We start from the raw sequence: 72089 nt of genomic DNA, 5'->3' as shown, positions 1-72089 counted from the left end.
GATGACAATCATATTTGGTTGTTGGGGATACGAGAATCCATCTATCCAGTTTTCTATTGAAATTCTACTGCTGAATCTTTTTAATTCGCTGAAATTCTAATGCTGTGAACAGGTGTTATGGACCCAAGTTGTCATGAAACATACTCAGCACATAAATGACCGTGTAAAAATTCAGTTCAAGTGAACAAAGGACAAGAACAAACAAAATTGGAGTTACATGGTTTCCACTCAACATTCTTGGCTGGGTGTGTTCACTCCAGTCAGGAATCAGAGTGTTGTGCTGAGAGGTTTAGATAATGGAGGCTGCGATAATAGATGCTCGGCTGGCCAGACGTACTTGCAGGGAGAAACTGTCTTGTCATAGCAATTAAGCATGGTCCTTGCTTTGTCTCTGCCAAATGATGTGCACCTTTGTCACAACAACGCAGCAGAAACGATGCTGTGAACACAGCAGACCTTGCAGAGCCAGAGACTGTTCATGGATGACAGCTTCTGAAGAAACCAGTGGAACAGTAGAATGCTTTATTTACCATCCACTGCTTTCTGCACAGTAGTGATATTAGGTATTATATGCTGTGTTACCCTTTTATTTTAAGTAACTTATTTGATGCTATAAATTGATCGTTAAACTGAATCATAAATTTACTTTTTTTTTCTTAGTAAGTTTCAGTTTCATGCTTTTACAGTTCAGTGTGCAGTAGTATGCACAGGGCTTCTGCAGATAGCAAAATATATTGCAATTAATTACTTGCAATTACAACTTTTAAAGATTTTATTGCAATGAATAAAGCATTTTGACCTTACGGCTGCAATCAGGTCATAAGAAATATATGAAATGTTGTATTTCTCAATAAAATGTTTTATGTACAAATAAAAGAGACAGTGTGTGTGTCAGTTTATTGGTGTGATTTGCTGGATTTAATTGATTAAATTTGTTAACAGACTAATTAACCAGCCAATTAAGCATTAAAGCTGAACTGACACTTCCCCCACCTCTTACTGATACCACTAATTACAAACACATACGCTCCAAGACTGATGTAATTCACTGTAATGTTTGATAACATCTGCATGCCTGTCCGAATCATGTATGTAAACAAGTGATGGTGACAGCTATTCAACTGTAAGAATCTGAATTCCTGATTCAGAGAAAAAAAAAAAAAGAAGCAATTTACATTAGATTCACTGACTCTTATGGATGAAAGTGATGAGAATTTTAGCTTGGAAAATTGAAGGCAGTCAGAGGAGCAGAGGATGTGCTTGGTAACCTTGCCTAAAGGCATGGGTAAGAAATAGAATCACCCAAACAAGCCAAAACAAGCTGAGTGGAACATAAGGGAGAAATCCACCCTCTGATCCTCTTACACTGTTAGATATCATCAATCTGTGATGTTCAGTGTGTTCCAGGAGTTATTTTGTGATGAAGTGGTGTAATTTGATTTCTTGGTGTACCCACTTTCCCTCAACCTGCCTCGTCTGCTTCTACTTCAGTTAGAGATTTCCTGCATTTTCCCAGAATGCCTTTAGACAACCTCCAGAGAACTGGTCTGAACTTGTTCCATTCAGCTGTGGGTTATGTGAGATGGGAGTAAAGTTATCGTGATATTGGATATTTTGTGGATATTCATTTTTTCCCCCTTCAATAACTTGTAAAGCAGCAGGTCAACCCTAACTCTAGTTCTTATGGGAAACAAACAGGCTATTGACATTTTAATGTGTTTTTACAAGAAAAATGTTTTTTTCAAATATTGAAACTATTGGTTGTAAATTGTTCTTCCTCTTCCAGTAACCACAAATATATTTGTCAATGTTTTGTCAATTTTACTTGTTTGCTTTACAAATGATTGAAGGTGGAAAAACGAATAACAAATATCCAAGATCCGATATCAAGCAAACATGACTCTGGTTTTTACGTGCAGGTGGAGAGAGCATTAGCCGCTCGCTGTGACACGCCTCATCTGCTAACACAACATGTCTTGTGGCTGCATTGCATTCTGGACTTTTCAGGCTTCTGTTGGTGGAGAAATGAGTATCTCTTCTTCTACAGTGGCTTTCTCCTGTATGATTGTTGAACAACTATGAGTCTAGAAAGAAGCCCTTGCTGTTTGATTCTGAGGGATTGACACCAAAACCTGATGTTTGATGTTTTAGATGTTTTAAACTCTACGAAACTCTTGACCTGACGTTGTCTACGTCTGGCCAGTTATCCACGGAGATAAGATAATACACCTCCAAACAACAAGTGTTAAAGTGTTTTAGTTTGGATTTTGCCTGTAATTAAACTGCCCATTCATCCATTTTGTGGGTATGCACAGTATGTGCAAGTCAGCCAGTCTTCTGTGTGAAAATGGGCCAGCATTTCCCAGGAGGCCCTGGGTTGAATTACTTTTTGCTTCTCTGAGAATTATGAATCTTGTCTGGCACAAACAACAAACTAGGCGCATAGAGGTATGTGCGAAATTGTTCAGAGTTGCCAACTTCTGTCTACTGGAAAGCATGATATTCTCTGGCCCACCTCGTTTTTAAAACTTTATGAAAAATATTTGCATCATTTATAATGACCATCTATGAGAATTATACTTGCCATGCCACTGACTTTAACTTCCTTCCTTTTCTTAAATGTGTATATCCAATTTGTTTGTACTCCTGGCAGAGGTGACATGGTTTTGTGCATCATTACCATAAATCTCTATTCTATATGATACACAAAATACAAAATACTTGGACATTAGATAGACAGTACCTCACTAACAATGCAAAGTTAAAACAGATATGCAACAAGTGCAAGGCAACACTTTACAATACCTGTACTATGGAGCATTAGGCTAATACAGTGCTCAGGTGCACAAATGAAATTAAACCCCAGATCCAGTTCCAATCTGTTAACAAATGATCACATGCCGCAGGCTTTCACACTGTGTGCTTGCCATTAAAACTCAGTGTGGGAGTGGATAGTCTGGATGATTCAGTAAAAATATTCCATTGGTGTATTTTTGACTATTTAGATACTCTTGGAAAACAATGGAATGCATCGTTCTCAAGGAGGCTCAGAGCAAAGAGAGTGGGAGTTTTACACAGACCGGTCAATAAAGCATTTCAGTTGAGAGAGCCGTAAATTGTTATGTATTAGGGTTCATAAAGGTTTAGCATCTCTCTCTCCCTCTCTCCTCTCTTTCACTCTCTTAATCTCTCCTTGTGTGTGTGTGTGTGTGTGTGTGCGTGTGTGTGTGTGCGTGTGTGTGTGTGTGTGTGTGTGTGTGATCTAAAGTAGGGCACACCGGCTATGCTTCAGGAGGTTTGGGCATAAATCATAACGTTGCTGAAAGGAACCAAAGACAGGAACAAGCGCTTTGGTGCTCACCGCAGCACGGAACATAGCAAGCAACACACTGGTGAGGAGCAGAGGAATGGGCTGCTACATACATACATACAATACACACACACATGTATGTACACATTGCCACATTGGTGACCCAGTATGATAACTCCATATATCACACAAGATGGAATATATTCAGAATCTCTTGTGTGCATACACATACAAACATGCATGTACAGTCTTGAAGATTTTGCAGGCGTTTTTCATCCAAGTAATGGGCACCTTTTGGATGGATAAAAAACAGAGATGGCGTTTATATCACTGCCTAGATGGCTGTTTATTTCAAAAATAGATTCATTCATAGGCAAGAGTCAATTCGAAATGCTCTTTTAATGAGCAAAATGAGAAACAACATTGAAAATAAAAAAATGAAAATATAGCAATGAGTTGTCAGAACTATAACATTATTTATGACTCCAAAAAAAGTCACTAATTTATATCATGAGATGATGATGATACCTGTGGGACGTCCTGAAACACGACACTGTAGGAAGTGCAGTTATGAACTGTACTTTTTTTTTGTCATACATTTATTTTTTCTCAGAAAGAAACATGAATCCAAAATCCAAATCCAAATCCAGACATTTGTCAAGTGTCTGTGCGAAAATGGGTTTCACAGCTGTGTGTGAGGATAAATCCAGCAGGTGTGTGATGGCCTCCTGCCTGTGACTGGTGAAGGGCAGCGTCTGCTGCAGCAGTGGGAAGCCGCCTCTCCTCTTTTGTCAGATAGTCTGATAGATTTCCAAGGGATTCATAGTTCTTCTGGTCGATTTGTCTGTCCTCTTTTATTCTGGACGTGAAACATGGTCACCACTTTTCCTGGGAGAGGAAGATTAAGTCCATTCAAATGGCTGAAAATGTCAGCAATGTATGCCAATTCACAGAGCCAGTCACAATCAGTGAACTGGTTTGTCATTTCTCCACCTGAGAGAGTCCATAAAAAACAGTCTCATCTCATCATGCAACTCCAAACGGCGTGGGAGTATAATATTCTCAAAGGAGCCACCGTCGTTTTTAATCAAATTTCAAATGGATTCAATACTTTCTTTCTATTCTGGAGCTTTTTCTCCCAAAAATACATGCAGCTTAGATGCATATTACCCATGTTTCATCTCAAGGTGACAACACAGTGTAGGCTACATGGCTTCAGAGCCTCGCTAACTTGCACTTTGAAACAAAACCTCTGTTCCCATTACGGCTGCTCGATATTGACAAATAGTCATATTGTGATTATTTTGCTGAATATTGCAATTTTATGATATAATTGCCATACAGTATAAATACAGATTTTTCAATATTTAGGATTTTTCAGCAAACAATATGTTGCTGCTTAAGATTTGTTCTTTATTTATGTGAGATTTGCAGTAGATATGAATATTTGGCATTCTATTCATTATTTTATTTTCCTTATTTCTTTTGATTTGTTTTACATCATTTTTGGAGATTGACTTCGCAGCCCACCTGCAATGCCATCATGGCCACTAGTAGGCCGCAGCCAAACATTGTGAATCACTGGTTTAATTAAAATTCCTTTATAAATTCCTTAATAAAATTCCTTTATCCTTTACAGAGCTGCTCTGAAGCCCTTGTTCAGATTCTATGAATGTCATACTGTAAAATTGTTTTGCAAGTGAAATGCAACCCTAAAATCTGTGAATGCATATCATCAACTTTGTGCTTGTGCAGCCTTTCCGAATTTAGGTAAAGTTTTATAGTGACACAGCATGAAAGTAGCAGTTCCAAAAGAAACTCGTATAGAAAACACACACACACACACACACACACACACACACACACACACACACACACACACACACACACACAATCCACATACACACACATACACACATTGCTTCTGAGAACAAATATTATTTTTAGGGACAATGCAATAAAATATTCCACCAAAACAAAGATCAGCAGCAACAAAGAGAAAAATAGCGCTAGTTTTTTGTCCAAAAAAAAAGTTGATGTGAGTTGAAAGACTGTACATTAGCATCATGATAGCATGGTATAATGAGGACCGGAAAGGGGCCTGGGCTCAGCATGAATACCAGACTCAGAGTGAGGTACAGCCTAGATAAGGCAAAGAAGCACAGCACAGCCTGTTTATGAATAAAACATAGTATAATAACAAGAGAGCAAAACTTTGCTCCGAAGAACTTGAGTTTACAGAGAGAGTGAAAGAGACAGCTTTCCATTGTCCGCCGGTCCTCAGGACTCGGGAAGTTTAACATCTTTGTTGCATCCTTGGCTTTTCAAGCTCAGGGTTTACAGCGGTGATAAAAATGTCTGTGTGGCACCAACTGGGCAGCTGCCTTTCAAGCCATAAAACTTTTTTTTTTTTTTTTTTTATCTTATAGCCCTAATCTAGAATTTGTTTGGCTGTTTTGCATAATTCACATGCTCTTGAAGGATTTTACTTTTTTATGGAAAATAATCTTTTCAAAGCCCACTGTAACTCAGCTCAGGGATTATACAGTACACATTACTGATGTAAACAAACATTTTAATGCATCAAAATGCATGTAAAACGCATGTTGCATAATGAGCTTTTACATACTTCTTTGTATGAAACACTTAATCAATCAATAAGTTGATTTGTAAAACAAAGCCAGTGGTGCGGTGACGCTGTTTCCATACTGCCATTATGGGTTGGGTATTTAATTTGAGTCCACAATATATCATAATGCAATATTAAAAAAAAAATACTGATGATTTACTGTTTTAGCAGTAGAGTGGAGTGGTGTTATCGAGGTAATAAAACCGCCTGGCTGAATCCATTTCCTGATGAGCTGAAGTACTTCACACCAGAGGAGAGGAGAGGAGAGGAGAGGAGGAGAGGAGAGGAGAGGAGGGGAGATGAGAGGAAAGGAAAGGAAAGGAAAGGAAAGGGAAGGAGAGGTGAGGAGAGGAGAGGAGGAGAGGAGGGGAGAGGAGAGGAGAAGAGAGGAGGAGAGCAGAGGAGGGGAGATGAGAGGAAAGGAAAGGAAAGAGAAGGAGAGGTGAGGAGAGGAGGGGAGGAGAGGAGAGGAGAGGAGAGGAGGAGAGGAGAGGAGAGGAGGGGAGATGAGAGGAAAGGAAAGGAAAGGGAAGGAGAGGTGAGGTGAGGAGAGGAGAGGAGAGGAGGAGAGGAGGAGAGGAGGGGAGAGGAGAGGAGGGGAGAGGAGAGGAGAAGAGAGGAGGAGAGCAGAGGAGGGGAGATGAGAGGAAAGGAAAGGAAAGAGAAGGAGAGGTGAGGAGAGGAGGGGAGGAGAGGAGAGGAGGAGAGGAGGGGAAAGGAGAGGAGGGGAGATGAGAGGAAAGGAAAATAAGTTACTCTACTTGTTACATTACTTTTTTTATGTGCAAGGTAGTTTATGAGAGTGACTAAACTGTTGGTGTCATAAGGTTTTAGAGGCAGATAGAACTGTGTATTGTCGGCATAACTGTGAAAATGTATGTTGTGTTTGCGAATAGTACGTCCAAGTGGAAGCATGTACATTGAAAATAAGTAGGAGTTGAACCATGAAAGAACTTTGACCCTGAGACCAATCCAGTTTCTCAAGCGGTCTAATAATATGTTTGGTCTGTATCAAAGGAACTGAGATCTAAAAGAATTGATATGAAACATTCCCAAGTGTCTGCTGATAAAAGAAGGCCTATGTTAAATCTGAGGAGAGGAGTTTCTGTGTTATGAAGTGCTGTAAAACCTGACTGGAATTCCTCAAAGATATTATTTTGATTCGTAAATGATATAGAGAACTTTTTGGAGACGGGCCTGTAGTTTGTAGGAGACAAGAGGTCAAGATTAGGTTCCTATAAGAGGAGGTTGAATTACTTTAAAACTGGAACTGAAAAGACCAGTGACAACTATAATAGATCAAATGCTTGTACTGAGTGAGTTGAATACCTCTTTAAGAAAGTTTAGTAGTAACAATATCTAGAGGACAGGTGGAGGACTTCATGCAAGACTCCAGGACCAGGGGAGAAATGGCTTCAAAAGCTCATCACAGCCAAATTGCTAACAGTGACAGATGGGTCCCTGCAGAGGGTGAGATCTGCCATCTTAGATCCTCTGTGTTTTTGGTAAAGAATACTGAGGAATCTGCACACTTTTCAGGGGAGGCTTCAACACAGTGACTAGAAGAGTGATTTAACTGAATCAATAATACTGAAACAACCCTAGGGTTACGATTGTTCTTCAAAATACTATTTTATTGGTTGGAATTTTTATTTACGCCTCCAGGTGAAGTCACTACAAAAGATTTTCAGTTTTCCAGGGAGTAAAAGTAATGAGATTTTGATATAAAGCTACATTTGTTTGGCATAAATTGTCAAATAGGTGTATGGTGTGATGGTTAGAATGAGCTAAAAAGGCCAAAAAGACATTTTTCATTTCAGCGTGACTTGAACACTTTCTGATATTTCTTCATTATGTCTTTCAGGGCATTAGAGTGTTATTATCAAACCGCAGCAGGGGCATTTTGTCGTCATTGTTTTGCTCATCAAGGGAGCAAAAGCATCAAGTATACTGAAGCAGGTGCTATAAAGAGTGATCAAAAGCTGCAGCAGAGGCACTGGAGTGGTGCTGGAAGTCGTTGACAAAAAGCCCTCTGAGAATTCACTGGCAGAAGCCGAGGTAATGATGCAAGTCAAGGATATGTCTCTTTGATTCTCTAACATGCTGGACTAAATTAAAAGATACATAAAATCAGACACAAGCTCAATGGACAGGCAACAGACATGGCTGCTAAAATCCCCAAGTATTAAAACGTTATGAAGTCCTGGCATAATCAAAACCAGTAGTTTTGCTAAATCATGAATGAATTTCACTATTTAACTTTGTGGTTTTGTATACTAGAACAGAAAGCAGAGAGGGTCTTACCATTAATTAGGAAGCTCAGTGACTCAAATGAGGAGATGGGAGACTATTTGAAATCAGTTGTGTGGATAATTGCTACTCCACCACCACAAACAGATTTGAGCCTATTGGTGAAGTCATTTGGAGGATCTAGCCAACTATAGCCAACATTTCTAACTTCTATCCAATCTGAAAGCATTGATGCCTATAATAAAAAAATCCCTATAATAATAAAACAATTCCCTCAGTTATCTGAGCGTGGAATATAGCTCATCCTTCATACTTTTTACAGCCTTTTCTGGTCCAACTCTGTCAAAGCAACCAATAAATGTGGATGGCACTGTGTTTAGTGAGTGAATACGCTGCCTGCTGCTGCTGTTCAGTGGTAAAATTTCGGGCACTGAGTAAATGAGCCGAATGAGTGCTGGTCTAGTTACATAAGCACATTACAGCGCTGTGCACACACACACACACACACATCCACACACACATACACACACACTCAGCAGTGTGCTACGTTTTGCTGCCTGCAGTCTATCATTAACCTTGACTGTATTTCCACCATGACCCCACTCCTGCCTCCCTCTCCCCCTCTCTCTCTCTTTCTATCAATCTCTCTCTCTCTTTCCCCCTCTCAAACTGGATCAGGATAGGTCAGATATCCATATGCATAGGCCTTGTTGTGGGATTTGCCAGTATGCCAGAAGCTGTGGGGTCTAAAGATCAAGCAGCACTTCATTGTAAAATTACATTCCCTTAGACAGCGAGGATGGCCCATTGGTCACCTTACCCAATATCTGTCTGGAGGCGCTTTAGCATACAGTATGTTAAATAATCAAACTCCAAAAAAGTTGGTTTAGTCCTTTAAGCAGGAAGAAGTGGGCTTCAGACCAGCAGGTGCTGGTTTAGATCCCTGGATTGACTGAGAAAATTTGGGTGGGACGAGGGAAAGAGAAACGCTCCCCTTTCTTCAACCACTATGGTCAAACTTCCCTTGAGCAAGTCATATAAACCAGGGGTCTTGAACCATGTGCCATGGCCGGATTTCACTGATTAATACAACTTCAACCGAGAGGAGGAACTAATCGGTGAAATCACCTGGTGTAGTGTTTGGTTGGAATGAAAACCTGCAGACTCTTGGCCCTCCATGGCACATGGTTTCACACCCCTGATATAAACCTTAATCTCTCTTGACAGAATGTCCCCGCTGAGTGCTTTTGGTTGCTTAACAGGAAAAAATTTAAAATGCAAAAATATAAAATGCATCAATGGCGGAGAGCTTCACTTCCTGGAGGCGCGGCTCTCGAACCAAGATTGTATAAACTTTGACTGATCCAGCCGAGCTGCTTAGTGGCCAATTATCAATATGCGTTCTTGTGTCCTCGATGACGTTTTACATAATATCTAACCGCCGAAGCACGATTCCAAAACAAAAGAATGACAGGATGGAGGACGGATAGAAAACCCAGAAGTTTCCTTGCCAACCTCAAAATATATATTATATAATATATAGACTAGAACGAAATGAAAGCCCAAAGATTCATTGCGACGATGACGCATCACATCCGAGCAGCGCTGTAGTCTACAGTACAGAGCCGGTTAACAGGTGGGAAAATGAACAGCTGTGTGTCTTAATTAATCTAGCGCGCGACATGAAGCACACAGTCCATCTCAAACTGTAAGGAAGCGTCTCTGTGTTTACTTTAATGAGGCGATCGCTCTACCCAAGACAACATGGGAAGAACTTTCTCCACAAGGTCACAAATGTCGACTTGGCATTCTTGGATTTGATAATCAGCCTGTGTGTAAGGCTGCGTCAAAAGGGGCCGGCTGAGCTCACAGGTGTGACTGTGTGCAACCCTCCTTCCCCCGGCAACTACTCTGCATTGTTGTGAATAAGAATGTGCTCATGGTTAAGTAAGGGTTAACGGTGTTGGTGACCTTGTGTAATAAATATAATCCATACGACACCCATGGTGGGAAAACAATCAGGTTAACTTGTGTGCACACATTGACACACATGTGTACAGTGTATAGACAGATTCCCATTCAAACACATACAAATAGCTAGAGGGTGAATGGTGCGTTGTGGGATTTCTTCTCCTCCTCAGCAGACTTCTATAGGCTCCGATTTCACAGCTGAGACATGCCGAGTGCCGTTGTCTTGATTCACATTACCTGGAAGACTAGGAAATGTTTGTGTGTGTACGTGTGTGTGTGTGTGTGTGTGTGTGATACAAAACACATTAAGCTTGTCAAAGAGATGTTAATTAAAGCAGAACCGGCAACTTCTGAGTTGTCACCTGAGGGGCTGCTGTAGTTTTGTTCCTAACTTTACCAACCGAACCCTAGACTGTAAAAACGTTTTATTCATTTTCTGTAGCTCAGACCAACTTTCAGGTACATTTAGCAATTACAATATATTGATCTTTCACCTGCTGTACATGGAACAAATGCACAGATGTGTGAAATGTGATTATGCAGTAGACTAATGTGCCTCAGTGTTGACTTTCACTTTGCATTATTGACCAGGAACATGCAAAACAATGCTTTTAAGTATAACCCAAAAGATCACATAACTAAAAGGGCATGTTTTTTTTTTTTGGCAAGTCTCTCTGAGTAGGCGTACTGATTTAGAATCATTTTTGGCTTTCAGGTCAAAAATTGATGAGGCGAGGGCAGAGCGAGTGAGCTGTTCAAAGATTACAGATTATCACTCCACAGTAAAAAGGCAGGGACTTCATACATGTGGGCTAAGTCCTGTTCAGGGAGCTTAAATACGTTACACAACACAAGTCCAAGGGTGCTGTGTCAAGACTGATCAATAAGTGATGTCAATCACATTACTGGGAGGAAAAATGTATAATACATTGTACATCTACAAGTGACATTTCACATAACAGTCAAGATGACTTCGTGACAAAGTAACATTAAAGCAGCATTATGGCCCATATTCATAAAGCTCAGTGGTAACAGCGCTGCAAATTTGTGGTGCAGTAATTTGAGGTGATTCATAAAGTTACTGTGGTTGTGGCTACTGCTGCAGAGACATTATTGTCTGCGGTGGCCCAGGTGACAGCCAATGAAAATCAATATGTAAATGAAGTGTTGCATATTAAACACCCCCCTGATCTCGGCAGCAGAACTCCATATATTACGAGAAGAGGTTGTCACATAACGCAAAACGTATTAAGCACTAACACCTGTTTCCAAGAACAGCACTGAAACATGTTGAGAAAACATAGCTTTTAGAGATATTTTGTTTATTATTTAAACTTGTTTAACAGATAATTAGTTGGAACTATACCGCCTTGCCAGAGCAAGTGGTATTTTTTGTGCAGCAGTTTGCTTCTATGAATCGCTTACAGGATATGCAAATGATCAGAAAGAGGCGGTGGTGCCAAAATAGTGTAAGCGCTAAAACTGAGGCGGTAAAGTTCGTTTATGAATAAGGAAAATGTCTTGCCCACTACTGCGCCGTTAACCCTGCCGGTGAGTTTTATGAATAACTCTAAATTTTGTATGATTATTCGTGCTAGGCTATAGGTTTAACTGAATGAGTCAGTTTAGTTCCCCACGACATAGGTAAAAACAATTACTGCAAAACCCATTTTGTCATGGGATCACTCTTGCAATTCTGTTTTTCATTCAGTCCCCTGCAGCATCAGATAACAATATGCCAGATAACTGGCACTGAGTTTTTCCTTTACAAAAAAAAAATGTTTTTTTCTTTAAAGCAGTTTGTTTTAGCTCTAAAAGTTTAATGTGTGTGTGTGTGTGTGTGTGTGTGTGTGTGTGTGTGTGTGTGTGTGTATGTGTGCGTTTAAGTTAACAAATGAGGCAGCGGAGAGCGAAGAGGAAGAGGACATGTCAACTGTCAAGTGGCTGTCAGGTTATGTAAATGCGGGGCGATGGCAGGAACACAGCGAGGACACCATGCTCAGGGAGCTGGAAAAAAATGTGCGTCACTGTTCAAAATCAATCTCCATCGATCCTTGGCAAAGACATGATCTTCCAATACCCACACAGCACTCACAGCGGCCTCAGCAGACGACCTACTCAAATGAACACAAACCAATGAGCGCTGATGAAAAAAAATACATACATGTTTATTTTACAAGTAGTAAGGGCACATTTTTGTACAAACTGTAAACTAAATACCGTAATAAACTGGAGGGTTATAATCTTTGACATCACTTCCATGACTGAACAGCAGAGACATGTAAATAAATAAATATATAAATAGTCAGTGACTGTTGTGCCTCTTAAATTATAATCCCACACTGGAAAGAACATACAGCATGTACAGTTTGCTACACACATTAAGGAGTTTTGAAGATAAAAAGCACTTGTGTTCATCACATCTACATTTTGAACATCATTGTACAATACTCTATCCCAGCGCTCCCCAACCCCCAAAATACTGCCATTTATTTTTTTACATGAAGTTCTGTCATTGAATCGATGTCGAGGTAGGGACTCCGTCATAATCTGAGTAACTTGAAACGCCATCGTTAAAACGCTAGGATCGCTCTTTTACCCCGCATCTGTCGCATCCCTCGCCCGCCATTGGTCAAGGAGGGATTCTGCGCTGTCAGATTAGCTTAAGTTGTCATACGTCATGTCACAACAGAGATTGAGAGACCGATGTACTGTCACTCGCGCCCCAAAGCAACTTGTAGGGCAGAGGGCCTGGAGGAAACACTCCAGATCAAACAAAACATGTTGCTTGTGGCACTGTTGCCCGACATCACCCTTCTCCAAAATCAAAGCCGTGGCAGCTGGAAAGATGACTCACCAAGTTGACAAGGTGAGGGCTCGGGTATTATACATGGAGCCAAAATACAGGCTGGAGGTATGCTTCTATAAATGTATACATACAGCCTATATGAAACACATCTGGTAAACTTGTAAATGCCAATAATGTCACAACATCATGAGTGGCAGAATATATATCTCCATATCCCTCTTACAAATACCAATCCTTCAAATTGTCCATAAGAAAAATCCCCCAAATTTTCAGCTTATAAAACACTGGTTAAATCACAGCATAAGCTACAGTACAGCCACATTCAGCCAAAAGTAAGTATTTTGGCAACAGCAATAATAATAATAACTCTAACAACAATATGAAGAAATTCATTTGCGAAATCGCTGGCGGGTATTGCCAGGTGTGGCAGGATACAGCGCTGTGACACAAACTGCTGAGGGGAAACAGTAAGCGATGTCTGTTTAATAATAAACTCAATCTGTGTTAACATCGCCATCGCTCATCAAGTCGACAGACCCAGCCAGGAGGAGAGAGGGAGAGAGGAGAGGAGGGGAGAGAGAGAGAGAGAGAGAAGTGGAGGGGGGGGGAGAGAAACAAAATTTTTCCCCAAGGCAGTTCCCTCCCCTGTCCGATCTTGACAGATTATGTGCAGTTCAGATCTTATTGTATATTTGAGCTGACTTGTGTTTGGAAATAACTAGAGAATAGATTAAGAGGAACTGGTGAAGGGTGAAGCGGGAGGGATGCTGAGCTGATATGGTTGAGAATTACTAAAAGACATGGGTCAGAGAACAGGGGAAGTTATATTATGGCTCTTGAAATTAAGGAACACAAAATAGATAGGGATACAGTAAACTGTCATTTGGCACATGGTTATATGCAGTAGTAATAAATCCATAATAAAAGATAGTTCATCCCGAGTCTAGTTCGGAACGATCCCTTTTAAAATGGATGGAGCAGCAGCGGAGGACGGGGAGACAGAAAGGACAATGAGTTGCCTTTGTGTCACAAGCCAAGCTGCATATTGAGCTAAAAGCTTTCCCCTTTGTTGCCATCTAGATAGCATTGGATTTTCCAGAGCAGGAAAATCAAAAGCGTAGCTCAAGACCAATTGCTTTCTATCGGATCAACTCTTCCTTTCTCTGATGTGGGACAATTTCATGGCTTCGTGGTCAGACGCGGCACGTGGCGGAGACTCAGGGTGCGAAAGCATGCTATTGTGCATTACCGTGCAACAGTTTATAGTCACAAATCAATGAGCTCAGAAGCCGAGTTGTATAGACCCTGACTAGCCAGCTAATTATGTCTAGCCCTGTTATCTACTTATGTATGCCATATTATGTCTGACTCTGCTACTTATGCATGACACACACAGCTTTGTTACAGCTTGAATCTCTAGGCAATAATCCAGATTAATCGAATGCATACAAATGAACAGTAAACTTGAATGTAAAACTGTAAAGTATCAAAGTTATTGGTGCAAGGAATAGAGCAACGAATAGAGACGTTCCTGACAAAGCCTATTTGTCCACTGTAAAGAAATACAATTTAATAGTAATAATATCATAATACTAGCTAACTAACTTATTTTTTGTGAAAAAGGTGATTCTGATTAACCTTACCGCTAAATAAATGTAATTTTGGCTTATTTGTACTGCGTTGCCCCTTTTTAAATGCATGAACAGTGCAAAGACAAAAATGACTGTCAGAGAGGAAACGATATTAAATCTGTCACTGTCAGACGAAGAGGCTAAAAATCACCAGAGATCCCGGCGGTAATCCTCATCAAGGTGGTTTGTGTTGGACTCCACCTCTGTAAACACAGCGGCCGCCACGCTGCACGCTCCACATCGCCGCTACAGCACAGCATGGCTCCCAGCATGAGCAATTTACAAAATCAGATATCTGCGAGTTTGCAAAAAGGTCACAAAGTGTCAATTGCATTCTAGCTGAGTGGTCTCTGCTGCTGCTCTGCCTCCACTGTCCGTGCACAGTAATTGCATTTTTTTTGTTTTCAATTATACATTGATGGCACTTGCCACAAAACATAAAATCACTAGCGCCGTTTTGAGTGTGAAGAGTTAACAATTTAAACGGAGGGCTGCCTAAAGATTCGGTGAGAAGGAGGCAAAGACAAAGAACAAAACGTAAAAGGAGGGGAGGATGGAGGGCGTAGGGAGCGAGAGACCTTGCTGACTGAGGGAGAGGTGGGAAGGAGAGAGGAGGGAAGAGGGAGGAGGCGGACACAGCTGAAGAAATAAGAGCAGAGTAAGGTAGGAAGGGACTTTGCTGACTGAGGGAGAGAGAGCAAGAAGAAGGGGAAGGGAGAAGGAGGGGGTGGAGGGGCGAGAGAGGGTTCACTGAAGAGAGGACAGAGGTAATGAAAGGAGGGAGCGAGGAGGGGAAATGGAGGAAGCAGAGAGCGAGGCGAGGCTGCGGCTCCTGTGAGCGGGTCTGATGGGTTCAGGGCCGATGGCATTGAGAAAAGAGCCGAATAAGATACTAGGATAGGAGGGTAGAATGGTGTGTGTCAGATCCTTAAAAGTAGGCTTTATGATAATGCATCTCTCTTTCACTCACATTCCCCCCTCTCTCTCTCTCTCTCTCTCTCTCTCTCTCTCTCTCTCTCACATACACACACACACACACACATCGGTTGGACCTCTGAACATATCAAGTTTGCTGGGAATTATGGAGTTACTGCAAGAGAATGGGGAGACGGGGGTAAAATTGAAATATTTATAAATATATGGCAACTTAGCCAAGGGCATTTAAACTCAAGTGTATTTTTGTACTCCTTGTCTTGTGGCTCAGCACCTATTTGTCACAGGTGCAAAGATAGAAGTTTGAATTATATTTACACCATTATCTGCCTGCTGTCTGTTTCAGTTTGAATCAGAACATTGTTACTTTGGGGTGACAAGTGGTTTTAGCTCTCAAATAAATTACCATGGCAATAGAGGTGTTTTCAATTCTCAATAAAACATTGGAAATTTACCAAAATGAACATTTCTTAACTGCAATCAACAACTAATCAAACCGTACCAAACCCAATTTACCCAAGTAGTTATCTCTTTTCAAGAGTATGAAACACATACAAAGCACCTACCTACAAGACATTTTGCTAATAATTTCTACATCATCCTCCTTTGTAAATACTGTATTTTAGTCCTTCCGGGATATTGTCAATGTCACTGTCAGCTGTACAGTATTCACATGCAGATGTATACATCTTTGTAAATACAAAACATGTATACATGTGCATATATATCTGGTGTTCTGCTTTTATATTCACATTAGGGAACATTTATCAGCAAATCTGTCAATTTCATTAGTAAATGCTGAAAGTATTTTGCAGATAGTTATATCCAGGATAAAGTGCCTTCACTTTTTAAAACATTCTGTAGGTTTTTCCATATAGATTTGTGTTGACAGTCTTAAGGTCCCGCAGTGATTCTTAGTATATCCCATTCACTATGCTCCTGTCAGGCATATTCTCAGAGCTGTCTGTCTCTTTCAATTCTGTTCTCTGTCCTCCAGTGTAAGCCTCTCTTCCCTCGTGTTTGTGCGTACATACATGCCCCGCCATATTCCACTCCAGCCCGGCCTGTCTCAACACGACACGGCTTTATGCTGTCCGTTCTGTGTGATGGGATTGATCTTTTCCAGCGTGACCTCAGTATCGCTGTCTAAATTCCCAGAGATGGCAGGGGAGAGTTTCTCCATGGCGTTGTTCACCATCCCCAGCTCTACCTCCCCTCCACAGCCATCCTTCTTCTGTAACTCCTCCTCCTGACACAAGATGCTGTGGGGAATCACGTAGCTGGCCGAATGGTTGCCCTCCTTCGGGATGTGGCTCTTGGGTTGATACTGAGTGTTGGGGTTAGAGGTAGGGGCTCCCGTGTTGTTGTTAATGCTGACGATCTCGATGGCGTTGCTGCCCGGGCAGAGCCGGTGGCAGCCCAGCAGGATGGAAAAGGCCTTGCGGAAGTCGGCGTTGAAGGCATAGATGATGGGGTTGAGCGAGGAGTTTGCCCAGCCGAACCACACGAACACGTCAAAGGTGGTGGAGCTGATACAGGGGAAGTCGGCGGCGCCGTCCGGCAAGTTCGGCTCGCAGAACGGAACCATACAGTTGAGGATGAAGAAGGGCAGCCAGCAGCACACAAACACTCCCATGATCACCGACAGCGTCTTTAAGACTTTGGTTTCTCGTTTGAATGACATTTTGAATGAGCTCTCGCTCTCTATGTTTGAGCTATTTCCCATGCTGCTGTGACGGTTTTTGGCACTCTCGGCTGCCCGCTCCAGGGCAGAGATCCTCCGTATCTGTTTCTGGGCGATGCGGTAGATCCGGGTGTAGGTGACGATCATGATGGCCACGGGGATGTAGAAGCTGATGAGGGAGGAGGAGATGGCGTAGGTCCTGTTAAGGCTGGAGTCGCAGTTGTCGGGGGGCAGATCACCGGGGTACGTTCCATTTAGCTCCGCGTAGCTGGTCGTCTGAGCTTTGTGCCAGTTCAGCTGAACAGGAATGAAGGAGATGAGGACCGACAGCGTCCACGCCACACTGATCATCAGACACGCCACTTTCGGGGTCATCTTCCGTTCGTAGCGGAATGGGCTAGAGATGGCCCAGTACCGGTCTACGCTAATGACACACAGGTTCAAGATGGAGGCCGTGGAGCACATGATGTCAAACGCCACCCAGACGTTGCAGAACGCGCCAAACGGCCAAAACCCCACGATCTCCGTCGCCGCCTTCCACGGCATGACCAAGATGGCTACCAGAAGGTCGGAGATGGCCAGGGAGATGACGAAGAAGTTGGTGACCTTCGACCTCAGGTGTCGGAACTTGGTGACAGCGGCGCACACCAGGGTGTTGCCTAGCAACGTGGTGAGGATGAGGAGGAAGAGGAAGCATCCTGTCAGGACGCGTTTGGACGAGTCTCTCTCCGGTAGCAGCTGCTTGCCGTCTCGGACCGTCGAGAAATTCTGATCCATTGTTTGTATTAGACTGCTGATAAACTGAGAGAGGGGGTGGGTGAGGGGGGCGGCGGGACTCACCCCATCACATCCCCAGCCTGCAGCAGCCGTGCGTCTCCGGGGGAAGGGGTTAGATGGACAGCGCAGCCGGTGGAGAAGTGGGTTGTCTCGGCACCAGCTCCCCCACAGGCCGGGTCATCCATAGGTTCCCTGCCACAGCCGCCATCCTTTCCACAAGAGCTGCTATAAATATTTCAAAAAGAAATCCTCGGAAATGAGCCAAAAAATTGTGCCCGGTTCATAAATTCCTGCAGCAGCCGTAACAACAGCAGACATTCTAGGTTGAAGTGCTGTAGTAATATCCCAGCTGTTGTTTGCAATTATTTTTCCAATTTACTCAGAAGTAATAAAACAATAATAGCAGCAATAAAATCTAATTTGTCCAAAGGAGAAGTCCTTGTTCCCTTTTCTCCTGTCACCATATCCTTCAGCTGTCAAAGCTTCTGTGAAACTTTCACACCATATTGTTGCCGAGCTGTTAAGTAAACAGAGGCTCGGCCAATCATTAGCCTTATATACCAGCTCATCAATAACTTCTATCGATCGTTTTCGCGCTGCGTTTATCTGATTTGTTTAATGATCCCAGAGGCGTGTCCGTGTGATTATATTGGTGCCTGCGTTGACGCTGATCCACTCGCGACGCCAGGTGTTATATTTTTTTTTTTCTATATGGAGCTCTCTGCTACTAAATGGTACATTCTCCAGCCATACTTTCCACCTGAGCAGTGCGCCAAAAAATTAGGCAGTAAATAGCATGAAAAGGTCCCAACAGTGCAGTTTGTAAGCAGAGAGGACCATGGAAATGTCTAATGCATCGACTGTAGGAAAGCAACATCAATGTCACCGCTCTTGTTAAGCAGACCTATCGCTATAATCCAGATGCGAGGTCATTTCGTTTGGTTTAGTTTGCGTCCCCATATGTCTCGACGCAGCAAGGTGACCTGTCAACTTTCAAAAACATCCCGCTACAAGAGTTATGTTGGTCACCCACCTAAATTATCGCTGGCAATGCAGTCCTTGGGTTGAGATTCCCGTCTTGGAAACAAGAGGCGCAGTTTATTGAAATTTCAGGCAGCGTGCGCTCTGCTCTGCGTTACAGCTCCGGCGAAGCCGACGTCTTGGGTCGGCTTCAAAATAATTGTTATGAATCCAAGATCCATTTTGTTAATCGATCAGACTGATAACAAGACTCCATCCCGTATGCGTAAAAAAAAAAAAAAAAAAACTCACAGCCCGTCGACATACATCAACTTGTGTCCCGGTTCCAAATGAAGGAGAAGCGGCTCGGGCTCACCCCTCTCTGCGCTCTCCTCCAAAGGAAGTCAAGTCACGCTTCCCTGTTGCGGCGGTGGTCCTTAGTTGTTGTTGTTGCATTCAGCTATCTTGATGTCTGAAGTCTGCAGTCTGACTTGCCGACAGATAGTGATGGAAATGAGACTGTCCCTCTTCATGTGCGCTCCTCTCTCTCCACTCAGCTGCTGCTGCTGCTGTGCGCCAGGCTCTGGACTGCCACAACTGCTCCATCTATCCAGGGATGTAGTGGAGGGTAAAGCCACCTAAACTCAGATTATAACCCACCTTTTTATTTGCACAATAGAATTTAGCCATGTTTTTTACGCTTAAGTAAATCTTTCTGACCTACATTTATAGCACATACATCATAGGAAATAGTGTCAAATTGATGTAAGTTATATGAGGAGAGGATATTTTAAGGGGGAAAGTATACATTTTTTTTCCTGAAATTATAGTTTATTGGGCAAAACTTTGGTGGGCCAGCTACCTTTTCATTTACCACTACAGTCCACCACTGCACCTATCTGACTGCTGTGAAATTGACAATAATCAAACCTAACAGTCTAGTATTCTGTTATCAGCCTGTATTTTATTTTAGCCTTAACCTGGACTGATAAAAACTGAAATTGAAACTGAAATTGAATCATCGCTGTAAAGAGTCAAAAGGAAACCATAATTGAGGCTGCTCTGATGTCCTGAGCTGAACTTGTTGCCAGCAGGCATGCAGACAGAGGCACAATGAGGCCATCTACTGGATGGAAGATTACAAGGGAGAATGAGAGCGGGGCGGAAGATGCAACGCTGTGGCATTACTGTCACCTCAATAAACATGACTGCACAACACTGAATTACATTAGAATCCCATGAGCTACACTGCAGCAGAAAGACCCATGAATTAAGAGTGGCATTGAGTATTGTGGTGTGTGTGCGCGTGTGTGTGAGTGTGCGTGTGTCAGTGTGTAAAAGAGAGAGAGAGAGAGAGAGAGAGAGAGAGGTAGATGTGAATTGCAGAGGCGAATGCGACCGTGCCGCTGGCTGCCTGGAAGGCCGGGCCAGTTTGGATGTTAACTCTTTACAGTAGTAAGCTGAAATTCCCTGTGGTGTGTTGTGTGTGTTGTGTGTGTGTGTGTGTGCGTGTGTGTGTGTGTGTGTGTGCGCGTGTGTGTGTGTGTCATTGTATGTGCCTGCATGCTGTGTATGTGTGCCATGTTTGTGTGTGCATGTACAGGTGTGTGTGTGTGTCTGACTGTGTGTGTGCATATGTGCATGTCTGTGTTTTTGTATCAGTAGGTGAATGTGTGTGTGTTTATGTGGGCATGTACGTGTATGTGTGTGTTTGTGTCTGCATCTGTGTGTGTGTGTGTGTGTGTGTGCGTGTGTGTGTGTGTGTGTGTGTGAGTAATGCATGTAGACAAGCCAAGTGTAAGAGGCCTGGCAGACACAACGCCCACATTTCCCTGTAGCACAGAGCTAGGGTGTGCGTGCAGCCGAGAAAGATCAACCCTCGACCACGTCACACACACGCACGCGCACACACACACACACACACACACACACACACACAACCAGCCATGCAGGGTAATTTATGTCTGCTCCATAAAGCAAACAAAATAGAATAGAATAGAATAGAATAGAATAAGGTCCCAAAATGTCTAATAGGGATAGTGACTTTTTGATTTTTTGGCGGTTATATTTCTTCGCCACACACTTGTCATATTATGGGGGGAATGTTTCATTTTGTTTGTCCTTGATAGCTTGATAGCTTTGTTACCTTTGCATTTCTTTTTCCTAGATTCCTCCCTGGTAAAGAAAAACAGACAACTAAAAATCAAAACATAGTCATACCTTTTATTTTTACGGCTTTGTCAAGATTAGCATTTGTGGTTATGATGAATTGAATTTCGTATCTTTCATTTGAAGTGAGCAATTACAGTCTTTTGACACGTGCGTGTTGGTTTGATTGTAATTAATGCAGTTGGTTTGCTAAGGACCCAGTGTCCTAGAACTTCATTTAAGTTTCCATGATGTCCAGATTTTGTGGCGACTCCCTTGCTAACAGGAAGTTAATCAAAGGACTCAATTTGTTCGTCCACTGACCCTCAGTAATTCCTATAGGCACTGAACTGGAGGAGATAACCTGACTGGTTACTCACCATGCCTGTATGATACAGACTTATCTCTTTGGGGAAAAAGTGCTATCCTTTAATGTTGCAGGATTCAGGCCAAATACAGTCCAATTTAGAAATATGACCACAAGCAGGGACTCCAGCATTTAAGCCGATATGGAAATGCCAAAGATTTAAGGCTGTCAGGGGGCCAAAAGCTGCAGGAGAATGTTCAAAGATTAGGTTTTGGCACTCACAGTGAGTTTCATAATGAGGGTTACTTGCACATTGAATGAGATTGAGACCGCTATAATCTAAACACACACATCCATTTGTATTAACCTCACTGTAAATAGATAAATGCTGCCAAGTGGGATGTGTGGAGCCAAGTGCCATCTTTCAGCACCCCGTAGATGTATTTACAGGAAATTTGGTATTCATGCTCCAAAAGGAGTTCCTTAAATTTGAACAAGGTTTCACAGTGGTTGTGCAAAACAACATGTTTATGGGACATTCCTGAGCATATGGTGGCTGCTTTCATCTTATATAAATTTAAAGTAATTCATATTGAAACAAAAGCTTCCAACCTGCCCAGACACGTCCAATCTTCTATGCAAAATAAAATCTTGAAATCGCCTTTACAAATGGCATAGAGACAATTAGAGGCAATGTAAGTATCCCAGCAGTTGTGTGTATGATGCTTATTTAACTGCTGGGGAGAAATGATCAACAATAAAAGGATTGCTGTTACCAATAACCTAAGCTATGGCTAGCAAGTTTAGAGAGCAAACAACCAAAAATACAGAGCATCTTGGCAGAGACCAACAGCCAAGATAGTAACAAAATAACAGCAACAGGTTAGTTAGCTTAGAATTAATGTTTATTGTCATAAGAAATGTATTTCTGAAGGGGGAGTTGTTCTTCTATGCAGTAAAATGAAATGCCATGTAAAAGGTAATAATAAAACTGAAATTTGGATCATGCAATCCTGTGCAGTATCTTTCAAGCCAGCCAGTTGTGTAAAAACAGCTTTAGATTATACTCACTGAAAATAACCAACTGAATATAACATAAAAAAGGAATTATCCTTTCAGACAGCATTGACTCATCATATCATCCATGAACAGCATTTCACTGACATCTGACATGTCACAGGGCATGGAGCAGCTTGTGTGTGTGTGTGTGTGTGTGTGTGTGTGTGTGTGTGAGTGTGAGTGAGGGGCCAGGGATGGATTGGGGGGACTAATCAGCAACAAAGATGTTCCACTTCACAACAACAAAAAGGGACCTTCCACTCCACCACTCCACTGTCACCAGAAGTAGTTTCAATGTAGCGGCTTACTGACCGAGTCTCTCTCTCTCTCTCTCTCTCTCTCTCTCTCTCTCTCTCTCTCTCTCTCTCTCTCTCTCTCTCTCTCTCTCTCCCTCTCTCTCTCTCTCTCTCTCTCTCTCTCTCTCTCTCTCTTTCTCTCTCCAAATCCTCTTTGTCACTGTGACATCCATCAGGCCTCAGGTTGTAGTGGAGCCTCTAACCGCCATCACACAGGACCAAGAAAATGTTTGGCACTAATCCCACCACTGAGATTCGCCAGAGGACACACACACACACACACACACACACACACACACACACACACACAATGACGTTCATGACAGCAATTGAGGCAACAATATAACTATCCTCATTGTGGCACTCTGAGGCTATGTGTTTCAAAAGCTATGATCTGTGTGTGTTTGTCTGTATGTGTGTGTGTGTGTGCGTGTGTGTTTTCATATGTTTGCTCTCTTTCTCTATTCTCTCTATTTGCTGTGTCCGACAGCTTTTATGTGATTAAAGCTTGTACAAAAGCGTTTCACATGAGAGAGAAGCCTCTCGCTGCGTCCGAAGGGCATCTGAATGATCTCATTGAGCCATTAGGCTTGTAATTGGTGCTTTGCTTTGAATTCCCCTGAGCTATAAAGTTATTTATTTACACTGCATAAGATAATGAGGACATCGGGGTGAAAGAGTGTAAAACTAAAGAGATGACAAGTACCGATCAAAAGGGAACAAAGCACTTTAATCATAACAAGCACCAAAGAATGCCCTAAACTGTCTGACTGAAATCAAATATCAGTAAAACACGTTGAATTAAAATTTAAGCACACAACTGACCTTTTAACATTTCACATCTTTCCAAATATTGTCTTTTCTTTGCTGGTTTTATTTCATTATGTGATGTGTATGTATGAATGTAATGTTTGTTTAAGCTCTGCAGTGCACAGAGAACATTTCCAGTTGTGGGCAATAAAACTGTCCTATTCTATTCACACACACACACACACACACACACACACACACACATAAGCTCATGCTTTCTCGATTTGTCTTCCTCTCCCGCACTCTCCCTCTTTCTCTTCCTTTATGTCCGAGGATAAAGGATTCAGCTGAATTGATGATGTTTTGACCATCTGTCGACAGCCTCATTTGATAAAGTAGTTTTATAAAGAAGTGGAGGCACTAGTCACACACAAGGTTAATCTCTAAGCACATTACACACACACACGCACACATACACACACACTCACAGACTTATGAATGCCCCCACCCTCCCCTGCTCTATCTATCTATCTATCTATCTATCTATCTATCTATCTACCTATCTATCTATCTATCTATCTATCTATCTATCTATCTATCTATGTCTGTATGGTATGATATTGTTGTATTCTATACTGTAGTTTAATACGATTCTATGATGTAATAAAGTATTTTGCCTTTTGATACTTCAAAGAGGAGTTGCCTTGGTCTTTACTTAAAGTTTTGTATTAAACTACAGTGCTATTTGAATGTAAATTGTAAAATACCTGAATTCTTTGTGTGACCACAAACTGAACAGATGCTGTCCTAATCTGGGTAAAACTGGATGTGCCAATAATTGAAACTAAGGCATCTAAGCAGGCTACAACAGACCATTAAAAGTAGTTGCAAACACAGTTTTTTGCCCATAGACCAAAAGAGCACCCTCTTATACTACAGAACCCAGCAGTAGCGCTGATTTTTGCTTAAGCATTGTAGTTTACCTTGGTGTGTTTTGTATCTTTTATAACCATTTGGTTGAGCCAGATTGTCTCAGGGAAGTCCTGAGGCGTGGATGTACTGGTAAATGTCACACTCAGGACCAGCTGGCTGAGGAAACATTTCCCCTCTTGATATTTCCAAAGCTTACAGGTGGTGGGAGAGGAGCACCTGTTTTAAGTTTGTTATAAAATTTCATGGCCATCTTATGAATTTTAATTACTAAAGGGAATTGGTAAAGTTCTGCTTGGCATATATTATCTCTTTCCCTTTCTCTCTCTGTCTCTCTCTCTCTCTCTCTGTCTCTCTCTCTCTCTCTCTCTCTCTGTCTCGCTCTCTCACACACACACACATGCACCATGGGACTGTTGCCAACAGAACACTTTATAAAATACCGTATCCCCTTTTATTATAAAAGCTTTGCAGCTCAGCTCAAAAGTACGCAGCTTTTAATTCCAAGCCATGCAAGATTACAACATACTGCAGAATGCAACACAAAAAAACTTTAACCTCACTTAACTCCAAGCTGGGGATGTTCTGGTTTAGGTAGGGGGTGTGTGTGTGTGTGTGTGTGTGTGTGTGTGTGTGTAGGTGTGTGTGTGTGTGTGTGTGTGTGTGTGTGTGGGTGTTCTTGTAGTGGCACTCAGCGAAGGAGACAAGCCTGCGGTGGCGTGAAGCTAAGCATTACACAGGAAGCGTTGATGAATGAAGCATCTTAACACCCTGCTCTCTCCGAACGCTCCCTTCTCGACAAACTTAACAAGGATCTCATGCTGTGGCCTCTGGTTGTACAAATTGAAGTGTGTGAAATCCGCGCCTCCCAGCTGCGGTGGCCTGGGATACGGCCAGGGGACATAATCAGCAATGAGCAATGAAAGGAGAAAAGGCAACATTGGGCAATCATTTTGTGGAATGGGAAATCCCACAGAGTCAGACTAACTTTTCCAAAGATGATTATCCTGGATGATATTTTATTACAATAACAGAATGGAAGTGACTTCTGCTGTTAGGAGCTGGTAGCGCATCGGAGGTAGCGAAAATAATTGCTCCGTCTGAGATTTTGGGCTGGTAGAGGACGGAACAAATCAGCTTTAGAAACAGGCTGCTGTGTGATCTACTGATATGGGACAACACTACACACACACGCTCACATACACCCACATACATAAACACACACACACGACACACACCAACCAAACACACAGAGAGACAGACAAACACTGTGTGTGTCTGAGAAATAAAAAAAAAGGCTTAAAATGACTTCAAAACATTTTGATATCCATGAAATGGGTACAGCTTTTCAGTGATTTGGTTTCCCTGAACTAGAAGCTGCATGTTTTGAATGACATAAGCAAATTCTTGATCCTACAGTTATTTTAGGTGGTAGCCTACTTTTAGTTGAGGGATGTTTCCTAAGTATGAGAAACATAGATAAAAACGACTCTAAAGCCAGATGAGACCTTAGTGTTCACTGATATGATATGGAGTAAGAAGTGTAAAACTTCAAAGTGTAAAAGAAATCTTGACCCAATTTCTCCTCCAACAACCACCTCAGTGTTGTCAGTGTTATGGTCAGCAGCTGGTGATCCCTGGCAGTATTTCAGCTAGCTTGTCATTCCTATGCATTCATCCATCATGATCTCAGTCATATCATTGTTTCTTATCTGATATGAATAGACTCGAGGGAAGGGACTGAATTTAGCTGGACTCTGCAGATCAAAACATCACTCAGGAAGACATCAATACTTCTGTTTTCTTCTGATATTGTGAAAGCCAGACTTTCATCAATGTTGTTGTCACTCTCCTCCAGAAAACTCCATTAAATCTGATACCGGCCATCACGGTATGTCCTGGAGTATTGTCTTTAATAAAGCTTTGGAGGTGCTGTCAACACCGATGTGCTCAATAAGATTGATGTCGGTAGCGAAATCATTGTATAAACATCAGAGATGTGAGCAATGCATCCAGGATCATGGATGCCAACAGTGACATCTTATCATGCATGCAGTTAACTAGTTGGAGAGAAAACCAGCAGGTCTCTGGGGTCTTGGGGACCACTGCTATCGACTATAGAGCTGTTTGGACATGACGCATCATTCTCACAATGACTCTCAGGGTTTTCCCGTTCATCCTCATCGGTCACCATGTGATGTGTCCTTAGTTGGCAAGTAAACCTGCGGGATCGTTCTTCATCCTCCATGCTCAGCCGCTCTTTTGTTTCGGAATCATACAGTATATCGGCCATTAGGTATCAAAAATATCACCTGTGTGTCTTTATTAATTGTGCAACTTTAAGTACACAGCCCATCTCAAACAGTAAGGATGCGTTCTCCAGTGTTTCTCAAGGGGTTTTTACCAGCAGGAGTACACGTGTTTCGCAGGGTTTCTTAGGTTTAGCTGTGACCGGATTCTGCACGAGCACAAACATAAACACACACACACAGTTAATGTAGTGTTTATTCTTGTACTGTCACCCCAAATAAATAAATAAACAAACAGAGTACTCCCTTAGGCCAGTGACAATAACCCAGCCAGGCGATTAGAGAGCAGAGCTACCTGTCTAGTTCATTGATAATCTCTCCCTCTCTCCCTCTTCTAGGCTGTTTTGGGCGAGCTACTTTGTAACTTTACCTCAGCTGATGTCTCACACAGGACGATTCCCCCTTCATTGGTGCGGATCATACAAGTTCCATCAAAGCGGGGCATCCAACCCACAGCTGAGATAAGAATCAGACAGGAGGCGGGGTCCTGGTGGCTCAGTACCATGTCAACACGACATCCTGGGTTCAAATCTGGCCTGGGACCTTTGTTGCATATCATCCCCCTAATCTTTCCTGTCTATCTCTACTTTGAACTGTCTAATAAATGCGAAAATGCCCAAAAATAATCTTAAAAGAAAAAGATTCAGACAGGAGTATCAAACCATATAGCAAGGGATTCCAATGATAACCTCTGAAACATCTATTCAATCAATCAACAGCACAGCAGTTTTCAGCATCTCTGCTGTCAGATTATTCCTGATTGAGTCAATTTAACACATGAAGCACTGTGCGCTCTGTTTGGCTGGACTCATCTCAAAGATACCTGTCCCCAGTAATTTCGGGACAGGTAGTGAAATGTATGTTTGACACAAAGTATATCCACAAGCCGCAACTTTTACCCCTGCTGTTCAGTTTATCTATATCAGTAGTTAAAGGTGGAGGTAGAACGACAGCTGAGTTTCATCTTCATCTGCATTCTGCACTATTATTGATCATTAAAGTAGAATAGAGTTCATCAAGCATGGTACGCTTAAAACAAATAGCAGATTCAAGTCAGTAGAATATCTGGACATCTGATTTCTCTGTGTGTATAGTAATGAATCCTCTACATGAAAGGTGACTTTATTCTACAGTCTGGAGAGGAACGTGAGCCAAATGCTTAATATGTCATGTAAAGTAAAAACTATGTTGTCCTGTTTTCTGCTCTCTCTCTCTCTCTCTCTCTCTCTCTCTCTCTCTCTCTCTTGCTCGCTCGCTCGCTGTGGTCCAGCAGCTGCAGGTTGTGCCATGTATGCTGTGTATCTCCTGACACCACTAACCCTCAGCGGGGGGAGGCTGACTTATCTCTCATTACCAGATCCAGCACATGCTGCCAACCTTTTACAAGCTTTGTGTCTGTGTGACTGTTTCACCCACTCTATCTCTGCCTGCAGTGGTCTCATACAGTATGTGTGTTGGCATAAAGGTAGAGAGAAGTGTGTGTGTGTGTTTGTGTGCATGTGTGTGTACGTGTGTCTCTCTTTCTGTCCCTCTCTATCTCTCATTCAACAAGTAATGAGTATGTTATCGTAATCATACTGACAGTCATTCCTTTGACAATTTGCCACACAAACATTTAGTTTAGTAAATGATGAATTTGGCAAATTATTCAAGACCCAATATAATGAACTGAATCTCAATTCTCACAAATCATAGCTATGCCTGTGTTGCTTCATTTACAAGCAGACATTTTTTAGATTCTCTTCTATCTCTTCTTGTCACTCTTCCTTTTAACCACCGAACCCCTCCTCCGTCTAATCCTCCTTAAGTCTTTTTCCTCCTCCTACTCTCACAGAATTATCATTGATGTGTTTCTAGATTGCCTTCAAAAATGTATGCACATGGTTGGAGTTGGAGTAGAGTCAGGCAATAATAAACACTGAAATGTCAGTTCCTAAAAATACCTTTGGTTAAGGTTTCAATAAAGATTTAGGTCTTGTCGTTTGGATGTAAAACAAAGCAACATTGCTCTCGGTATGCTTGTTTTTCGAAGGGCTGTAACTTGGTTCTGTCGGTGCCACAGGGGCCGCGTCGAACCACCACACCCCATTAGCTACCTTAACCATTTGCTGGTGTGGTCGGACTCCCTGTTGAGATGAGAGGTTTGAATATTCTCAGAAGCCGCTGCCACACAATACTGCAGCACCAACAGGGCGTGAGGGATGAAAAGGAACTAATGGTCTAGTCTTCTATGCGGCAAGATGTGAACACGGTTCCTGGGGAGGTGGGAGGTGATCCACACTAGGAGAAGGGGAGAGAGAGAGGTGGTTAGACTATTCAGCCACAAGCACACCTCCAATTCCTTAATTCACTCCAATCTCCATTCCACTGAGACCAATCACAACTCCCTCCTGCTGCGGCTTTTGGCCCGGCTCTTCCGCCCAAAGGCTCTCCCACACTCCTCTGTGCTGCTGACATGTATTTAAAGCCAGAGCAGATTCTCATGTAGGAGAGTGATTAGATCCACAGCTAGTGTGATAAGTATGGCCTTCCATCGTGCAGGAACGTGTTGTCAACGGTGCTTAATTGGCTGAGTCTCCACTCAGCCAATTAAGCACCGCTGACAACACATCAACATACACATCCTAACAGTCTGCGTCATCATACATGCTACAATCTTTCTCGCTCGCACACCCCTCAACTCTCCACCCGCTCCTCATGCTGCTTGCATTTTTCAAAATCGCACATTTGGCAGTCAAAGGCTCAAACTGAGGGGATCAGGACCTTTTAAATCTGTTGTCTATATTGCTAAATTAATTAATGACAAACACATGGCAAACACATTGTCATGTCATGCTAAATTGGTGCTATATTGTTATCAGGGCAGAATACCATTTAATTTGGACATAAATGGCAAGGCATGTGTGGGCTGCAACACTAAATGGTTTGCCTCATTAAATGACTGTTTTAGCTGTAAATTGAGTGCTTTGGTGTTCTTCTTTTGATATTTAGCAACCATTTTGCTCAGGTCTTGATTTTACACACAATGATCTGACTTCAAATGAATACCTAGATGGTTGCTGTAACATTCTCATGTGATTCTGTAGCCTTGGCAACTGATGAAGAGGCTCTGTTCACGCTGTTTATTATCCATAAGCTTGATATGTGTTCCTGCAGAATGAAAAGGCCATATGTTTGACTGCATAAGAACGCGTCACTATATACAGGTTCATTTTTGTCCTCAAAGTAAATTGAGGCAAGGCTTAACAAGTTTCTGAAATTAACAGTGCTGAATGTCACAACTCTTGACACAGGCTCTCACCTGATAGTGATGAGGTTTTTGGTTTGTGTTTTCTAAACCAAGAAATGCACAGAGATTTTATGTAACATGTAAAGCATTAGATTTTTGATATATGTAAAATGTGAATGAGAATTGTGAAGTTATGTCTGCAAAGAAAAAAAAACACAACACTAAAGCAGCCTACAGCTTTGGAACCACAGTCGTATTTTAAACACATGGGCAGCCTTCCATAATGAATGGCTTATAGCAGATTATACAGTATACGGTTTATGTGGATTTGAGATTGGTTTGTCATTTGATGTTGTGTAACCCACAATAATGTACAGAGAGAGATAAAGACAGACTGACAGACAGAGAGGACTGGTGGTATAAACTCCACAGTGACCTCATTGCTACCAATCACAACCTGGTTAGTCATGTGTCTATTCATCATTTTTCCCTCTATTATTTTCTATTTTGTTCTTCTCAAAACAGTTAATATCTCTTTAATCATTTCCTATTATCCATTTCTCTCTCTCTTTCTCTCCATCTTCTCTCAATTACAGGTTCAAGCCCACAGCACCTGCCTTCCACTTCCACTTGCCTTCCTCCAAAGTTCATGGCTGTTTTCAGAGCAATTGGAAAGCCAATAAGAGTGGAAACACACACACACACACACACACACACCCAAAGGCATGGAAGCAAGCCTGCTTACTTGTCTCTCAGGTAAGCAGTTGCTTGGTAAGCAGTGTGTAATTGCTAAGCAGAGCCAAGAGCAAAGCAAATGCATAATCTGGAGGTACGCGGACTTTTAGGAACATTGTTGAATTATGGATTTGATTTTATTTGGAAACAAAAGGGCATCTTTATCTTTTTAGAGTGCAGTGATGAAATAAAAGGAGGTAATATTTTCACCCGCGTCTGTGTGCTTGTCTGTCCGTCTGTCTATCTCAAAAAGTTAGGCACGGATTTGCACAAAACTCGGTATGAAGGTTGGTTATGGGCCAAGGAAGAACTGATTAACTTTTCATGTCGATTGGCCAAAAGGGGGCGTGGTGGTGGGCGTGGCATATCACCAAAAGGTGTGGTCAGACATGGCGAAGGTCTGTGCTCTACTGCGCACATTTTCTCGTTTCTCGTGGAAATATTAGGTAATGTCTAAATTGTTGAATAATTTGTGAGTGAATAAAAGGTCAAATTCAAACCAGTGCCTGTTAAAGTTCTATTGTGTGTCTAACAATGTATGCACGTGTGTGTGTGTGTGTGTGTGTGTGTGTGTCTGTGTGTGTCTATGTAATTCAGTTAGCTAGGAGAAGCCTACGTATGACAGATATTTTCAGCTGGGGACGGTCCAAGTGTATCCTCTCTTTACCATCTTACATCATATTTAATATTGTCATCAGGCCCGTCCCTCGCTGCCATTTTGGCCCAAACTGGATGAATAAATGTGTAGCCAAGCATGAGGACGCAGAGCAGCATCTTTATTGAAGAGCACACTGAAATTGTCCAAAAGCTGCCTGGCAGGCTGAAGTTGTATTTCTGGTCATACTAGCTGATGGGAGTAAAGAGAGGTCTAAAAAAGTGTGTGTATAAAAGAGGAGGGGAATGCAACAATAAATAGGGACATTGCAGTGCCTTACATTAGTGGCACAGTGAGAAAAACATTATTTTCTATTATGTCATAAATTAGGTAAATACCTGGTTCCTATCTACAAATTAGGAATTAGTAATTATTATGATATTTTTATTATTATCACTCATCCCCTTCCCTGTTTTTATCAATCAAGAAAAATGCAGCGTAAAAGAGGTAATTTGGTGATCAGTAAATGTTTAATCAGTATCTTTGCCAAAGACAACATAAAGCTATCACTTCCTAATTGAAAACTATCATGCAGCAAAACAGAAAATGTGTTTGGGTATCAGTTATGTTCTTTTCATATCACACTATCATTATTTCTTAACCTCCCATTAGGAAGAAAAGGCAGATTGAAAGGATTTTAAAATATTGTAAAGCAAGAATTAGGATCTCATTGGACCAGAGTGAAATATTTTCCAAGTAAATCTTTTTTAAGTGATGCCATATGTAATACCCTCTAATCTCTCTCGATGACATCTTCATTAAAATAGAGATTCTTTTACCCATCAAGTGCTTTTTTTAAGAGCAGGAGACGTAGCTTCAACTGCAACTCAAATTCGTTTTGACAAATCATGACTGTGTGTGGGAGGAGCTCTGCTTGATGTGCACATGCAGCAGGACTTCAAAATCATAGCAATCAAAGAAAAAATGCTTTAAGACAGTGCAGTGCCTCAAAGCGTTGGACTGAATGTAAATGCGAGGTAAAGCAGTTGAATGAATGGAGGAATAGGCCTGTTTCTTCCTGTAAGCAATGAAATGTTCATCCAGTGGTGCGTATTCTTACCTTCTAAGAAAATACCAGGATGTTACACTGTTCTCTGAATTTGAACAAAAACATTGTGATGCTGATCAGTGTTTGACTTTAGGATTTGAATTTAGTATATTGAAATTGTCATACCCACTACTACCATGCTGGTTCTGCATGCGGTCCATCATTACAAACACATTTCGCAGCCAAGCTTTGTTCAAACCCACAGAACTTTATTTTAAATTGTAGTCAAGACCCCAAGGTTTCCAAAGATACCAAATATGTCATGCTGAATTACAGGGAAATGTGTATAAAATGATGCACAAACATCTAGATTTTTTTCCATTTGATGCAATGGTGCAGCCATAAAAAAATGATGCCTCGGGTTTGAATATTTCAGTCAATATAAGTGTGCTGTAGCTTGAAATGAAGCGTTGGAACGAGCAGATTCAGAATATGCATGTGACATTGTCGTACAGTATGGAAAAAATGTGTTTTCTAACTTTGAAGCTACTTAAGAGGAAATTTAAGGAGAAACAGGGTCCAAGGGGATACAGCATGCTGACAACTTTCACATAATCTTTGCACTTACTGTACGTAATTACGCTATAAAATACAGTTAGTATGGATAATATTTACCGCAGCTTTAGCATTGAGTTTTTTAGACAATGCTGAAATCCCCTCTGGACTGAGAGGTTCAATATGAAATCCTGTGATTCCGGATGATTCTTCAGTTCTGGTGTAACCAAAAGGAGTCCAATCTCACTTTACTACATTGCTGGAGAAATGGATGGATGGATGGAGAAGCTGCACAGAGGGATATGGCATGGCAAGCAGGACTGAGCGTGGCAAGAAGAGGACAAGTCACTGTTCATCAGACGGGGGAGATACGCTGCTTTTCAGCTTCTCATCCAAGTGCAAGTGTCAGAACGCATTCCATCTCTATTTTCCGCTCAAAAAACCAAAATAAGCCGTGCTCACAGCATTCAGTGGGACACAAACCCAGTTCAGCACTTCACTGTTTTATTGAGAGAGGATTGCTCTGAAAAACCAACAGTTACCACCTCCACCCCCCCTCCCCCGATCACTCTGAGGGACTTTTGTTGATTCCCTCTGTCATCAAATGGATGATTTCAGCCCGTCTTGAACACAGTGAATGCAGACTGAAATGCTATTACAGATGGACTGATCAATACGCTTTTTTCTTCTCTTTTGCCCCCACTTCCTTTCATCTCCCCTCTCTTCCAAGAATCTCACCAAGGCTTTCAAGTCACCCGCTTCGGATGTTATCAACAAGCGGCACTTAGGGCTGTGTGCCATCCAAACTCTCCCTCCAAACACCAGACAGTTCAGTGAAACATAAATCTGTCTGTGGCTTCACCTTTCTACATCTGTGTGAGTGACTGTTCACATTAATATCATAATGTGATGCAAGGGTTTGGGTTAAATTGAGTGTCTATATAAGAGTGAAATAAGCAACTTAGGTTTTTCCAACAACCACTTGGTTTGCTTCTCTCATCCTCACTCATCCTTTCTTCTCTCCACTCCATTCTCTCAGTCATTTTTTATATTCATCTCTTCTTATACACTGTTTTCCCTCTAACTTCTCCCCCTGTTCTGTTTTCTCCCTAGTGTCTCCTCTCTTTTCCTCATTTTTCCCTCTGCTCTATCCTTGCTTGCCCTCCTACCGTATTTTGCTGATAAGCGTGAGAGAACCAGCTGGTTCCTGGTTAGTCTGTGTGATTATCACACACACCAAGTAAACCAATCGCATTAGCCATTTGGGCGGGGTGACAGTGGTGCGTGTGGGATTAGGCTTTCACACACACACACACACATACACACTTGCACACACACACAAATACCTCCAGTGGTCCAACACAACACACAAGGTCACGGCATTTTCATGTCAGGACAGGATGAAAATAGAAAGAGGGCCATGAGCTGGACGGACTGAGGCACAATGAGTCAGTGGGCTGATAACACAGACAGACTGAGTCAGTGGGCTGAAAGCAGAAGGCAGTTTGTGTATGTGTGTGTGTGTGTGTGTGTGTGCGTGCATGTGTGTGTGTGAGCGGAGAGAGAGTCAGAGAGAGACGATGTTCCCAGGTTGTGTAGGGGGAAGGCTGCAGGTGGTTAACACCAGGCCTGCAGGTCCCTCTGGACTTCAGCAAACTGTTCTTCAACCCCAAACACATGCTCAAAATAACTCCCGTCCCTTTATCCCAATTACCTCCATTCTCTCTCTCTCTCTCTCTCTCTCTCTCTCACTTACTCTGCTGTCTTACACTCAATATCTGTTCTCTCTCCACTCATGGTCTTTCATATACCATCTGTTTTTCAGTTCAGATTTGTTTTAACACTCAAGAGTGTTAAAGGTGAGTTAAGGAGATGTATTTGTTTGAAAATGTAATGTTCCTTTTCTTTGTCATTGTCTGTTCTCAGTAGGTTTAAGTGGATTTTTCTCCTCATGTCATCATTTACTATTATGCATTGTGCTGTTTTTACATTTGGGCTTGGAATATATTGCAATTTAATGTGCAAATTCTGGTGATGTCTATTAAACAAACCTTGCTTACTGCTCTGTTAAAGCATCTAATCTGCATCAAAGTGGCATCTAATGGCTGAGGTATCGCAAAAGCCATTATAGGTAACAGCCTCACAGGTACTGAGAGGAGGAGAGGAGAGGAGAGGAAGTAGCAGAGGAGAGGAGAGAGCAGGCTATAGCCTAACATTGTCACCAAGGTTTGGCAGCCATGGCTTTTCCAGTGGGAAACACTGACCTCTTGTGGTTCATGCATTGAGATGAGACATTAAATTAACTTAAAGCTACATCATGTAACTTTTTCATGGTAAAATATTGCCTTATTTTCAATCTAAGTAATATGTTGGGGCTCAACAAGAGAAAATCCACTCATCAGTGTTGCATGAGACACCACAGTTTGTCCCATTCCAGCCCTCATGATCGGTCTCGACCAGTATTTACTCAGCACACAGGAAGTGATGTGTTTAATTTGATTTTATAGGTAAACAAGAAAGAGAATTACGCCACAGTCTGCAGACGACTTTGGATGGTAGTGGGTGCAGTGTAGCATGGCAGAAGCAGCTCTGCAGGATTGGCTTCACCGCCTCCACTTCCACCTTCAGCCGCCCAGAAAAAAAAAAATTAGATCTTTGGAAACTCTCCAGGCGAAAAAGGAGACTGATAAGCAGTGCAGTAAAATAAGAATAAATATCGGCCTGCCTTTACTCAGTGGAAAGATCTGAAGGAGTGGTAAGGCAACAGAAGCGATCAGAGCAGAAAAGCAGAGATGGCTTGTTTTTGATGGACAGGTAAAATATATATGTATATATTATTTATTAGTAATTTATTCTGAAATTTTGATTACTATCAATCGTTATTAGCAGTGTGAATGATAAGTTGTTAGCCTAGGTGCAGTCTTTTCGAGGAGCCAGCTGTTTTGGCTCGTTTCACATAAAGAGCCATTTGTTTGGTTCTCAGTTGGCTCTTCATTCAGTTATGCTGACGTTTTTTTTTTTTTAAAAGTGGTTTGATTGCTGTTTGTCTGTTTGTGTGTTTTTAAAATATCGGCCGTAAAAATAATATCAGACCAAAACCTATATTGCTTTTTAATGCTGAATCAGCCAACCTGCTGATACATCGGTGCATCCCTAACTTTTGTTTGAATAGATCAAGTTCAAGTTCAGGTTTATTTATTTATATAGCTCTTTATCACAAGCATGTCTCAAAGGACTTTACAGAGAATGGGCCTAACTAGATCTAACTGTTCAAAAATCAGATGGGTGCCACTGTCCCTGAAATAAATGCATACTTGGCAAACAGGCAAAGCATGTGATAGCCTTTTCCTGCAATCTACTTTGCTGTACAGTCATCTTTCAAACATGGATCATTAGCGATTGGGGAAACATTTCAATAGCATTGCAGAGTGAAGCTGACAAAAAGCAATAGACTGGGACAAATACTGGGTTCTAGCTGTGTAGCGGTATACACTCCAGATCTGTGGGTGGCGGTAGTGCGCCATTTAACTTTAAGCCAACCACCATTAAACAAGACTAACGAAGAAGAAAGAACACGCTGTAAACTCCAAGCCCTCCGTGTGTTGTATTATGAGTGAGCAGGGAACGTAAAACACTCACACAAATCACAAATAAGATTCAGCCTCAGAGTGGAGTGAGGGCTTTGAGTTGACACACTCCTGAGATGAGATTCAGGATTCAGTAGAGTAGACTGTCTTCCCGGAAGTCACATGTCAACACTGCTAACGTCACATTTCACTCAGCGCGAAAACTGTCGCTGTACTTTCACTCTTCAGCGGAACCATAACATCAGTACTGACTAGGAGGTTAACGTCAGTTGAATTCAGCCACGGACTTGTCTGCAGACAGTTGATTCAGCGTAAGGAATCGCTGCTTTGTTTCACTGAGGTAACGTTACATTGTCTTAGCTAGCTAACCGCTACCTGTGTAACTTAGCAGCAGGTCGTAGCACGATAGCCAAACTAGCCAGTTGAGTTGACAAGGTGTCTGCCTTCAAAGTTTTACATTCAGTTACATAAAATCAGGACATTAAAAGGTCTTAAATATACGGTTAACTTTTGCCTTTAAATGCTGTGTCAGAGGTCTTAAAATGTTTTTTAGCTAAGTAAGTTAGTGTGAAGTCAACTCTGTCATGCAGACCTAACGTTATATTCTGACAGGTCGACTGTGTTTTGTACTCTTCAGTTTTATATTTGATGCGAAATTGGTCTCATATGTTATACATTTCGTTCTGTCATGAAAAAACTGTTGAATTAAACTTGCTGAAACTTGCAATTTAAATTTGAAAGCATTGTGTGCTAACTGATAAGTACTACCGGGATGATGCACGCGTCGTAACCAGGTAGATGTGCAAGCGCGTGCATGTTTAACGTTGTGCTGCAGTGCAGACGTCAAGTCAAGAAGGCAGACTGAAAATTAAGACTGACTACCTGGCTACACACAAAAAGTTTGGTAAAGTATAATGTGCCATCAGTGCAAGACATATCATTTACGGTCAATTTTGCTCCAAAGATTTGGCAGTGTAAATAAATATGTAAATGTGTGTGCACACAACTTTAGCAACCAGCCTCTGGATTCAGCGGGTAATCTGATACTAACTGCGATCGCCCTGTTATTTTGTTGCTATATATCCCACCTGTTGCTGCAACACCACTGGAGCGGCACAGTCATGTGGTTGCTGAGATGAACACACAGTAAAACTCATCATATTCCCATAGGTTACGCTTACACCTGATCATCAGTTAGTGACATGCTTTGGCAGGGTTGTCCTGTCTCAATTTTTACTGCCTCCTAATTTAGGTCATGCTCTCTCTCCCTCACTCTCTCTCACTCTCAGATAAGCCTATCCAAGAAGCAAAAATGTCAAAGATAGACAAGATGAGCATCCTGGGGGTGAGGAGTTTTGGGGTTGAGGACAAGGACAAACAGGTCATCTCTTTCTTCACTCCTCTGACTGTGCTGGTTGGACCCAACGGAGCTGGGAAAACGGTATGGCCAGCATTAGTCTCTGTCACACACGTATGTCTTTGTATTTAAAATGGAAAACAAACAAAAAAAAAACTGCCCGCTGTTCTTGCGCAGCATCTCTTTTTATAAAATCAAAAGGGGTAAAGTGTTCCAATATGAAAGTAGTTCACTGAAATTTCTTTTTAAATGTGAAAAGCAAGGTGAATGTTTTTTTTTTTTTTTTTTTCAAATGCAACTGTGCTATGGTTTTGAACATATATGGTGTAGTGTTTTGTTGGTATGAAAACCTGCATTCTCTCAGTCCTCCATGGCACACGGCTGCCTATCCCTGGTCTATTCTGGCCTTTCCTGTAGAGTGCATTTGTGTTGTCAGACCGGTCCAATTTGTTGTGAATATGAATCCCCAAGAACATGTAAGACTACTGTACCACCTCCACATTATCTCCTTGGATTGTGACAGATGTTAGTGGCTTCTTGCTCCATCTGAGTCCACTACAAGCTCCTTGGTCTTACCGATGTTGAGCTGCAGTTAGTCCTTTCAGAGAATGAACAAGAAAGGTGACAGTAATGTCTTTGAGATGACACATGCACATGGGGAATGGGGGTTGCTGGCCTGGAAAACACATTTAACTCAATTGCTCTGTTAGCCTCCCTGTTGCACATGATTTGTTGATAACTGCACCCCTCATTTTGCTTTAATCCTTATTTATTGCATATAACCCTTTCTCTCTTTGTTTGCAGACTATCATTGAGTGCCTGAAGTATGCCTCATCAGGCGAACTTCCCCCTGGAGCTAAAGGAGCGGCTTTTGTTCATGATCCAAAGGTGAGCTTAGTCTGTTATATCAGTGTAGGCATTGTACAGTGAGTTAGTTGGCATTATAACTGCTTTGGAGCTAATTTCTCAAGGGATGTGATGTCTGTTTTGCTGAATGTTTTCCTGCTGTTTTTTAATTATTCAGTGACTTTACAACTTCACCTCCACTAATCCACTGCACACCATTCACACTCTAAAAAATGTCCCACTTCTCTGCACATTTGCAAGTTTCTCATCATGTGGTTTCATGTTTGGAAGCAACAATAACATGTAAACTAACCATTTATTAATTAAATACTTGCATCTATTATTTTATATACTGCATCTATTTCTGTCAGATTATAAATTCTTCTATTTGAGCTTTTCATGAGCAGTCCTCTTCCCAGGGACAGAATATTTACTTGAAGTAAACTTCCTTTTAGACACACTGCTCCCGTTCCCACTAAGTGGAGCTGGACCTACTTATGATGGTTGTATTCTTACAACAAGCCCCTTTTTTCCTGGTATTGTCCTTATCCTGATCACATCACAGAACATTGAGTTTAAATGCTTGTATTATCAATAAACCTCAAAAATAAACTACATTGTTATACTCAAGCAGTCTGTTTTGACCCCACTCTGCTATTGCCGTAGTGGAAGGTATTAGAAATAAAATTGTATAATTGTGAAAATGTAACTTTAATTATCAATGTTCACACTTTAGCTGTATATTTTCACACAACTCCCATGATGGTTTTCTTGTATTCAGAAAGAACTATAAGTCATCGCCACAGGAACTGCACAATGTGTACTTGTCTGAGATCTGGCTAGCGCTAACAAATGTGCCTGAGGACCCTCTTCAGGTCCCCATCAGATGAGGATTATTGAGCCCATCAGTGTTAACCTAAATGAATGCCGTCTGCTCGCAGGACGCCCATGAGACGGACGTGCGAGCCCAGATCCGGCTGGTATTCACTGACGTCAATGGAGAGAAAATTGCCATCCAGCGCTCCATGTCTTGCACTCAGAAGGCAAAGAACTACACCTTCAAAACCTTAGAGGGCGTCATCACCAGAGTGAAGTAAGTCTAAAGTCGAGCCTCTCTTCACTCATTTATCATTGAAACTACAGTCCACCTACCAATGATAAAGCATTCTTTCTCAGTCATAATTTGTTTAAAGAATGTGTGTGGGGATCTCTGGCAATGGCATTTACAGATAATTTTTGTTTAATATTGATGAAAATCTGATTGTGACTTGACCCCGTCCCTTATGGCCCCCCCAATCTCCCCAGACATGGTGAGAAGGTGAGCCTGTCGTCTAAGTGCGGCGAGCTGGACCGGGAGATGATTTCTGGACTGGGCGTATCCAAGCCTGTGCTGAACCACGTCATTTTCTGTCACCAAGAAGAGTCTAACTGGCCGCTCAGCGAAGGCAAAGCGCTCAAAGAGAAGTTTGACTCCATCTTCGCCGCCACCAAGTAAAGCCAACACCTTCCATCTTTTTTTGTTTGTTGGTTGTTTTGCGATGTTTTGTTTTCTTTTGTCTTGAATGCCAGCTTAGAGCATCACAACACCTAAAATTAATCTAAAGCAAAAATATACTTGGTCAACTATTAATTTACCTGGGCAGTAGGGCTGAAAGATATTGACAAAAAATCAAATTGCAATTGACAGAATATTGCAATTACGATTTAAACTGCGATTCATATCAAGTTTTTCTTGTCATACATTTTTTTAGAACTGTAAAATTGTTTAAAGAAAAGTGATTTTGTTAAAAACAATAGGTGTAAATGTGCAGGATTTACTGAGTTTGTACTTGATTCATAGACCAAAGAAGATCATATTGCGATTTTTATCTCTTATTTTTTTGATTAATTGTTCAGCTCTACTGGGCAGGCCGCTCAGCTATTACCATTATATGGGGAACACTGTATTAGCATCTCTCTCTCCATCTCCCAGGTATATCAAGGCTCTGGAGACGATGCGTCAGCTGCGTCTGAAACAGGGCCAGACGGTCAAAGAGTGTCAGGTGGAGCTGCGCTACCTGAAGCAGAACAAGGAGAAGTCTCAGCAGATCAAAGAGATGCTGGGCGCCAAGGAGGCTCAGCTGGAAGCCTCTAAAGACAGCGTCCAACAGATAGAGGGCCAGGTGGAGCCACTTGAGGTGGGTCAGTGGTGTGTGTGTGTGTGTGTGTGTGTGTGTGTGTGTGTGTGTGTGAAAAATCGATGGAACCAGAAAAACAGTTCCTTGAGAAACTGTGTGGGCTTGCTGCAAGCAGCTGGAAGTATAAGAACACCAAAGTTAGACGGGTCAGTCCGTTAGACAGGACAGTGAGTTAGGTCTTAGACAGGTGTTAGACAGTAGTAGTGCTGGTTAGTTAGGTGGTTAGACAGGTCTGTCAGTTAGACAGGTTAATTCAGTTAGATGGTTAGTTAGACAGGTGGTTAATTAGGTAGTTAGTTAGACAGGTCTGTTTGCAGCAAGCCCACTAGTTATTTGTCTATATACAATACTACATGAGCCAGTGGAGGATGGTGTGTGCGTTTGTGTGTGTGTGAGGTTTTTCACACAATTCACTAGTTCTGCTCTCATATGCAAATAAATTCAGATGACATCACAGGATGGGAGAACCATAGAGATATAACACATATCTGTGTTATATCTCTATGGGGAGAACGCCCTGCAACGTTCCTCATCTATTAGTTTGCATGGACTGATGCGATACAGTGATGTACGTCGGTGTATATAGCTAGATCTTTTTATGATCGTAAGACAACATACGCTGGCTTTAATTAGGTCTATACATCATCACCATGAATGCACTCTGGGACTGTGCAGAATCTGCTCTTGTTTTCGTGACAAAGTTAAAACCACTGGAGGCTGGTGTGCAGGTGTGTACATAACTTGGCATGTGTCTGTGGTTGTGTGTAGGTGTGTGTCTGAACGAAGTATAGTGTAGTAGTGGTAGCGTATCCTTGATTTTGTTCATTTTATTTCATTTTCAGAATCGACAAACGGACATTGATGAGAAACTGGGCAAGGTGATGAAGCTGGACAACGACATTAAGGCTTTAGACAGCAGGAAGAAACAGATGGAGGAGGACAACAGAGAGCTGGAGGAAACGATGGAACAGGTGAGAGAGAAAAGTGTATTCATTCACATACATGAACATACCATACATTTTTCTTTTTCTATTTATCTATGAAAATGTGCAGCCGCCAGTTCTCCGTCTGACTGAGAAATAGCAGGTTATTTGTAATACAGGGGAAATAAATCATCTCATTAGTGCTCGCTGCCATGTTTTTTGTTGACATCAAAATGTAGCCATAACCCTGTGTGACTTTGCACAGACGACAAAAAACAAAAGTGAAAACGGTAGGATGTTTACATGCCACAATAACCTGTTTAATATTCGAGTAAGCCAGGCATCTTAACCGGGTTTCTCATAATTGGAGAACAAATGTAAATCTGCCTCTGCTGCAAAAAAATAGTGAAAATTCATCACTTGGGCTTATTGCTCACAAAAGATAAACAAATAAAGGACAGTTTTAATAATTATACATATATATATTGTATATAATAAGACATCTTTTAACCCCGGCCAGTACTGAAATGACCCTGTTTTATTATGTAGCAGGACAGCATGAGTAAAAACAAAACGGTAACAGGCCTTCTTATCTCTTCCACCTTTCTCCACCCTGCCATCTTTGTATCTTGTTTGTCTTTGCTCTTTTCACTGTGATTTTTCTTTTTTCTTTTTCTTTTTTCAAAATGATTTTGTTCAGCACTCTGTGTTAGAAATGGATGTGGGTGAAATCATGGCACCAAAATTACCACTCGCCCTCCGCAGATACCAGCAGTTCTGGAGGCAGCAGGGGATAATATGTTTTGGGAGAGGGGATGACAGAGGCTTAAAGGATGATTAGAGAGAGGAAAAAACTAATACGATAGAAAATGAAATAGGTGCATAAGTGAAAGAGGGATGAGGTCAAAAGAGGAAAACTCTGCAAGTCTCTCTCTTTATTTTTCTCTCTGTTTCTCTGTGTTTCTCTCTCTAGTGAAACACCTGGTAAATAGGAACCTAAACTCCAGTCTGTTTGAAGTGTAATTAAACTGAATGGGAAACTAATAAGAGCAACACAGACTGCAGATGGTGAATGAGGCTGTTGTGATTATGTAATGACAAGCCAATTCATCACTAGTCTGTATTGATATGAATGTCTTTTATGACTGTTGGGTTTCTGAGTGGTTACATCTGTCATCCAAGACTGTATTCACTGCTGCCTGTCTCACAGTAGCCTGGGATCTGTTCCTTCCCATCTGTTTGGTGCTTCTCAGGTGTGTGTGTGTGTATGTGTGTGTGTGTGTCTGAAGAGTGTGCGTGTGATAGTGTGGTTTTGTGACGGGGAGGGAGAGAGTGAACGTGTCACAGTGATTGAGTGACTTGGTTAAAGTACTCTTTTGTGTGTATGGGTGTATGTGTTTGAGTGACGAAGAGAGAAAGATTGGCAGTGTGGTTACGTGACTTGGTTGGAAATTAAAGGTGCTATGTGTAGCGTTTTGTGTCTCTCAAAATTGAGACCGCATTTCCCATAAACCCTATTACTTCCTTTGGCAAAGAAGATGTGTTTACTTGCCCCGCCTCCACCTCTGTGGCACTCCACATGTGTTTGTTCTGAAGAGCAAGATGAAGGATCAGAGCTAATAATTGCCCTTGATAACAGTGAATATGCATTCCGGCAAGGTAAACTAAGTTGAAGCTGAAAGTATGTAGTTAGAATAGTAGAACTGGAGTAAACTTCTTTATCACTTGCAACGTAAAGTGGTTCCTCTTTTGTGCTATAAAGCAATCCAAAAAAGTTCCTGCGTAATCCGACCTGGTGGCGTTTTTTTAAGGTAGTTATACTAATGTCTCAAACTTAATGTGGTAATGATGTATCTTTAATGTTCTTATGTGTACTCACAGGTTGTTGTGCAGGTGTGTATATGTTGTATGTGTATAAGGTGCCATTTGGTGGACGTTTTATCTAAATCACTGTACAGTACCATGAGTGTATACTTTTTTACCTTGGGAGGCCCAAGTGGGAATCAAACCTCTACACTCCTCTCACTGAGCTGACAGAACCATGCTCATGCTAAGCCGATGTTTTGTGTATCTACTGCAGGTGTTCCAGGGTTCAGATGAGCAGCTGCAGGAGATTTACCAGAACCACCAGCGGACGGTGAAGGAGAAGGAGAGGAGGCTGATAGACAGCCAGAAGGAGCTGGATAGAGCCGGCCGGGAGTGTCAGAGACTCAACAAGGTCAAGTCTGATCTCCTGGTGGAGCAAGGTGCACACACACACCTGCACACACACACAGACACACCTGAACACACATCCGTATCCGTATAGAGATTTATTTAAAGGACAATCATTACCGCTGCCTCATTGCGTTGAAGATGCATTGTGTTGCGTTTAAGTGTTGCCTGTGTTGTGTGTTGGATTTATTCTTATATGTTGATTATGCATAATCGAAACCAAATGTTTTACCCCATTTTTACTAGCTGTCTCTGATAAGTTTGTTTTGAAAGCTTTTAATCAGTGTTGCAATGAAAACTTACACCTACTAATATACCTAAATATATACTACTATATCTATATTGTAATAAAATAATCAATAACTGCACTGGATCATCTCAATACATGTAAGTTGTTGCTGTACTTTCTTGGTAGCATAATCCTCTGTGGGCACATTCTTTCCTTTTCGGCAGAGTAGTGGTTCCTTTTCTTTGATATGCTTTGCACTGAAACTCTGCAGGTTTGGCTGATAATTATGTAGACTTGTTTTTTTTTTTTGAAGAGCAGAGATAAACTACTCCATATCTGTACTACTACACATCTGTACCCACACAACTGAAGACAGGTCAAAAACGGTTGGACTAGGGGTGTCCTTGCGGCTCAGTTGTCATCCTTCCTGTCTCTCTTTACTGTGACTAACCAATAAAGCAGAAAGGGCATAATAGTCAATGGTCGGACTAGGCACACATGTACACATACACACATTATAGGCTTATATTCGGTCAGGTCATTGGGTGAATGCATTTCTGTATAATCTGAACTGAACTGCTTATAATGTTGATAGCGAGACTTTTAATTTTCCAAAATGTCACGGCTCCCATCTGTGGCCATTTGGTGGCAGCTGTTCTGTGTCCCTCCTGGTACGCATTAGCATCAGTTCATTTGTGCATGACAAATGGCACAAGTGAAACCAAAGTGCTTATCAATAAGAATTTGTCAGCTGACCTGCCAAGAAAGAAAGAAAGAAAGATTGTTGGGTAGATGGATGGATAGGTGGATGGATAATTGACGGATGCATGAGAGAGGATTTCCTTCAGAATAAATGAGCTGCTAAAATCCCTTTCCCTCTTTCCAGGCCGTCTACAACTGGAGGCTGACCGCCAAACTCAAAACATCAAGAACCGCGATGCTCAGGTGAGACAAAGGCAGCGGGGAAGCTGGCACAGTCTTGACTAATAGCTTTTAATTAATATTTAGCAAATATGTTTAGCATGTATCCACACTAAAAATGAAATATCTAAACAGAAAATTTAGTGGTTTGCATTATGTTGAAATTCACTGCCAAGTATCAGAAAAGTTTTTTTTTACTCATATCAATTAAAAGGTTGCATTTATTTTGGCATTTTTCTCACTTTTCTGACCCAGTAAATATTTTTTTTGGAGATTAGCCCACACTCAAGAATATTTTTGGCAGAGAAAAAATATGATGCTTACTATTTTATAATTTAAAAAATTACCAAAGAACATCTACATAATCTTGATAGCTGCATGTTTTATTTACATCCAACTGCTCTTTATTCTTCCAACATCCTAATATTACCTCATTTTAGTCTCTCTCCCTGCCTCCCTCCATCAGGTACGCTCTTTGTCATCCTACCTGGAGTTGGAGGGTTATGACCGGACGCCCTTCACTCAGCTGCAGCTGCAGAGTTTTCATCGCCACGTCACCGAGAGACTGGACCAGGAAAAAGAGACAGCCAATCAGATTATGGTAAGAGATGAGGCTTTGTGCTGCTCTGTAGCAGACCCTGACCTCTGACCTACCTGTGAAGGAGGCAATTGAAAAGAGAATTTCAATAAATATATTATAGGGCTTCCCAAAAAATGATAATCCTGATTATTTTGCTAAATATTGTGATCACAATTCACCATAACCATTGCCTCGGCTTCAGGAAACAATTATTTTATTGCACTTTTGTATCTTTAACATATTTTCAATTTTTACGTTTTTCCAAAGATGGAAACAAACATTAAAAACATTACAGCAGGGCCTGCAAGAAAGGGTTTCAGACAGGCAGACCTGTCCATGCATAAATATGCGGCAAAGTAATGCAAATTTCACCTTTTTGTCTTTCTATTCACTCAGGCGGACCTGCAGGAAAAGGAGCAGCAGAAGCAGCAGTCTATCGATGAAATGAGGGATAAGAAGACTGGCTTGGAGAGAACAGTGGAGCTGAAGAGAGACCTGCAAGGAAAGAAACAGCAAGAGATGAGGAACGTCAGGGCGGAGCTGCAGAGGCTGGAGGGCTCCTCTAGCCGGCTGCAAGAGCTGGAGAATGAACTGGCTAAAGCGGTGAGCGCACACACACACACACACACACACACACTGGCTAAGACAGGATTTTCTTAGGCGTGCACAAGTAATTGGTGTCTAATTTGTGTCTGTGTATGTGTGTGTGCATGCCCGCATGCGTTTCTCCCTTTCGGAACATGAAAAATGACTATTTGTATGAAGTTGTTTTTCTATTCCTTCATTCATTCATACATGCATTTATTTTTTTTTTTTATCTCTCTGTCTATTCTATTGATCAGTCTTGGACTTCAGATCCACTGGATTAGCTTTCTGAACATACAACTCCCATTCATTTTTAATGGCAGATAACTTCTTCCTTTTTGTGTTTCTGATCACATAACTGTGTGTTTGTGTGTGTGTGTCTGTGTGTGTTTCCCTCGTCAGGAGCGTGAGTTGCAGAGTGTGGTGCAGAGCTCCAACGTGGAGGAGCTGAAGACTGAGGTGGTGGAGCTCCAGAGAGAGAAGTCTGAGCTGGATCGCGCACAGAGACGGCTGGACCAGGAGATGGAGACGCTCAACACACACACCACCGCGCGCACGCAGATGGACATGCTGAAAAAAGACAAGGTAATGTGTAACTAATGGTGACCGGCACACACTTTGTGATGAGCGCTTGCCTTCTGTCTCGCCTCAAACTGTGAGCCTCCCAACCCCAGTGACCACAAAATTTGAATAATCTGTCTTTTCTATCTGGTTCACCACTTAAAATAATAATCTGCAACAATTTCATATAAATAAATGTCAATTTTGCTACTCTTTTTCACCAATTAATGTAACGCAATAATTATTCAACCTATATTAAGCTTTTACATTTGCTGTTCTAAACTCCCAGTGTCTGGTCGGTCTTTCCTGGGGAAAAATAATCCTCTCACTTCTCAATAGCGAATTGTTTTGAATAAATAGACAAAGAAGAACTGGGTAGTTAGCATGAGCAGCGATAGCCACCATGGCTGAACAGACAAAGAAAAGAGCGCCACCTACAAAAACTCAGAGAGTAACTTCAACTTCAACAGAAAATCCAAGAAAAAATATGTCACAGTACTGGACACACTGTTTGATTGACAGGTGATCTCTGCAAAAAGACCTCAACAATGAGCACTTAGTACCAAAGATGTCACCAAAATCCCAATAAATGAGGAACTTGCGGATTGCTACTCAAAACTGCTTATACTTAAGGGCCATATCACACAGTTTCAACCACATTATGAAGACACACACACTCGCACATTTGCTGAAAAACAGACTAAGTTATGAAAACAGATACACAGATTTTTCTCCCTCTCCATCTCTCCCTTTCTCGCTCACACACACACAGAGCCAGCTGACCAGGCCATTCTAAGTAGAGCTGTTTGAGTGACCCTTGTTAGTGGTAATTTAACCCCGTGGACCTGTTTACTCGTCTCCTCTCTCTTTTCTCTTTTCCTCTCCTCTTTCCCCTCTTCCTTACCTGTTCCTCTCTCTTCTTTCCTTTCTCTGTTGGCTCTCCTCTCTTCTTTCCTCTTTCTTTCCTGCAGACGGAGAAGGAGGAGCAGGTACGTAAGATCAAGTCTCGTCACAGCGAGGATCTGGTGTCGCTGCTGGGCCATTTACCCAACAAGAGAGAGCTGGAGGACTGGATCTATTCCAAGTCTAAAGAAATCAACGGCACCAGGGACAAACTTGCCAAACTCAAGTTAGTAAGATTTGTACACACACACACACACACACACACACACACACACACACACACACACACACACACACACAGTATATACTGTGTGCAGAAAATGTTAGGAACACCTACTATTTCCGTGGTATTGACCAGGTAAATCCAGGTTAAAGCTACATTATGATCCTTTATTGAACTATTGGATTGTCTTCAGTCATGAAGGGGAGATCTAGATGAAGAGGGGAATGAAAATGTTATTGTTACAATGTTAACTCTTTCTCCTTGGATATCGTAATGGCATAATAAATCAACATTTTCTGAGGTAACTTTTTGACACACATTCCTTTGCAGGAGCTAATAGCTGGATTTATAAAAGTCAAATAGGTTGAAATGTTTAAATTTTTATCAAAACAAAGTATTGGAACAAAGCATCAAATTAACGATATTGGTATTGGTATCGAAATTTTCTAAATGAATCCCAATTTTTAAACATGGACAGTGGAATTGATAAAAACAAGACTTTAAATTCTGCTTATTGATAATAATGATAATAATCCTAATCATCCTCATCATATACATCTGTACATAGTTAACAGAATGTATCTTTGTGGATCAATGAAGTATCGCATTGTTATTTGTTATTCTCAGTAAGGATCTGGCATCAAGTGAGCAGAATAAGAGCCACATTGCTGCTGAGCTGCGTAAGAAGGAGCAACAGTTGGCCAATGATGAGGAGAAGTTCTTCAACGTGTGTGGTAGTCAGGATCTGGAGCAGGACCTGGGCAAGCTGCAGGAAGAGCTGGAGAAGTCGTCCAAACAAAGAGGTGAATGCTACAAAACAATGGAGTTTCAAGTGGAGGGATGAGAGATTGTGTTGTTATGAGAGGATAGCCTGACTGTGAATGGATCTTGATATCAGACTTTAATATAGAGGAAATTGTCAGAAACCAAAACCCAATTTTATCCTGGCATTGCACCTATATCTGGTATCAGTATTGGTAGTGTTGTATCCCTATAGGAAGATCTGTAAGCTGAGAGTGAAACAACCTTGAAGCTGACTAATACACAGTATTGCAGCGCTAGGTCGAATAGTAGTTGTAGCCGTAGATAGTGCTTGTTTTAACCTGCTGGGAATACCAGATGGGTGGGATTTACTGCATCAGGGCAATTCACATAGTATCAGGTGGGTTGTCAGCCTTTCAAATACTTTCCTGTGATTATCTAAACTTTCTAGCACTAAATGCACCATGCTATGCAGCAAACTCCACCCATTTGGCACCTATGTAGGCTAAAACAGTTAATAAAAATAATGTGCAAATGCTTTGGTCTCACATACAGACTAGATCTTGTGTGGAGGATATTGAGACTTTGACAATATTGTTGCAAAGCGAGCTTGTCACTGAGTCCTAATAATAGTAATAGTTGTAGTGGTAAGAGAAGTAGTATAAGACATGCAGTAGGATATGATCTAATCTCTTGCTCTCTCTCTGTACCCGTCTCTGTCCAGCCATGCTAGCTGGGGCCACGGCGGTGTACACCCAGTTCATCAGCCAACTGACGGAGGAGAGGGAGCCCTGCTGCCCCGTGTGCCAGCGGACATTCCCCTCGGAGTCTGACCTGCAGGAAGTAATCAGCGACATGCAGTCCAAACTACGCCTGGTGCCGGACAAGCTGAAGAACACAGAGCAGGACCTGAGGAGGAAGGAGAAGAAGAAAGATGAGATGATGGCTCTCAGGCCTGTCAGGTATGGAGCTGGTGGGTGGTGGTGAGAGAGGAACATTAGAATCACTTTATTCTCCCAAGTGCAGTAAATGTACAGGAATTTGTCAGAGACATTGCCATTTGCAGAGACGCCAAACCAAAGACTAACACAGTACATACTTTCAGACACGGCACAGGGACAATAGGACTTCAAATACAGTGCAAGGGGAAGTGCAAGATACACAATAGGGTTGGGCAATAGTGCACATTCTCCTATCAACCAGTCGTCATCACATATATGGCCAGGCAGACACACAGCATGTGCGATGTAAGTGTGATGACTTAAATGACTTAAATTGAAATGTAGCTTTGAAATGCTCAAGGAAGGGGCATTTGTACATTGTGGTATGAGTCCTTGCAGTCAAGAAAAAACAGCTGATGGTTGTGGTGCATTTCCACAATGAAGCAGTAGCACAAGATACAGCAGAGGATAAAGCAAGCGCACCCTGAGGAAGGCTCTGTGACATGTCGGGTGTGTTTAGGCTTGGCTACGCTCTGTTCTGGCTCTAAATAAATTTTAAATGAACTTGAGCATAATTTTTGCCTCTCTCTTGCACTAGGCTACATTAATTATCAAGGATCAAGGTAATTTCAGCAGAAAATTGGCAAGGGATCCCTGGTATGTTTGTCCAATCGCCCAACCCTAATACATGATAGGCTAGATAGGTAGACTATACACATCACTCTAAAAATAGACATTAAACATTCAATTACTGTTTATTTAGGCAAAATACAGCAGTCATTGTTTTTGACGATTGGCCACTTTACACCTGCCATTCACACTCATGTGTACACCTATTTCCCAGTGAGTTGGTTTCACAAATTCACCCCATGAAGAATGAACAGTATGGACAATTAAATCAAGCAAACATTGCCATTTTTCCTCCCACCAATGACTTTAATGGGAAGAACTGGTCTGCCTAAAGGTGCTCTTAATAAATCCCTTGGGTAAATTTGTGTTTTATTGTAGGATCAATAGTATTAACAATCCACACTTTGCCACCTCTCTCCTTCTTCCTTTCTGTTCTCTGAAGGTTTACACCACTAGATGGGGCTACATTCTCATGTGACAGAGATGTCTCCCCTGGGTCTCCTCACACTCTCCATGCCCTGATAAGACGACCCCCCCCCCCTCCAGCGGGGTGTTCAGAGCAGCCACTCTCTTGTTATTTTTCAAAGTAGAAACTTTATTATCTGAACTTTTCAGCACGAGGGACTGAAACGTTCAGAGCAATGGAATGTATTGAAATTGCAAAGCTCACTCAAAAGAAACAAACATGCAGACGCAGGGCATGAAAATAGCGTGCAATAACAGTGCAATACCAGCAGCCAAATTTGGCCTGGTGGCAGTTGTTAATTCCAATACCCCGTGCATACACATTTTCAGAGCTCTGTACAGTCTGTCTTGCAATTCAAATGTTTTTGTTGCATGTAATGAGAAAATCTCTATACATTAGCGTAACATATTTTTGCATAAACTGCATTTTTGGTTGTTTTACCCACTTAGAAAACAATTTTGAAATCCATTTCCCTAGAGATGGCAGAGAATTAGGAGAAGAAGCCTTAAAAGGAGGCACTGAATACAGTACAGACTGAAGGGGCATCTCAGAGTAGTAGTGAGGATCCCGTAATTTTGGTTTTGGCTTTCAGATCATAATAATTTCAACAGTAAAGCTTTTGCACATCTGAGTAAAAGGTGCATAGGAAAAGAACCTGGGTTGAGAATTAAAGAAAAGGCTCCCACATAAAGTTTACTGAATTTTGCAATTAGAGCATTTTTTTTTTTAAAACAACGTTTCGGTACTAGGACCTTTGTTAGGTGGTTCTCTCCCATTTCATGAAATGAAATCCCATTACGTTAGACTTGTTTCACTTTCATGTGGATACAGTAACCAGCAAAATCAAGATAAAAACAAAAGGCTATTCATTTCTGAATGTGCTAAAAATGGAAAACTAAAGCACCATGGTTATGTACAGTATGTATTACAATTGGGGGTTGCAGTTGTGTTTAAGATTTAACAAATACATTCCAAAGCATGCACAAAACTAATTAGCCTTCACATGAACAGATCAATTAAAACCAGGATTTCACTGAAGGTTTTTTGTTGCATGTTTTGTCAGTGTACAGAGAAAAGCATGGGCAACCAGGAGCTAACACAAGATGTTGAAAGGTTCAGATTAGGAGAGGCATATAAAAATGTCAAAGATCTGACGCACAGTGTGAGCATATTGAAACCCATCATCAAGAAGTGGAGGAAATATGGCATCACCAGGACCTTTCCTAGGTCAAAATGGACAACTGTGCAAAGGAGGAAGCTCATCAGGGAAGCTACCAAGAGGCCAACAGCAACCTTAAAACAACTGCAAGGCTGTATGTTTGAGTCTGACTACTGCAATCATACAGCAACCATATTTCATGTTCTCCGCAATTCTGGGCTGCAAGGGAGGAAGGAAAGATAGAAGTCAGTTCTCACAAAAATGACATCCAGTACTTTATTAATAATGCAAGACACTGTCAATCTCCCAAAACCATGTGAGAAATTGTCTCATGGTCTGATGAAACCAAAATATAAGTTTTTGGTCTATTATATTTGGTGCAAAGTCAGTGCAGCCCGTCACCCAAAGAACACAGTGCCTACTGTTAAGCATGGTGGTGGCAGCATCATACTATGGGGTTGTTTCTCTTCAAAAAGAAAGAACATTTCTAAATCCAGATTTACTAAGTTCGTAGAGACTTATCCAAACAGACTTAACTAGTGTTATCAAAGCAAAAGGTGCTTCAACTAAGTGTTGATTGAAAGTTGTCTGTACAAGGTGTTTTTAGTTGTCATTTGTAATACATTGTAATACATTGTAATACATTGTCAGAAATCTTTTGGTTTTACCTTGATTTTGCTGGGTGCAAGATCCACTTAAAATTGAAAAAGTCTGATTTAATGGGTTTTCAGGTCAGGTCTCATTACAATAAATCCTAGATAATTTGAAAGGGTGTGTTGACTTTTGATCTATCTATCTATCATCCATCCATCCATCCATCCATTCATCCAAAGCTGAGCTTCAGAAGAAGGAGCTTGCTGAATTGAGAAACAGACTGCAGCTTGTCAACGCAGAGAAGATGTTAGACATGTCTGAGTAACCGTGACGTTTGTCTTTACTCTCTACTTCACATCAATCCCTTTTCTCTTACCTCTCCTCCAGGCAGTCGATGTCACAGCTTCAGGAGAAGGAGTTGCCCGAGTTGAGGAACCGCCTGCAGAGTGTCAATAGAGACATCGAGAGGCTGAAGGGAGACGTGGAGGAGCAGGAGACTCTGCTGTCTACCCTGATGTCCGAGGAGGAGACGGCCAAGGCCTGCCTGCCGGACATATCTCTCATGGACAGATACCTGGTACCATATTCCTGTCTGTCTGTGTCTGTCTGGCTCTTTCAGCCCATCTCAGTCTTTTTCCACCTTGGACTGCTGTATATTCTGATGTCTATTAAAGACGTAGCCAATGCCTGCCAATGTTTTTTCTTTCTCTCTCTCACTCTCTCTCTCTTTGTCTTTCTATCTATCTCCCATCCTGACTACTTAATCTATACCCCCATCATTTCACCCTGTTTCTCTTTTCCTGATATCTAAGTTCCAAATAAAAACAGTAGCTAGCCAGAAAAAGTGTAGGACATTTAAGTTAAATTCTCAGCAAATAAAAACAACAACAACAAAAAAACATTATTTGAATGTAAACGCTGACAAATCTTGGCCATGTAAAAACGTCACCGTAAAGGCATCGAAACGTCCTGGAAATTGATTAACGATTATGTGTATTACCCCTGCCTTATGCATCTTTCTCCCTCCCCTCTTTCCTCGCCTGACTGTTGTGCTGTTTTTTCATCCAGATGGACCTTAAGGACGTGGAGAGGAAAATAGCTCAGCAGGCATCCAAGCTGCAGGGAGTGGACCTGACCAGAACCATACAGCAAGTCAGCCAGGAGAAACAAGAGACCCAGCACAGACTAGACACCAGTAAGACGGCATCACACAGGCACACACACTTGAACAGATACTGTACATGCACACACATATACATGAACACATGCACATACATGTGTACACACCAGGAAAAACAAGACCCACTATTGTAAACCATCATTTTTGTTGTTCCCCATCTTGTCCTATTAGATGGAATGATAAGCTTTACAATAATAAACTCCATTTGTATAGCACTTTACAAATTTGCTTTACAAAGACATTTAATAAAAACAAGAAATTACATACAAATTTGACAAAGAATTAAGAATGTAAGAATTGTTACAGAAACCAAGTTTATAAAAAATGGTCTTCAAAGTGATGTTGAACTTTGGTAGTACCTTAGTGTGTAGCTTCCTGGACATGATAAAACCTCCAAATCAGAGATTCTCTATTATCTGTTGCTCTGCTAGAGGAGTTTGGTGAATTGCGTTTTTTTCTCTCTCCATTCACTGCCATTGTGTGGTGAAACAGGTCTCAAAATCACACTTCTAGCACATAAACGAATGCAAACAACGCAGATTCAAAATTGATTTTGAAATGTTTTAAGTGAATCGCTTTCTTTATGTTTATTAAACCTTTCAGTTTGAGCAAGTGTTACACCGAAATCTTAGTTTATAAAAGTTTATTTAAAAAATGGGCTTTAAGAAGTGATTTAAAAGTCTGATTTAGCTAGCCTAAGCTCTTTGGGCTGGTTGTTGAACATTATAGGGGCCCTAATGGAGAATGCTCAGTCCCCTGTGGTCCTGCGGTCTTCAGTCTAGACAGACTGTGGGACCGACTGAAGTGCTCTGCTTGGTTATGGGTGCACCCTTAGCTAAAAGGCTCATAATGTAGCTCGGGGCCAAGCCATGCCATGAAAATAATGTAAAATTAAAATCGACCATAAAACTAACAGGCAACCAGTGCAGGGAGTCTGTAATTGGAGTGATAATGATCTCTACACTTGGCACCTGATAGATCCCTTGTGGCAGCATTCTGCATAAGATACAGGCATGACGGAGACTTTGGAGTGAGGCAGGGGTTAAGAGAATTACAATAATCTAAGCGAGAGGAAATTAATGTGTGAACGACAATGTCCAAATCAGTCAGTCCTTCTTACAAGATTTTGTACTGTATTGTTTGTTATTGTTGTTTTTTTTGATTGATGTGCTTGTGGACTGCTCGGTTTACCGTAGCTGCAAACCTAATTTCCCTTAGTGGGACAATAAAGTTTAAATTGAATTGAATTGTAAAGTTTAAATTGTTTGGTTTTTTAAATAATTCTCAGCTAAAGAAAACATGACTGCAGAACCCTTTTCACCTGCTTGTCAAAGGTTAAACTGGGATCAAAGAAAATCCGTCGGGCCTCAGCTACAGGTTTCACATTTGAGGCCAAGTTCCCCTGTTGACTGCAGATTATACTCAAAGAGTCACGTGGACTGAAAAGAGAGGAGAGGAGCTCATACAGACTGTCAAGACAGTTGGGGTTGCTGGTCTCTAAAGGGAGATACAGCAGGGTGTCATCTGCAACAATGGAGGTACACATTGTGTTTGCAGATAATATGACTGAGGGGGAAAAATGGAACTGAAGCGAGTATAAAATTGCCTGTTTGTCTCTCTGTCTGTGTCTCTCTGCATGTCCTTGCAGCGTCCAGTAAGATGGAGCTGAAACGTAAGCTGATCCAGGACCAGCAAGATCAGATCCAGACACTGAAAAGTGCGGTGAACGAGACTCGGGCAGAGAAACTCCAGCTTAGCAGCGACATGCAGAAACAGCAGCAGCTGGAGGAGCAGAGTGTGGAGTTTACCACCGAAATACAGTCCTTAACCAGGGACATCAGGGTAAAATGTTTTTGTGTTTTTTTTGTGGAGGAAGTGCTTGCTCAAGGTACTCAGGGTTGTGACCTAGACCCAAGACCCACAAAGGGACTTGTGTGGGAATTAGCTCACACACAACAGAGACATTTACCAGTATACAGGATCAGATGTTTGTCTTGTGTGTTTTGCGTCATCTGATCGGCTCTTCTGATCGGCCTTTTTAGAGACCACCGATCAAACTATTTAGAACGAATATCGGCCGATAACGATCGGTGGCCGATCGATCAGAGCACCCTTAATAAATACTTTGTGTTCTCCCCCCTCCTCTCTCTCCATCCAACCAGGAGGCGAAGGAGCAGCTGTCCCCCATGTCTGCCACTCTGGAGAAGCTGCAGCAGGAGAGACAGGAGCTGGTGGAGCGCAGGAGACAGAGGCAGGAGGAAGGGCAGGACAAGGTGCACACATTCACACTTTTCTTTCTTGTCATTTTCTCTCTTCCTCTTTTTTCTTTTCTTCTCCTGTTTTCTGTCTCCCTTCGAACTTCAGGACAAAGGACCAGAAGCAGTTAGATTGGGGAAAAAAAGATATAACCAGTGGAGATACTTTGTGGTGAAAAATTCACTTTTAAAATTGGCTACATTGTTAAAAACAAATGACCAACGTGTCAAACAGATCTAGTCTTTGTCAGGGTCAAGATACAAATGAGCACCTTATATACTAACATGGGAATTTCAACAATTGGAGAATTGGGCATACCACAACAATGTCAATGCAGTGATCCTGTTGCCTGATATCAGACAGAATTGTCAACTCGTTACATTCCATTTCCATTGTCGTGGAACCCTTCAAGAACCACTCAGTGGACTGCTGTTGATTATGCTTTATTTTACGTGCACGGGAGAAGACCATTGCCGTGGCAATCAAATGAATCTCTCTCACCGGACACTAGATTCCGATCAGTATTTATACTTGCTCGGGGGGTGGAGCTTATAGAGGAAGTAGAATCTTACAGACAACCAGCCTGCAGTGACACCTACAGGTCTGGCGGCGCACAGCATATATATACACAATTCTTCCACACCGTCTTCATTGCCTCCACTCTAACCGATTTCCGTGGGGGAGGGGGATTCGATTTTCCCTAACCAATCACTTGAGACCAACGTATCCGCCTGAATCTAACATCATTTTAAGTCGACACTGATGCGAAAAAAACATCTCCCCTTCAAAGCAGAGTGCTGTTCGGATTTCAGAGTAATTGGTACTTTTAATCAATTTAGAACAGCCTCGATAGCAGTGTCTACCTTGTCTACAGCGGTCGCCATTGTTGTTATTACTCCTCCTTGGTTCCGGCGCACAGCTTGACAACGCTTGACAACAGCTTGACAACGGCGTTAGTCCCACCCGTGGCGCTGATTGGCTAATTGTTAGTCCCCCCCCCCCCCCCCGCGGCGCTCATTGGACCGATCGTTTTTCAACCGAGAGAAACCGCTGTTTCATGTCACGGTGCCAGACCAGAAGCAGTCAACTCGGTGGAGTGGGCGGATTCAAAGGTCTGGACCCAGGCAAGTGATCCTGGTCTCACACCCAACAAATGCTGCACAACAAATTAGGCAATGAAAAAAACTAACAGTAAAATAGATTAGGTTAGAAGCAGTTAGATAAACTTTTCTTTCTCTTTGTATTTTTCTTTCTCCTTTAACTTCATCCTCCTCCTCGAAATTACAATTATTGTCATACCACACAATGCATACTGTGGTTGTTGTGCATACTCATTTGTCTACTTATCGTTATTCAGTCACTTTTCTAACTCTGGGCATCTTTGACAGATCAATGCCATCAAGGACAAAGTGAAGAACATCACCGCCTTGGAAAGAGACATCACCAGATACGTTGAGGAGGGCAAGGAGGAATACAAAGAGGTAAAATATAGGCCATTATCATTGATTTATCTGTCTGTCTGTCCAATAAGGATTCATTCATGGGTAATTTTTTTTAACAAAAAATTTGGCATAACAGTTGATCATGCAGTGTGTATTGTCTTCATTTGCATCGAAACACCAGCTTTCTTTTTGCTTTGAATAACTTTGTCAGTGTCTCCTTTTGATATTAGCTGCAGGTGTTCAACTTTAGTTGTGTTGGATTGACTGACTTTTTGTTAAGATTGAATAACTTTATTGACACTGACTATTGTTGTTGCAGCAAAAAGAGTCTGAGCTTCAGGAAACCAACACCCAGCTCCATGAGGCTGAGAAGCATAAAGAGAAGATCAACAAGGAGATGGGAAACATCCGTCAGGACATCGACACTCAGAAGGTACAGCACCCCCAATCATCATCATCGTCTTCTTTTTCTTCTTCTTCTTCTTTTCAAGGAGAGTTGAAAGTCCACTCATCTTAGTATGTTTTTTCGTTACTGTGACAGAGCCATGAAGCCAGGCACTCAACTATTGCACAGTTCCAGTTTCGTTGTACCAGCTGGTGCAAATAGAGCACTCACACTCTTTCTCAGTTATTTACTTTAACTATTCCTGTTTCATCAAGTATTAAATATAACTGACAATAGAATAGTGAAGCACTGTGCTGTTTTACTTTCACATTAAAACACCCACACAATTAAATCGTCCAACATTCTTGATGTCCCTCACTCTTCTCTGCAATGTGACAAGTAGTCTTTCTGAAAATTGGTGCATTTAGTTTCGTTATGACATGATGCGTTATCACAGGATTAAATCCCTCATCTTCTGTCCTGTCCTGTATTTGACTCTTTTGAACAATGTGAAGGCTCAGCAGAATTGGCTACAGGTTTACTTCACCCAAAGAAATATTTTGCTGTCTAAATTGTAGTTCAGATAGGATCTAGTGGCTTGAGATCACATAATCGATTTATTGTAAGATTACAGTCTTACTTTTTACTGTTATCTTTGAGATCTGCATTTTGATTTACACTGGGATTTAGACTGGGATTGCACTTTAGAATATGCATTGTAATTGTAATCCTTGTGGAGATTTCAGTCTAGAATAGTGTTTCTATTCAGTTCAAGACTTTATTGTTGACAAGGTTTTCAATAAAAACACACAATAAAAACACATAACACAATAAAACAGATCACCATAACACATACCATAAGGATAAACATGAGACAGACCCCAATTTTTCCTTTGCCAAGAAGTCACACAACTTTTTTCTTTGTTTTTTTTTTGTTTTTTTTAACTCAGTTCATCTAAGTTGCTTTTTGGCCACAACACTGTCAGAACACCCAGCGGCTCCCTGTTGGGGCCCGATCCTCTGGTTGAGAAGCGCTGATCCAGTAGTTGAATTGTGGTCTTGAACTTTTTGTGTTTCTTAGGTCCAGGAGCGCTGGTTGCAGGACAACCTGACCTTGAGGAAGCGCGTTGAGGAGTTGAAGGAGGTGATGGCTAAACGGCAGGCTCTTATGAAAGACATGGGCAACATGCAAGTCATGCAGCTACGCCAGTAAGGCCACTACACTGTTATTAATAATCACATGCATTGTCAAACCAAATTCCCCTTGCATGTTTTTTTTTTCCTGCTGTGATTCATTACTTGTTTGTCACTTTTGTTTATCACACCATCGTTACTGTTCCTCTTGAATATCGATGCTGAGAGCTTTAGATGATTGTTTCCAAATGTATGGCTATTCCATTTTGTTTTAACAAAATCAATCTCTCGTAGTTCTGGCATTTAGGTCTCCATAAATTAGTGCTTTGCCCTTTGACTTTCACTTTCTCTCTTTCTCTTCTCTTTCTCTTCTCTTTCTCTTTCTCTCTATCGCTTTCCTCAGCAGTGATACACCTGAATGAGTTTATAGGGTAAATACTGTTGGATTTATGTTATGTAAGAACACTACATCTTGGCCGATCCTCCAGTATCATCAGGATCAGCCTGGTGGTGATATTATCAGTTTTCCTCTTTCATAATCTTTTCATCTCATCTCATCTCCTGTGTTCATTGTGTGGTTGTCCAGAGAACGACGTGAAGTGGAGCGCAAGTTGGAGGACTTGAAGAAGAACCGCAGCATTGCGTTGGGCCGTCAGAAGGGCTTTGAGGAGGAGATACTCCACTACAGGTCAGACATGAATATCAAATACAGTTGCAGTTGTTACCTGGAGGCCTTGTCCAGCACCCCAGACCAAGCTGAACTGACTGCTCATAACTACATACTATGGATGAAGTTCCTTTTTGTATGATCACATTCTGCATGCGACTATATGTAACACATGTCACCTCCATCTTTGAGCTTGAAATGCATATAGTTAATTATGCACATTTGCTATGCCCAGTTGCCCACCCTGCACATGTGCTTTTGCAGTGGACTCTTTACCTGTGTGAATCGTCTAACTGCAAACATCCATGTGTCTATAAAATTCTTGGCAGCAAGGAAAAAATGCTGCTTATCCTCTTTACCTTTTTTTATTGATTTATTGTTTGACCTTTACTTATTGTATTGCTATTTATATTCTACTCTGTTTTTTGCTATGTCTGTCTATATCTTCTGTATCTTTGATTTGTTTAATTTTTGACTTTATGACTTTTCCACTATTATGCTGCTGCAACAATGCAATATTCCCACAGCAGTCATTATAGTCTCGTCTCGTCTCGTCTGGTCTCGTCTTATCACATCTCATCTCACCTCATCAGTCACTATTGGCCCGGTGGTGACCTAACCAATTTCTCATTTGGCAAACCAAACCAAACCAGTGATGAATCAAAGACAGACTTATTATTTAGAAAATTCTGAAAACTCTTTCATCAGTTAACCACTGAGCGCTTAAAAGATTGGTAACAGTTTCTCCACTGTGTGTCCAGTAATTTTGTCACTACGGTATTTATTGCTGATGAATGCTGTTTTGCATTATTGATAATAATTGGTTGATGAACTGAATTTTCTCTTTGATTTGATTATTTGCAGAAAGGAGTTGCGAGAAGAACAGTATAGCAAAGCTGATGAGCGCTACAGAGACAAGATGATCAAAATGAGGACAACTGAGCTGGTCAATAAAGACTTGGACCTCTACTACAAGGCCCTTGATCAGTGAGTGGTATACACACACACACACACACACACACACACACATATGAAATTAATGTATTCAAATACTGCTCATTATAGATTTTATATGGACAGAGACTAGTGCCAGCAGAAACTGTGTTTTTTTTTTTGTTTGTTTTTTTCTCGGTGCTTGAATTGAATCATGGTTTGCAGAAATTGAAACTGATTGCATTATCTGAATTTGTATTGTCAAATTTGAAACTGACTGTAATGGATTGAATTTGAATTTGGACATTATTGCTATCAACTTTAAACTTTTATTTCAAACTAGTGTGAGGTAAAAATTCAACCCTCAATATGCTTTCATATTCAGTTCTTACAATTCAGTTTAAATTCTCTGAGACGCACATCCAGGTATTCAGGCGGGCTTGGCTAGCGAGACAAACACTGCTGGAATGGTACAGTAGGTTGCTGGAGACGTGATTAGGACAGTTTTATCACATTTTGTATGTGACTTTCTAGTTTTGTATGTCACTATCTAATATATCCAACTTCTGTAGCTAGCTGTTTATAGCTAGCCTGAAGCTAACTGCTAATGCTTGGTAGGTATGCTTGTAGACACTTGTTGACATCTTAAAACAGTTCTTTGGCGAGGCAAAAGGAGAGAGGGGAGCAAAAGGGAGAGGAAATTTTTTTAAAAAAGAGAGAGAGACGGGGCGACAAGCAGAATGCAACACTGTATAAAACAACAGAAATCATACAACAATTGACAAATGAGAATAAAAAGGATCATTGTGGTGGTGGAAAAACAGTTGAATGTATCGGTAAGAATGTCCATGATAGCATAAAGCTGTTAATGAGATTAAATTGCCCAGTGCTGGTGATTATTTATGTTAATTGTCCAGTGTTAGTGATCAGATCATTGCAGTCATTGGGTGCAGTACAAATGCATCAGACAATAACACAACACAAAATCATACACAACAGGCGCCTGTGTGAGAGTAGTAAAATCATAGATTATTGTGAGGGTTGAAAACAGTTGTTAGTAGTGGTGGTAAGATTTTGTTTCAACTCTAACTCACCCTTTATCTCTTCATCAGCAGTTTTCTTATGACTGGACAACATGGCCACTCTTGTTCTTCCCTATCATGCCCTGTGAAGTTCATCTGTAGTCTGAGATGCGCACCACAAAGTTTCTAGCATGTTCGCTGAGGTCATGGTGGGGAAACTACATCTGTACCGTCGAAAAGCGATGCATGTCTGAGCAATGATGTAAATTCTGTTCTACAGCCAAACTGTTCCAGGCAGCGGTATCCAGTGTTTTTGAAATTAATCAGCTTAAAGGAGCTACATGTAACATTTTAACAATAAACTATTAGTCCAAAACAACCCAAATGTTTCTTTAGTAAATGTTTTTAAAGTGAACGGTTGACGTAGCCTGATATTCAGACTGAATAGCCATTTCGTTCCCCCTCCATTATTCAGTGATTTTCCCCAAACCAATCACTAGTGACTGACTATCCGGCCGCTCTGACGTTATTTTCAGTTACACTGATGCTGGGCGTATTTACTGACTTCACAGAGAATGTTAAAAATATCGTCTTTGCAAAGACAGCATGTTGGTTAAGGAATGATTTCAGCAAATATGAAAAACCGTTGCACGAACAGTTCAAACGCTGATTGACCCGATCGTTTTTCCGATCGAGAAATCTCAGTTGAATAGAGCAACACCAAACTCTCTGAATCGCTTGACCAAATCTGAAGAGTTGGCGGGACGCAATTCAGGAGTCTGGAACCAGGCTATGGTTGACGTACAAGATTATAGATGAAGGCCGCACACAGTCTATACAATTGTTGAATATTTATTCTAACAGCTCTAGGGCTGAAACGATTCCTCGAGAAACTCGAGTAACTTGATTACTAAAAATCATCGTTTAATCCATATAACTATATACACGCTCACTGTGTTTCGCATGGATGATTATTACTGTTGCACAACACGCTGGAGAAAGAGAGAGAAAATAGCAAGGGGCGAAGAGAAGAGACAGGCCAGAGAAAACGACAGAAAGTGTCCAAAGTTTGGGATCCAGTGTTGCCAACTTGGCGACTTTGTCGCTAGACTTAGCGACTTTTCAGACCCCCCTGGCGACTTTATTTCTCAAAAGCGACTAGCGACAAATCTGCCGACTTTTTCTGACCATGGGAAGTAATGTTAATGTGTTGAATCCCAAAGCATTTGGCAATAAATTGGTACGGCTGATGCCGGTTTTCTCTACTTGCTTGTCTAATCCAGAGAGGTCTGACGGTCACAGCGCTTCCCACACACAGCGTAGCCCCCCTCCCTCCGCTGAGAGCAGGGACTGTAGGGTAGGGTCCACTTGTAATTGCTACCGGCGTACGCCGAAACTGGCCCGGGTGGGCGGAGTCAGCACTTAATATTAAAACCGGATGAGATGAAGGCTAGTAAAGAATGTACGTTAATTATGGCTATATGTAATGGCTAGTTAAGAACGTAAATCAATATGGTGGCTAGTTATGATCTCCCTAAGTTAGCTAAGTTTTGCTCAAGAAAATAACCACAGAAAATAAAATGCTGCAGTCAATTTGTGAAAGCCTGAGCTTCATTCATGTTATTATTATGATAGTCACACACACACACACACACACACACACACACACACACACACACACACACACACCTACTCCCCTCACAGTGATGCATAAAATACCCCAGAAAGCAAAATATCAGGTGGTGTAAGTAGCAATTGGAGCCTAAAATGCACCAGTCCAATACAGCAGGTATATTCAGTTTAGTTTGATTGCAGTAAGTAGGGTCAGCAGGTGTAGGGCAACCCTTCAACATAGTAAATAAATGTACATTAGCCAGCCTTATGAACTTGTATGATATTTAGGCCTAGTAATAAATATCAATAATAATTATTATTTCACCTCTTTGTCAGTAAATCACAGCGTCTTATGGACAGCTTTTCTCTTTTGTATATTTACTATTGCTCTTTAATAAAGCAAAAGTATTTCTTATCCGATTAATGGCATAATCGGTAGAATACTCGATTACTAAAATAATCGATAGCTGCAGCATTAAACAGCTCTCTCTTTATCATGTTAAAAGAGAAGAAAATTGAATGTTGTTGATATTTGATGGGATCTGCCTTGACAGGACCTGCTGCAAGGACCTAGTGTTGTGTTATTGGTTACAAGAAGAATAAAGGTAGTTTTTGTTATTGAAACATTTTGTGTTTTCCCCAATAATACAAATCAGAAATAAGATTTAATATGATCTGGAATCAATAAGCACAATCTGAATCAGAACCAGTGGAATCCAAACGATACCCATATGATGTGTGAAAATTGCACTTTATGTGCTTGGAGGCACCTATCCCAACACTTTGAGAGAGTCTTATGTATGAGATACCAACCATTTGAATGAAAGTGAAGCACACATGTTATAAGGTTGTAAGTCATCTTTTTTGCTTAAGATGTTTTGCTTACCTGTACTTTTGAGATATTGATTGCTCAATTTCCGGTAGCATTATTTCCCAAAATGGATACAGCATTTTGCAGTGAAAGCCCCCATATGCACCGTCACATCCGGTGGCCAATAGTTTTGATTGTCATCTGAGGTGAGGATGAGACTGTAGCAGAGGTTCAAAGGCATCAGTGAGTCTCGGTAAGGAAGTGTGTGCTCACCCTCTGGTTTTAGATACCATCTCTCGAGAACAGAAGCATCATTTACCCATGTATGTGGGTGAGTTAGTGCATGTTTCTGCACTGTTGCAAGCAGGCCTTGGAGGACTTCCAGCAGACTGTACACCCAGGTCACAGTTTCCTTCTGAGTACGAAGAAAATGGTTTCATAATAGCATGCTTTGACTTGGGAGGGAGACAAAAAGTTAAATCAAAATCACTCTTGTGATTGAATTGCTTCCTTGGCTACTATGCACAAATTTTCACAAATGTGAACCGGTATCTATTATGTTAAAATATGTCAAAGAAATGGCAGAACTCACTATCACAGGCAAAAGCAAGTATTGCATTGTTGCAAGTGTTGGAACAAATGACTAGGGGTCTAGAAAACTAGAAAATGTCAACACATTGCATGTCACCATGTAATACCCAGCTGCTTTCTAGCTGACCTGGTGGCTTTTCAAAAACTGCACCTGATTGACCTTGAGTAGAGATTGGTCTCTCAATTTAATAACATAAACAACAAAATAACAAAACAAATCAATCCCCTTATTGATTGTTACAACTCAGTCAACTGTAGCTGAGCTACAAAAAGCAACAAGCAGTATGAGTCTCCAGCTTTTGTTTATTGCATTTAAACCCATAAGAAATATTTTCTTGGAGTCTCCTGTACAGCTATCCATTCATTCCACTCTGTAATGTGGTCAAGTTCTCAAAGGACTCAATCACAAAACAAAATGATGCAAATAAAGTAAAACAAAAGGAAACCAAACAAAGCACAAAATGGCATGTTGGAAAGACAGCAGCCCTACCTAATCTGCCCAGCCTAGCCTAACCGGCACCACCAAACAAAAAAATTGAAGAAACCAATTCAAAGAGGGATCTACCACCAGGACGGCTGAGCGTGCAATGGGCAACAACATAGACAAAAGAAAGCAAGTGAGTGTAATGATGCAGACAGATCAAGAGGCAGCCCTAGACTGGGTCCCCAACAGCTGGTTCCCATATTAATGCTGTCTGAACTAAAGTAAAGCACCTTACCGTGGCGGCCGGCCACAGTAGAGAATATATAGGGGAAACACTGGGTTTATGTGACAAGCTCAACAAAGCCAAAAAACAAGCTGCAAAAGCCAAGGCGAGTGTAGCCGCAGGGGGAGCGATACACCTGCCGAAGTTGTAGGTGGAGCTGCCTGTTTGACGGACAGCCTGCAAGCAGCTGGAGCTTCTCCTACATATCGAAACGTTCTGAGAAACCATGAAGGTTCACGGCTTTCAGAAGTTCGTTTTGGGCGGTTCTCAGAAGCACTTCCGATGAAGCACATCCAAGCCTTTAGAGAGAAGACCGTGTCGGTCCCGAACTAGATAGGGTTAGAGTTGGTCATATGATAGTGAGAATAGATACAGTAGGTTTTGAATTTCGATTTGGAGATTTGCAAAGAATTGGCCTTTGCTTCCCCTTGCGTATTGAGCGCAAGGGGAAGTTGAAATTCCATTGAGAGTAGATTTAGATTTAGATTTAGATTGGTACCTCAAAGCAAGTTACAGTACCAAGATACTCGTAATGTTAATGGGTCACAGACAGAATGCATTCAATATAGGTCAGGAGTGTGTACCAAGTGTTGTCACAATAACCAAAATTTCAGTAGTACTTCAATACTGTTGCGAAAAATTGAATTCAGTATAAAATTTTCTAATTTTGCTTACAGAGCCGACAAAGACGGACATTTCAAAACCCCCTGTGCAAAGATGTATACAAAGCTGTCCAAGTTAGGTAAAAAGCACCTCAGTGACCATTGTTCTGACATTGCTTGATGGTCTTTCTTGTTTGGTATCGCAATTGGACATTAAAATTGGTATTGACATCAAAATTCTGGTATCATGACAACACAAATTTACCCCACGACTTTAATTTATTTGTACTAATATTGGCCCAATACTTGTTCTCACCTAAAAGTTCAGTGTATAATGATAACTCCAATATGATGACTCCATGTCAAACATGTAAGCAATATATCTCATAAATATAAAACTTTATTCAACTTTTGATCATAATCCACATGGATTAACATCAGCATAAAAAGCCAATTTCAAACCACTGTTCTTTTGACTAATATAGTAGAAAATGCTGTTGTATCTTTATTTTTCACCTTTTTGTGTATTCTAGTCTAATACCTTTTCCTTAGTAAGTCCAAAGTCATGATCTGTTTCTACAGTTGTTGCATAAGCAATTATTTAAATGTGATATAAGTCAGATGGGTGGATAAGGAGTGCTCAGCTTTCTTTCTTTTTTTCTTTTTTTATTATCCATATATGGTGAAACTTTATCACTATGCTGCTCAGGAACCACACAGCAGTTTTTATCAGAGGTCTCATCAATTACCTAGATTATGGAGGAAATGCTTCATAGTTTGTAGGGAAATAACACCGAGCCAGCTGTCTCTTCATGTCTATGTATGTCACCATAGTACTACAAAAATGTATTGAGACCGAAATTAATGCTTTCGTCATTTTATCGCCAGATTTGCAGACACGGAGGCTGGCAGTAGTTTATGATTCAGAGCCAAACTGGCCATATGAACATCACAAAACTGTACCAACCCACATAGAACGTCATGATGGTTCTAAGGCGAACAGCGACAGACCGCACCATACTTGGGAATGCTGCCGTGTTGTGTGCTTTTGTGTGTGAATGGCATAAGTTAGAGTTCAGTTGACCGCCATGCACTCAAAAGCAAATGCACGCACCACTCCCTGATACCTGCGCACACACACAGAGCGTGGTGGTGCGCCTCTGTTCGCCTTTGAACCGTCTTAAAGTTTAAGATGGGTTCTAATCCAGTGCTAAATTGTGTCTCTGTTCCCCCCTGTTCACCCGAGAAAGGCTACAGTTAGACTTGTCATTTCAATGCAACTTTGCCACCTGATCATGCCAGGACCCACACAAAATTGGATTTTGCTCACATTGCTATCAGATATTCAAACCCGATATGGAAGCAGACAGGCTCTCGTTGTGAGCTGTGGGCAAAAGTAATGCAGATTTTTTTTTAAATACAGCCACAGGAGATGCTTAAGCTATTTCAGGCCCAGTGGGACAAAGTGATGTGATTTCTCAAAATCTGATCTTTAGATCTCCAAAAACCAGATTGAAATGGCAAGAGTAACCGTAGACTAATATTTTCAACCATAGGCCACAGAGCCTGGTTGATTCCAAACTCATCCCATTCTTTTCTTGCTGTTTGATGTAGCTAATTTATTTTCAGAACTCCTAAAATAAGAGTTGGTTGCCTGCTAAAGTGTCTGATACAGACACCAAAGTCAAAATATACCAGCTGCTGGCTGGTGTTAATGAAGGTGTATACAGGATCTAGTCCACTGTCGGTTTGTACCTGAGTTCCTTTTGTTTTCCTCAGAACCATCATGAAGTTCCACAGCATGAAGATGGATGAGATCAACAAGATTATCAGAGACCTGTGGCGCAGTACCTACAGGGGTCAAGGTGTGTGCTTTTTTTTTTTTTTTTTAGTACCCAGTATCCCATTCAACTCACTTGATCCATCCATTCACACCTCCCCGTCTCCTCTCCCCTCCTCACGTTTTCCCTCCTGGCCTCTCTCCAGACATAGAGTACGTGGAGATCAGGTCTGATGTGGATGAGAACTCGTCCGCCGGGGTGAAGCGCCGAACTTACAACTACAGAGTAGTTATGGTGAAAGGAGACACGGCTCTGGATATGAGGGGACGCTGCAGCGCCGGTCAGAAGGTAACAGAGAACACACTTGTGAAGATAAACTCCAGATTTTGAGTCACCATCTGATCAGATCTATTGGGTGTCAAGAGTTTAACTTGTGGTTTGACTTTTTGGAAATGTTTTAACCTTGTTGACATTTCATTTAGCAAGCCCAGTATCTTGTATTTTTCAGGAATTAGCTAAGGAAATGCATGGAAAACTCGTGTCTGTCATATACTGTCAATCCAAGGCTCGTACAATAAATGCAAAGTAAAGAAATATCTTGAATCCAGTAAATCACAAGTATTAAACCAACATTTCTGCAACAGGGAGTGCCATACTGCAATTTGAAATTGGGTCTTTAATTTGATTCAATGTAAAGGTATTATAGACAATTGGTGCATAATGTATATATTCAAAATATTTTATAGATAGATATATGGAGATGTCATGCGTTTATTTATTTTTTTTTCCTTTTTTATTCATTTCATTTTTCCAAATGTGGTGTGTGTGTGTGTGTGTGTGTGTGTGTGTAGGTGTTGGCGTCCCTGATCATCCGCCTGGCTCTGGCAGAGACTTTCTGTCTAAACTGTGGGATCCTGGCCCTGGATGAGCCCACCACCAACTTGGACCGAGAGAACATTGAGTCGCTGGCCCATGCCCTCGTAGAGTCAGTACACACTTTCGTTTATTTGTACATTAAAAAGACATTAAATAGTACAAGGGCAATTAAAGTTAGGAAAAGGCATATTGTGCAAGTGAGGTTTAAAAAAAAAAAAAGCTTAAAGCAAAACCTCACCTAAAACATAATAGAAAACAAAATACAAACAGAAACAATGGGATTTAACAAAAAGACAACAACAACAAGTAACGCTGCTGACACAAAACAAGGTACAAAGAGAATATGGAGCTTTCATTACATTATTGTGCTTTATTTATATGATAGCTAATTGTACTAATGGCCACCAAGTGAAGCTATTCACTTGGTGCCCCCCCCCCCCCCCCCCCCCCCCCCCCCCCCCTGTTGGTGACCCCCCACAGTTTGCCAAAATTCTGTGGGAAACACTGCTGTCTGAAAAGATTTCTACAAAGTCATACACATACAAAAACAGGAGCAACCAATAAAGCATTTCTAGCTCTGCTTTATGGGAATTATCAGCACAGTTGGAATGCATGTTTGACCAGTCAGATACTTAAAGCTGAAGCTATCTATGGAAAAACGTAGCTTATTCCAGTGTGACACTGTATTTGTCAGTGTCCCTCTTCACGCTGTTTTTTCATCTCCCTTTCCTCTTGCTCACTCTCCCCAGAATCATCAAGAGCCGCTCCCGCCAGCGAAACTTCCAGCTGCTGATCATCACCCACGACGAGGACTTTGTGGAGCTGCTGGGGCGGTCCAGCTACATCGAACACTTCTACCGCATCCGTAAGAACCAGGACCAGAACTCGGAGATCACAAAGTGCAGCATCACCTCCCTCTCCTCTTACCTCCACTGAGGCGGGCAGCAGACTCTTTAACTAAAAGCCTTGGAGAATACACATTATTCTCTAATCTTCTTGCCTTCATAGCAGTTGGGTTTAGTTCATGTTCAGTTCACTCAGTTCAAAATTTAGATAAAACCTGGAATTTAAATATTAATAATAATTAAAAAAATAAATAATAGAACTGTCATTTTCAACATTTCCTGTTTTTGAATTTTGAAGGAAATCCACTTTCAAATCCACTTTCAAATCAGTCCATCTATTAATTGATTTGAAATTGAGTTAACTGTCCATCACAGTATTTTTGAGCCTACCCACAGGAAAGAGACTGACAAATATCCATGATGCAATGGGCAACATTTTAGATCACACATGTACACATTGTGGACTAACTGTATTCATCACAAAACACCAAGTGCAGTGTCTCTCCTGACTGTCTTTTCTCCATCCAGCTGGAATGGAAACCACTGAAGGCTCTAGAAGCATCCCATGTTGATATTGTGCTTTTATAATTTCCCTGTCCAAACACCAAAGCTGCTTGTGCTTCCTGGCATACTGCTTCCTCCACACTGCCAAGAAAGTACTCGGTAAAGTGGATGCCTCAAAGCAATCCACAAGTCCTAGTGGGACCTGTGATCTCTCTATCTCCTCCTGTGGATGTTTACAACTGGTTCTGTTGTTGGTTTAGGACAAGACATGCCAAATTGCTGTTAAAATCCTCTCATACACTGCAGTATGATTGATTGAATTTTCTTGGCGCAGATGATGCTAGTTTAATTGTTCCTAATGTATAATTTTACCTAGGTCTGTTACTATTTGGATGGAGAAACCAAAGAGTCTACCGAGCAGAACACTTAAAAAAAATGGAAAATAGAACACTGGAACCTCACATATGAGGATCTATTTACCTGTTCATGAACTCAAAACCTGAAAAACAAACTAAAGTCCACCTTTGGCTCAAAATAAAGAGATGCATACTTTAAAACCAAGTCACTGAGACAGAAAAAATGTTTACTTTCAAAACGTTAACAGTGAAAAACTGTTTTTGACCATGTCATTTCAGTTCTCTATGGTTTTGTAATTATTATTTGTTAATGTATTTCCTTGCTTATGTAATGACTTCATCATCCTGACTCATGATATTCAAGCCTAACTCGCATACAAAAACTAACACTAAAGCCCAGGCTCTCAATCCATATCCTTAATGGCCTAGACAATAGAGCAGCTTGGAAAACGTTGCTTTACTACAGTGTGTAGACATTGATAACATAGATCACAGTCTGAGGAAATGCAGTTATCCCAGCTCCACACCACTTGGTGTTGATCTTAATGCTACACTACAGAATACTGTTCTGAGATATCCACTTGTAAAAAAGATTGTGTTAATTGCTATTGAAGTGTTTTTGCAAGCTCTTCAATCTTTTCATGTTGTTCAAAATCTCTGCTCCATTTGTGAGCTAATAAAGTTCAATCAATAAGTCACTTCTGAAGTGCCCAAGCTATTATCTCTGAGTGTCTCTCATTCTAAGTATTAAGGATGCAGGGCAGTACGTGGTTGCTTGTTAGGAGAGAGAGATTATATTGCTGGTATGGCAACCGCTCTATAGATCCGCTATTCAGAGAAAAGTTGCTCAGTTTTGGTGGTGAACTGGCTAATCAACCACATCTTAATCAAGATATCCTTAACCTAGCTCACACACTGCAGGCTGATTCTGCAATTTTTTTTTTTGGGAGGAAAAAACGTCAAGGCGTGGGCAAAGTCAGTATATAAATCTTGTGTTGTCAGCAAAGACATCATAACCAACTGTAAGCCAGCGACAGAGAGATCAGTACAAGGGCTTCTTGAAATAGCTTCTTCCAGAGTTCGACAGGCAAAGAAAGCAATTATCATGAAGACAATGATGCTTCTACTGGTCTCCACTGTGGCGCTGCTGGTCAGTCCAGCAATTGTCAAGCCACATCACAACCCCCACCATGCTAAAGTTACCAGTATTAACCTGGACAAGGTGTTGGATTTGGCTACAAACTACAGCACGTCTCTCCCTAAGGTAAGAGCTCATCTGTTAAATAAACGCAATTGCTAAAACTTGGTCAGCTTCGACATGGGGAAACCACACACTTTAAATACTGCATTTGCTCATCATTAAAACAGTTTGTAAGTCAGGAAAAAGCCTTTGAAGTGCAAAATTGTCATCTCGTCACGCATTGCCTCTTTTGCACTCTAGGATGTGAAGGATTCCTACGTGGACCGTGTTAAAGACCAGGGCCCCAACCCATGCAAGGTGAGGAGAGTGACGTATCTTTGCAACATTGTGGGTTCATGTCCATGTCTCAGGCTGTGAGGCAAAAGTAACAATAACAATAGCAATAGCATCTAATTTGTACTTCATATACTCTAGTTTGGGAGTTCTTCGCCTCAGTTTGTGGCAGAATTTTAGAAATCTTTTTGTGGTAAGCAAGTAAGTTAGGCATAAAGTGCAGTGGTTCAAGAAGGTTAATAAAATGTATGAAAAACATCAGAAATCAGCTTAGCTCTGGTGTTCATTTGACACAAATGACAATGATATATGTCTGATATATATCTTTAAAAGCTA

At 41.4% G+C, this 72089-nt stretch overlaps 2 protein-coding genes across 2 annotated transcripts; one reads left to right on the top strand and one right to left on the bottom strand.

Moving 5' to 3' along the window:
- Nucleotides 1–16602: 16602 nt before the first annotated feature.
- Nucleotides 16603–17997, bottom strand: drd1b (dopamine receptor D1b). The gene has a single exon (XM_071895979.2). The coding sequence runs from the start codon at nt 17992–17994 to the stop codon at nt 16603–16605; it is 1392 nt and encodes a 463-aa protein (XP_071752080.1). The 5' UTR covers nt 17995–17997.
- Nucleotides 17998–36718: 18721 nt separating this feature from the next.
- On the top strand, nt 36719–69670 carry rad50 (RAD50 homolog, double strand break repair protein). Its single transcript, XM_071895975.2, has 28 exons — nt 36719–36842; nt 37792–37943; nt 38664–38747; nt 39647–39798; nt 40011–40196; nt 40678–40882; nt 41725–41853; nt 43886–44051; nt 45135–45193; nt 45636–45770; nt 46146–46352; nt 46737–46919; nt 47867–48024; nt 48649–48824; nt 49508–49745; nt 52961–53150; nt 53642–53768; nt 55402–55595; nt 55916–56026; nt 57398–57490; nt 57771–57884; nt 58918–59045; nt 59557–59658; nt 60502–60624; nt 67697–67782; nt 67904–68046; nt 68550–68683; nt 69324–69670. Exons 2-28 carry the CDS (start codon nt 37815–37817, stop codon nt 69508–69510), a joined length of 3939 nt encoding a protein of 1312 aa, XP_071752076.2. The 5' UTR covers nt 36719–36842; nt 37792–37814; the 3' UTR covers nt 69511–69670.
- The last annotated feature ends 2419 nt before the right edge of the window (nt 69671–72089 follow it).

This window comes from Centroberyx gerrardi, chromosome 11, assembly GCF_048128805.1.
Source record: "Centroberyx gerrardi isolate f3 chromosome 11, fCenGer3.hap1.cur.20231027, whole genome shotgun sequence".
Taxonomy (NCBI): Eukaryota; Metazoa; Chordata; class Actinopteri; order Beryciformes; family Berycidae; genus Centroberyx; species Centroberyx gerrardi.
The sequence above is the reverse complement of the archived record's forward strand: the minus strand, read 5'-3'. Positions and strand labels throughout refer to the sequence as shown.

Coding starts and splice junctions, on each gene's coding strand:
- rad50 (XM_071895975.2), top strand. CDS start 37,815: ATGTCAAAGATAGACAAGATGAGCATCCTGGGGGTGAGGAGTTTTGGG. Junction 45,771..46,145: donor AGACAGCCAATCAGATTATG/GTAAGAGATGAG, acceptor CTATTCACTCAG/GCGGACCTGCAGGAAAAGGA. Junction 67,783..67,903: donor CAGTACCTACAGGGGTCAAG/GTGTGTGCTTTT, acceptor GCCTCTCTCCAG/ACATAGAGTACGTGGAGATC.
- drd1b (XM_071895979.2), bottom strand. CDS start 17,994: ATGGATCAGAATTTCTCGACGGTCCGAGACGGCAAGCAGCTGCTACCG.